The sequence below is a fragment of the Apodemus sylvaticus genome, chromosome 21 (assembly GCF_947179515.1).
Source record: "Apodemus sylvaticus chromosome 21, mApoSyl1.1, whole genome shotgun sequence".
In the NCBI taxonomy this organism is placed as follows: Eukaryota; Metazoa; Chordata; class Mammalia; order Rodentia; family Muridae; genus Apodemus; species Apodemus sylvaticus.
In genome coordinates this window covers 15,868,251-15,938,926 of record NC_067492.1, presented here as the reverse complement: position 1 = coordinate 15,938,926, position 70,676 = coordinate 15,868,251, and the positions used below count along the sequence as shown (strand labels likewise).

General features: G+C 45.6%; 2 protein-coding genes and 1 pseudogene across 5 annotated transcripts; 2 read left to right on the top strand and 1 right to left on the bottom strand.

Moving 5' to 3' along the window:
- Window positions 1-36,452: 36,452 nt before the first annotated feature.
- Window positions 36,453-45,849, top strand: Mon1b (MON1 homolog B, secretory trafficking associated). 3 transcript variants are annotated; one of them, XM_052166514.1, is made up of 6 exons: window positions 36,453-36,606; window positions 37,005-37,162; window positions 38,531-38,947; window positions 39,456-40,275; window positions 40,601-40,748; window positions 42,776-45,849. In XM_052166514.1, the coding sequence occupies exons 2-6, from the start codon at window positions 37,015-37,017 to the stop codon at window positions 42,974-42,976; spliced, it is 1,734 nt and encodes a 577-aa protein (XP_052022474.1). In that variant the 5' UTR covers window positions 36,453-36,606; window positions 37,005-37,014; the 3' UTR covers window positions 42,977-45,849. The 3 variants fall into 3 exon arrangements, with proteins under 3 accessions (XP_052022474.1, XP_052022476.1, XP_052022475.1); XM_052166516.1 differs by having other exon boundaries at window positions 36,454-36,606; window positions 38,543-38,947; XM_052166515.1 differs by lacking the exon at window positions 36,453-36,606 and having other exon boundaries at window positions 36,633-37,162.
- On the top strand, window positions 44,119-70,323 carry Syce1l (synaptonemal complex central element protein 1 like). Of its 2 annotated transcripts, none has more exons than XM_052166519.1 (11): window positions 44,119-44,185; window positions 64,700-64,762; window positions 66,507-66,572; window positions 66,651-66,725; window positions 67,353-67,400; window positions 67,651-67,705; window positions 68,854-68,926; window positions 69,615-69,684; window positions 69,762-69,846; window positions 69,937-70,009; window positions 70,230-70,323. In XM_052166519.1, exons 1-11 carry the CDS (start codon window positions 44,119-44,121, stop codon window positions 70,296-70,298), a joined length of 744 nt encoding a protein of 247 aa, XP_052022479.1. In that variant the 3' UTR covers window positions 70,299-70,323. The 2 variants fall into 2 exon arrangements, with proteins under 2 accessions (XP_052022479.1, XP_052022477.1); XM_052166517.1 differs by lacking the exon at window positions 70,230-70,323 and adding an exon at window positions 68,592-68,642 and having other exon boundaries at window positions 68,841-68,926.
- Window positions 54,291-64,691, bottom strand: LOC127671793 (phosphatidylinositol N-acetylglucosaminyltransferase subunit P-like; annotated as a pseudogene).
- Window positions 70,324-70,676: the final 353 nt, after the last annotated feature.

Here is a 70,676-nt window from a genome sequence, read left to right as displayed (position 1 = left end):
AGTGTCTGGGAGCATGGCTCACGATTCTGTCCCTTGTAGAATATTCTACTGGGTCTCCAGAGTAAGCCTTGCTCAACCAGGCCAGATTGCCTATCACGGTCCTATACCCCTTCCCCAACCTATAACCCAATAATGCTTTGTCTTTCTGCCCTTCTTCAGACCTGTGTCCCTATGCCTCACGTGAGCTTCTTGAATCCCCTCCAATCCAGGAGTGAGGTTGATTTTTCTGATGCGATTGGGAGAGGGCAGGGAAGTAGTATATATGTTACAAAACACATGTAGAGGTCAGAGGACAACCTCGGTGTCCTAGTTCTTGCATTCTACCTAGTTTGAGAAAGGGACTCTGTCTCTCTCTCTGTCTCTGTCTCTCTCTGTCTCTCTGTCTCTCTCTCTCTGCCTGTCTCTGTCTCTCTGTATCTCTCTGTCTCTGCCTCTGTCTCTCTCTGTCTCTCTCTGTCTCTCTGTATCTCTCTGTCTCTGCCTCTGTCTCTCTCTCCCCCCACCCTGTCCCCCTTGGCCCTCTCCCCCACCTCCTGCTCTACCCCAGCCTATGCTTCTGCTGCTGCACACATCAAGCTAACTGCTAGCTGGCCCAGGAACCCTGTTTTCACTTCCCTTCCTGCCACTGAGCACCAGGATTACAGATGTTTACAACTGCACCAGGCTTTAAATGGGTTTCCCAGCCCCAGTGTTGTTTTTTTAGAAGACTGCTACCTGAGTGTCTAGGGTCAAAGGTAGACCTGGTAGCCCTAGGCTTGGTCACTTTTCCTCAACATACACAAGAAGCAAACAACACAGAGAGAGATGTATTTAGTGTAACCACATTGAAAAGAGAAACAGAAAAGTCCAGTGGCATGCCCTCCCAGGACCACAAAAGGTTTCAGATTTTTGTTTCTTTATTTGTTTTGAGACAGGGTCTCACTATATTGGCTGACCTGGAACTCCATAAAGTATACCAGGCTGGCCTCAAACTCAGAACTTACATGACTCTTCCTCTCCAGTAATGGAATTTGAAGACATGCACTACCACACCTAGTGAAGATGTTTATTTCAACAACTAATGGAAGAGCATAAATGTCTGCAGAGTATCTTTGTTCCTGACAGAGCAGTTCCAGCACAAAAGACCAAGGACACCCTCCAGAAAACCAAAAATCAACCCAAAACAGAACTCCACAAAGACTCTCTTCTCTTAGACCCATCAGTAGAGGGCAGAGAGAGATTCTGCTTCTTCTCTTCCAAGTCTAGGGAACTCTAACAGACGACTCTCTTGTGAGTCTATTGCCACAGTCATCAGATGTTCTGACTTCCTCAAGCAGCCACTATAGGCAGAGACTAATAGACAAAAGGACACAAAGAAACAGCCACATACATTTGGAGTCATTGGGTTGGAGAGATGGCTCAGTGGTTAAGTGTACTAGCTCCTCTTCCAGAGGTACTGAGTTCAATTCCCAGCAACCACATGGTGGCTCACAAACAGCATCTGGTATGCATGAAGATAATATAGTCACATACATAAAATAAACAAATCTTTAAAAAAAATTGGAGTCATCAGCAGGAGTTCTCCATAGGGACCACCAAAAACAGTGTCCATACAATATCGTGCATGCCTTCTCAAGCTACAACAGTGATCTCTTAAAATCCAGTGAAACTCAAATGTAAGCAGACACATTTCCTAAGAATCTTAAGTTTTATCCATCATAAAGACAACACAACATAGCCAGCACCTAAAGGGCTATTTAAGCCTCAGGCATAGAAGATACCTGATCTCACTTAGCTGGTACCACAATTGACCCAAGTAATTTCACGTGGTTTTCATATCCCCGACATGGAGATAACTGAACCAAATCTAAAGACCAGTGTGGAAATGAGCCTGTAGAAAAGCAGGTGTGTGTGTTAGTTTTAACTGTTAAGCTGACACAGCTAGAATCACAGGAGGAAGGGAATCTTAATTATCGGATTGATTACGTAGGTCAGGTTGCCTGTAGGCATGTCTTCTGCAGGAGTGGTAGGGGTTGTGTGTCTTGGTTGTTAGTCGAGGAGAAAAGACTATTTACTGTTGCTGAGCCCTGAACTGTGCGAGAAGGAAGAAAGCTAGCTGAGCAGAAGAAGCAGCAAGAACAGGCAGCCTGCTACATTCATTTCGTGCCGCTCTTTTTATTATTATATTTTATAACTCCAGATTATAATATAATGACATCATTTTGCCCCTTCTCGTTTCTCCCTCCTACCCCTCTTTGCTTTCTTAAATTCATAGCTTTTCTTTCATTGGTGTGTGTGTGTGTGTGCCTGTTCCTAAATATATACATACAGTCTGCTCAGTATGTTCCTTCATGTTTTCAGGGCTGACCATTGGTATTGGATAACCAGTCGGTGGGCTCCTCCGTGCTCCATGGGGAAGACTCTTTGTCCCACTCATCATTTCTCAGTCTCCTGAGAAACAGTTCTTTGTCTTGGATTGAGACCTCACAGACTTCCACTTTTCCACGCTAGTCTGTCTATCAGTGACATCTGTTTTCAGCTCACACGTAGGCAGTCAGTGTTGGTGAGATTTTTATGGGTGTAGCTTCTAAAACTATTGGAGACATAATCTCCCCTGACTTCCCACTCCTTAAGCCAGATTCTTCCACGAGCAGAAATACACAGTTGTAGAGAGCACAGGGATCCTCATGCTCACAGGTAAACACTAGGCAAAGCAGGAATGTTAAAGACACAGTGTCTCAAGGGAGGATAAGCATAACCTGTTTTCCAACCAAAAGGTGGAGAATTGTCCTGCGCTTCCATCTCGCCAGCAAGAACAATGTGGCACACTTAGGATCCTTCTGCAGAAAGCTTTAATGCATCTTGAGAGGGAGAGCATAAGCTTACAGGGCGGAGACCTCGAGGGAGCGCGAACCCAAGTCTTATATAGGCAAGTCCTCCCGCCTTGGACGTGGCGTACCCTGGTTGGCTGCAGCTCATCACCCCATATGATGCCACGAGGTAGGCAGAGACTCAGTGGCTGGAAATTCCGCTCGGGCATGCGCACTCGGCCTGTTTACAGCTCAGCAAGAACAGGATGTAGGCGCCATCTTGTAATGGAGGTCATAGGAGCGTTCGGGCGGCTCCCGACAGAGAATGGATAACATTAATAAATAAACATTAATAAATAGCCTAACCTGTGCTCTCGGTAGGAGCAGGCCACACCTGACTAGTGCATACTCTTTGCTTATCTCAGAACTTTATCTTGAGCACTGTTTCTCAGTCAATAGAACCCATCTTTACATGGGAGATATCACATGTAGTTTACAAACAGAGCAGAGGTGGTTGATAGCCCAGTGACCTCTGCACTAGGTGTATGACTGAGAACACACCAGAATGTCCCCTAGGCCCTGAAGATAACACAAGTAGTCAGTCTATACAACACACCTTTATGTAAGAGCTCATGTGTACTTTGTAAAGAGTTTTGATGTAGTCGTGTGACATGGAAATGTCTGTTTTCTTTGGGAACTCAGTTATGTCAAATGATGTTTTGCTGGGACAGACAAGTGAAAGGATGTTTTCCTGAAGCAAGCATAGGTAAAAGGATGTTTTGCTGAACCAGATTCAGATGAAAGGATGTTTTGCTGAAGCAGACATGTGAGAGGAGGCATGATGTTGATAAAGAATATAAATATGGCCACACAGACAGTGAGGGGAGGCTCGGGCATTGGTTGGCCTTGCTCCACCTCAGTCTTAGCTGAGTCTGATGACTCTCTTGTATTGGTTCACCTTACATCCATCGAGTTGCTGATCGTTGCTTGTTGTGACTTCCATAGACACCACCAAAGCACTTCTCATGATATTCCAGCAGCTTCTTATCACTTCTGTAGACTTAGACCAATAGGCAGAACCTCTTGGTTTCTTCTGGATCAAACTGATTCATGACTGATGATTGCTGGGTGAACTAGACATTGCTGATTTGTGTTGGTGTTTTGCTGTCAAGTGGTCTAGAATGAACAAAGATTGAAATATCCCCCAAAGAATTTTCTTTCTTTCTTTCTTTCTTTCTTTCTTTCTTTCTTTCTTTCTTTCTTTCTTTCTTTCTTTCTTTCTTTCTTTCCTTTTCTTTCTTTCTTTTTGATTTTTCGAGACAGGGTTTCTCTCTGTAGCCCTGGCTGTCCTGGAATTCACTCTGTAGAACAGGCTGGCCTGGAATTCAGAGATCCGCCTGCTTCTGCCTCCCTGAGTGCTGGGATTACAGGCGTGCGCCACCACCGCCCGGCTCCAAGAGCTATTTCTAAATAGGCCCATAAACTCCGTTTCCTAGTAACCTTTCTTTTCCACTACCTCTAGTGGGTGGTGGGCTAGAAGGGAGGTTGAAGCATTTAAGAACCCTTATAAAAGTAGGTTTTGAAAAGTCTAAGCCCATAGTCATGTCTCGAGCTTCATTGTACACACGGGAATGAGTTCATTGTCACCAGGAAACTTTATCCCAAAATTGCACTGTACTTAAACATGCCTCAAACAAACTGCCTGGTGTCAGATTCTAGGAATTTGACCCAACAGCCAGCTACTGTGTTGTATTAAACCGTATTTCCTCCTTGCCACACGTGGGTCGTTACTCTGCCAACTTTGGCATTTGCAGACACGCATGCGCAGTGAGCAAAAGAGACTGCATCTTCCTAAAGTCCATCCTTCCCTCAGGATTTTCCTGAGGAATCTCTGAGACCCTTCATGGTGCAATGAGCTATGGTACTCCCTGGCCTCTTGTTCTAATTTTTTTCCATCCCTTCTGGCCAGGGGATGGGGACAGCATAATGAACGAAGCAGCAGTGAGAATTTGGACACCTCTAAAGTGACTTTAGTGGCTTGGACCGCTGATTCAATTTTTCCCAGCAGAGGAGCCTTTTATCACACCCCAAGCAAGTGAGTGCAGGATACATATCATCCTCCCATTACATCAGGTGCAGGCACAGATGAGAAGGACCGCTCAAGAGAGGGTGGTAGAGTCCAAACCATGATGCCCACCTATCCTTCATTCCTGAAGCTCTACCTGCTCACCAGCTGAGACAAATAAAGAGGATTGGCATCCCCTGCAGTACAGAGTCCCTGGTAGCTAAAATAGCATCACTGATTTAGACTGGCAGGATCCACTTGTGACAGGTGCTCTTGATCACTGCTAAAAATGAAGAAATACACGTACAAGATCTCACAGCTGACCAGTTGGAGAAAATGTTCCTTAAAAACAACTAACGCAGTCGCTGTGATGGTGAAAAGGCCACATCACGGGGGGAAAATGGTGTTCTCACAGTTTTAAGAGAGAAATAAAACAATGAAAAAAAAAAAAAACCAAAAAACCTCAATTACACAGATGGGAATGGAGAGGAGCCTGAGGAAAAGGAGGTCCAGTGACAGGCCTAGAGTGGGATTCAGCTCAAGGGGAGGTCCTAAGGCCTGACACTATCACTGAGGCTATGGAGTGCTCACTGAAAGGGGCCTAGCATGACCTCACTCTGGAAGACCCAACAAGCAGCTGAAAGAGTCAGATGCAGATACTTGCACCCAACCAATGGACAGAAGCGCCTGACCCCTGTTGTTGAATTAGGAAAGGCTGAAAGAAGCTGAGGAGGAGGGCGACCCTGTAGAACAACCAGCAGTCTCAATTAATTTGGACTCCCAAAATCTCTCAAACACTGGACCACCAAACAGGCAGCATATACCAGCTGACATGAGGCCCCAAACACACATACAATAGAGGACTGCTGGGTCTGTGTTCATTCAGAGATGATACACCTAACCCTCAAGAGACTGGAGGTCCCATGGAGTTTAGAGGTCAGGTGGGGTGGGGGGTAGGGACATCCATGTGGAGACAGGGGCATGGGGAGGGCATATGGGATGTGGAACAGTCAGAGGGTGAATGGGAGGGAGAATAAAATATGGAGTGTAAAAAAATTAGTTAATTAAAAAAAGAAAAAACTCATCAAAGAATCACAGACTCAGCAGGAGATGCTAGGGCACTCTTCCATAGCTGGCGGCCGGCATCTACTTTCCTCAGAGCTCTGAGGTTGAAAGCCTGTCTACTCAGAAAAGGAGACAGTCTCAAGCCCCACGATAGTCACTAGGTTAGGCTTCGTATCCTGATCCAACAGGATGGGAAATTTGGGAAGGGAGCTATGCTGGGAAAACATGAAGACTATAACTCTCTGGAGTATCAGCCTGAGGGGGGAAGAAGGCAGGAATCTGCCATTATCAGGGACTTTAAAAATGACTGTGTGTCACACACACACACACACACACACACACACATATATATATACATACATATATATATGCCTGTTTTTCTTTTTCTCTATACAGGCAACCTGTTCTGCAGAATCAAATAGCTAAAAAAAAAAAAAAAAAAAAAAAAAAAAAAAAACCTTTGCTTTCACTAATCCCTTGGATTTTTCATTATAGAGTGAAGGCCTTGTTTATGTGGGGAAGGCAGCCTTATGCCATCAAGAACATGGGGAGGTCAGAGGAAAACTTGCAGGGGTAGGTCCCCCCCCTTTCTCCCTTATGTGGGTTCTAGGGCTCAAACTCAGGTCATCAGGCTAGGTGGTAGACGTCTTTACCTCATGGAGCCCTGATAACACGCTTCTTGGTAGCAGCTTTACATCTCCTTCAGGTGTGAAACAAAACCACTAACTAAGTACATTTTGTATGGAAACGTGTGGGACCGTCAATAGAGGCAGCTGTAGTGATATATTATGCCCCCTTTCTTGGCATTATTCACGTTGGACTGAAGGCAACTGGTGAGTCAGAGGCACTTTGATTAAGTGATCTAGAACTGATTTGCACTGTTTGGTTCCTCCCTCTTTAAAGGAATCTTCTAAGAGAAATGTCATGGAGCAACTAGGGCATCGGATCTTACAGCAGCTGAGCAACATTGGCAACTATGGCGTACATGGAAAGACAGTCTTGAACTGAAGAACTGTCTCCATCACATTGGCCCTATGGACACGTCTTTGGAGCATTTACTTAACTCCTAATTGATGTGGGTGATGCAGCCTACTGTGGGTGGCGCCATCCCTAGGTAGGTGCGCCCGCCCCTTCTTATCAAGGCAAACTAAGCAAGCTGCACAGAACAAGCCAGGAAACAGCTTCACAACAGAAGCTGCCTGCTTGAGTTCTTGGCCTGATTTCAACTTGCAGGAAGCTAGGTAAAGCAAACCCCTCCTCCCTCCCCAAACTGCTTTCGGTCTTGGCGTTTATCACAGCAACAGAAAACAAAAATATTTATCTCTTTTAAAGAAGAAAAAAATCATAACACTCATAAGAATAATAAATAAATAAATCTTCAAAGGAAACTAGCTCAAGTGGTAAGCCAGTTGCTCCATCTGCATTTCAAAGAGAAAATTGGGGCAACCTCAGGCAGAGCTGCTGAGGATTTGCATAAGAATGGTCACAGGGCCTCTTCCCACTCCATAGGATTCTGGACTCCTTATCATTCCTCCTCAAGACTCTGCAAAGCAGCTATTCCTCTATGCTTACCAGCTTTCACCTCCAGACAAGTCAACTCCCACCATCCCATGGATTTCTGTCTTGACAGGGAGTATTCTGAAACACAGGGAAGTTCCCCGTGTTTCCTGCTGAAGGGGCATCAGCTGACTCTGCAGTGACTTTGTGCCCTTTCGTCCTCTCAGACTCTTTGGAGTGTGCTGCTGCTACCTGGCTTTATCATCCTCCTCAGGAAGACCCCACAGAGACTCTGGAGAGCTGTGATGTCGGAGGCCTCCACCCATACACCCTTATGCAATTTGGAACGTCTACCCAGTACACCCTGAAGAATAAGATAATGGCAGTCTTGTCTTTCTGCAAAATTGCACATGAACTTCATTTTCTGCCAGAGCACTGCATGGGAAAGTCAAGAGTACTGTTGACCGACACAGTGTCAAGAACTCTGAGAGAAATACACGTCCTAGCACTTCTCATGGCGGCTGTCATATAATGTCCAGATATGAAATTTTGATTTGTACTTTGGGACAAGAACCCCCTCCCCCTTCTTTTCATAGAAAGAGACAGTTTTGAGGGAATGACATAATAATTTATCGTGGACATCAAGAAGAGGACAAAATGTTGATCAGGACATCCAGTGCTAACGACTCAGGGTTTCTATTGCTGTGATAAAACACCATGACCAAAAAAAAAAAAACGAGTTGGGGAGGAAAGAGTTTATTTGACTTACACTTCCACATCACTGTCCATCATCGAAGGAGTCAGAGGAACTGAGTATCATTAAAAATCACTTCATTGGTCCTCCCCTCCCCAAGCCATATTTGGTTCTATCCTAGGTCTCTGGGCTATCCCGCCTCTGGTTCCTGCCGTCCAGGCAGTGTCAAGGGTGGACTCCCTCTTGGAGCATAGGTCTCAGACTGGACCAGTCATTGCTTGGCCACTCCCACAATTTCTGTGCCACCTTTACCAAGCACATCTTGCAAGCAAGACACGAGTTAATGTTCCGGTCCCTCCACTGGATGGCCAGTTCAAGGTCTGTATCCCTTATTACTAGAAGTTTTCATGAGGGCTACCCTCATGGATTCTTGGGAGTTTCTATTGCACTAGGTTTCTACCTTGCTCCCAAATGCCCCCAGTTCCAGTTGTCTCTCCAAGTACTCTCTTCCACCTATGAAATCTATTCTACTTCCTCTTCCCAGGGAGACCAATGTGTCCTCACTGTGAGCCTGTTACTTAGCCTCTCTGGGTCTGTGCATTATAGCATGTTTTTTTGTTTATTTGATTGTTTTGTTTTTTAACTTTAAGCCAATCTCCACTTATAATTGAGTACATGTCATGTGTGTCCTTCCGAGATCAATTTTTAACCCCCATCCTATAGCCTTCTGTATACGTTGTCAAAATTAAGACCAAAGCAAGTAACTCAAAACAGATGTAAGGTAAACTAAATTTGTTTAATGTAACATAATATTCAAAATCAGGCACACTTTAAAAGCTGATTGTGAAAAACTGAATGCTTGGGTGAAATGGGTTAAATTTACAATACACTTAGCAAAGCAGGATGGCCCCAGGGCCCAGCTGTACCCATGCATGGAGCACAATCCCACCAGCGTAAGCTTCATGCCAGCCTCTTACAGGACAAGAGTGCATGGGACATAGACCTGCCAGAATTCTCTTGCTTCTGCCTCTGTAGAGATCTTCCAGCTCTGCCTGTCTAAGCTTGACCAGCTATCTAGTAATGGAGGCCAACCCAAAACTTCCTGTCTACTAGAAAGATGAATTACTTCTCATGTCTCAGATGATGGGGGGATGGATTCCCTTGCCTAATGGAGTGTCTCAGAGGCTGCATCCCCATCTGCAATATCGCAAACAACAGAGGCAAATAGCAATTACTCAGCCTTCAGTGTCTCCTTCTCTGACTTATGGGGATGCTGTGATAAGGAGAACCTTGCACCTAAGGCCTACCACTTAGGCTATGGGACCTGTGTGCTTGTTCAATTGGCCATGCCCTTTACCCTGGCTCTCAGTTCTTCCAGGGTAGTTCACCCTAACTACCCATGACCCCCAATTAAAGGAGGCTGCAAGAGATATCCTATCATCAAATGCAGTTTGAGACAGTTATTCAGAATATCCAAGCAGTATCTTTGACAGTTGGTTTTGTAGCCATAGAGACAACAGATGGTTCTGTTAAGCCCTCAGATCCTTCAGCGGGAGATGATGACTTGGATGAAGGAGGTTCGTTTCAACCTGGACACACCTGTGGTACCTTGAGACTATAATCTAGCCTCTACCCAGATAGAGCTCCAGGGCCAGCTCCTGCACTCTTACCTTGAAGCCTATAAGGAGTATAAGGTCTTTGGCAGAGGAGTAGCTTTGTTTTAACCAGTACTTTAAAATAAAGCCTGAGGTCACTAATATTTGTTAAAGCTCATTTCATTTGATTATCTTGCCCTAGCAGAGAGAGGGGGGAGGGGAGGGGGAGAGGAGGAGGGAAGGGGGGAAGGGGGAAAGGAGAGGGGGAAGGGGAGGAAAGAAGGGGGGAAGGAGAGGGGAGGGAAGGAGAGAGGAGAGGAGGAGGGGGAGGGGAGGGGGAATGGAGAGGGGGAGAGGGGAGGAGAGGAGGGGGGAGCAGAGGAGGGGAGGGGAAGGGGAGGGGAGGGGGAGAGGGGAGAGGGAGAGGAAAGGGGGAAGGGAGAGGGGGAGAGGGGAGGGGTAGGGGAGAGGAAAGGGAGGGGAGGGGAGGGGAGAAGAAGGGAAGGGGAGGGGAGAGGATAAGGGGAGGGGGACAGGGGAGGGGAGAGAAAGGAGAAGGGAGAGGAAGGGGGAGGGAGAGGGAGGGGGAGGGAGAGCTTTGTTGGGATGCCAGGCTGCCTGGCAGGAGTCTGACATTGGCCAGACAAGGGCTTAAGCAGGAATCTGACATTAGGGCATAATAAGGAAGTAGGTTACAGTAGAAACAAGCTTCAGGCAAGATTCTGGGCTTGGACAAGGAAGTAGGCTCAGGTATTTTGGTCATCCTTACACACCCTTGGAAACAACTGTCAATGAAGTGATGTGGGATTTTGCTTACTGCCTTGACAATTTTGTGTTTACTGTCTTGCTTATTCCTTATTGTACTACTATTGACCTTAATTCCTGCATGTAATTAAATCGGTATAAAAATGGATTGAGATTTATTAAACCTGCCCTTCAGTCTCAGATTTGACTGGGGTCATGCTGCAGCTTTGTCTAATTGTTTCTTTTCAATCCTCACTCCTGTGCTGGAAAACCCATTGACTGACTGAGCAGGCTTGGTCAGAGGGAGGGGGAGGGGGAGGGAGAGGGGAGAGGGAGAGGAGGGGGGAGAGGGAGAGGGGAAAGGAGAGGGAGAGGAGGGGGAGGGGAAAGGGAGAGGGAAGGGAGAGGGAGGGAGAGAAGGAGGGAGAGAGAGAGAGGGAGAGGGAGAGGGAGAGGGAGAGGGAGAGGGAGAGGGAGAGGGAGAGGGAGAGGGAGAGGGAGAGGGAGAGGGAGAGGGAGAGGGAGAGGGGGAGGGGGGGAGAGGGAGAGGGAGAGGGAGAGGGAGAGGGAGAGGGGGAGAGGGAGAGGGAGAGGGAGAGGGAGAGGGAGAGGGAGAGCAGCCAAGACAGGAAACTATGAAAAAGAACTCTTAAAATTATGGAAAGGGTGCTGAAGTGTAGCTCTCCACAACTGATGGCCTCTGGCAGGGGTAGACACTGACAGTTTGGCCATGCTCCAGCAAGATATGGACAACCCAAAATGGACTTGGTTGGGGAGAGGAACAGTTGGGTTTTGTTTCGTTTTCCTCTTTTGGGGAGGGTCACAAGAGTAGGAGAAGCAGACCTGGGAGGACCAAGAAGTGAGTGTGATTGGGGTGCATTGTGAAATTCCCCAAATAGTAAAAGAAACATTACGTTGGAAAAAGAAATGATGCCTCTAAATAACCAATCTATTTTAAATAGAATGATGTTAAGAAAGAGGCTTACTGTTGTCAGCCAGAGGTGAAGCAAAGATTTTCCCATTGACACACAGAAAGAGGAAAGAATTGGCTTCAGCCTTCTTTGTAAACTCAGCCCATGTTACATGTAAATTGTTTATTACAGACTTGGCATGGCTGACCGATTTCATATTCCATTTGTTGGTTGAGTGGATGGGCTGAGACTATAGAAATTTTTAAAGGTTCTGCTAATAGGGTGAGCTTTAGAAAAACATTATGATTGCTCGTTGTAAACTTTGTAAAGACGAATCATTTAATCTTGGCGTGGCAGTCTCTGACTCATGTAACTTAGGGCATTCTAGAATATTCTAGAGATGTGCCTTTGGGGAAGGGAGCAAGGCAGTCACTGTCTCTGGGCATACTTTTTTGAATTGGAAGTTGAAAATCATTTCTTTGTGGAGAATACAACTGAAAATTAAATTGTCTCTTTACCTAGCCTGATGGTGTAAAATATATTTACCGTACAATCCTGGGTTATAGGAATAACAATTTTATGCTAACAAAAATATGTATTAAATCATGTTTTCAAATATTATTTATGGTCTTTTAAGGTAATAATCTCAAGATTTAGAATTTCACCGTATCAAATTGTTTCAAACCAGAAATTTTGTTGCATTGAAGAGAATGTTTTGTTCATTAAACAATAGCAAGTATTGTTAATATTTAGAACAAATATATGAAGCTCGTCATATTTGGAAGCAAGAAATATCACCTAGACACTTTCTGTTCAGACTCATCCCTTGGATGTTGACTTTAACTGATAAGCTTCCGGTTGCTTGTCCCAGATGCAGGTGCCTGATGATGTAAACAAATGACTAACTATAGTTACCATATCCTTCATATTCCTAGCTACACAATTCAGCCAGTTGTGCAATTGCATCTAACCATATGCTATATTGACTTGTGTTAACCTGAATGTAAACTTTCTTAATGTTCCCCCCACAAAGTCGAACAGTTATTACTTCTTTGCTAATGATCTGGGTTTTCCCCAGCTGCTAACATTCTATCGTGGCCCGGTTGGATGGACCCTCCTCTGATGCACTCTAACTGCCACCCCTACTTGTTGACCTTTGGTCAGGCTCAAAGCACTTCCAGAGATATCAGTGCCCCTAAACCCAGGAAAGCAGTTTGGATGACCTCTCCAAGGGGTCATGGACAATGGGCCACCTAACTCGTCCCTCATCTTGCCACCCAGGTCATTGTCCTGGAGCCTGAGAGCTGAAACAAATGGACCAATGTCGTCCTTGCATCAATTAACCTCTTAGCCTCACCAGCCTGGATAGGCTCAGCATCCTCCAAGACCAGCTCAAACTCCTTGACTGCTACAGTACTCCGAAATCAAAAAGGACAAAACCTGCCTACTGCCAAGTATGACATCTGTGCCCTCCTCCATAAACATGCTGCTTCAAGGCCAACAAACTCTGACTGGTTTAAGATGGAGCCTAGAGACAGGGACTGTAGGACCTCCTTTTGGGGAGACCCCCACTCCATTCTCGGGATAGCGTACACCCAAGGAAACACGAGAGACCGACTTGATGCAAACTCATGAGGTAGTTTATTATCAGAGCTCTGGATCGACACGTATCTCGCACAGGAGACAGAGGAGTCGACCCTGAGGCTCAAAAGTTAGGGGTTTATATAGGAAAAGTCAGGGGGGCTGTCAGGGGGGGTTGGCGTGGTTACACATGATTTGCTGATTCAAACATTGGCGGGGGATTCTGGCACGCAGGGTGGGTTTTTTTGGGCATACGTGCAGATCGGGCCGTCAGCAATGTAGGAGGGCGGTTTATTTTTGTTAGCAGGAAGGTCATTTTAAACTGCATCCAAGGACAGGAGACAGGAGACTCCAGTCCAGATAGTGTCTAACCCATAGGAGTTTCCCCCCCCCCCCCCCCCGCATGCCCCTTATCTTTTATGGCCAGTCTGTGTGTGGAATGGCTCAACCACGACCTTGCTTCAAGCTTGTCCGGCATGCCCCGGCTCTAGTCTGCTTGCTGCCTCAACTATGGATTCTGAAAAGTCCCAACTCCCTTCAGGACCAGAAAAAATCCAACCAGGAGCCTCCTCCTGAGTATGAGCATCTAGTTCCCTTGCACTCTAGCCCCTCCCTTCCATCCCTCCATTCCTGCTGGTTCTCCTCCCCCATCTGTTTGCTTGTAATGTTTCAATTGTTTTAAATGTTTTACTCACTGAAGTTCACCCTATCCCCAAACAAAATGTTTCACATAAGCTCTCCCCATAGGGGAAATTTAAATGGCAGGTTTTTTCTAACCTGGCTAACTCCCAAATAATTAAGAATAGAGACCTATTGATTTATTCAACAGGCTTTAGGCACAATGACTGAGAAGATATTGCTATCCCTCTAAGCTAGCTACATCCCATCCATATGCCCCAAGTTACTGAAGGTACTACCTGTCTGTGTCTCACCCTGGCTTGCTGTGTGCGTCTTTGTGCAGAACTCTCTTGTCAATTCTTCCTCATGCTTGACTTCATTATTTCTTCTTCTTCTTCTTCTTCTTCTTCTTCTTCTTCTTCTTCTTCTTCTTCTTCTTCTTCTTCTTCTTCTTCTTCTTCTTCTCCTCCTCCTCCTCCTCCTCCTCCTCCTCTTCCTCTTCCTCTTCCTTGTCTCCGTCTCCTCCTCCCCCCTCCTCCTCCTCTTCCTCTTCCTCTTCCTTGTCTCCGTCTCCTCCTCCCCCTCCTTCCCTCCTCCTCTTTCTCCTCCCCCTCCTCCCCCCTCCTCCTCCTCTTTTTCTTCTCTTTCTTCTTCTTCCCTGCCTAGTGACTCTTACTTGCCCAGTTGCCAGTGTCTCCTTCACACTCTTCTACCTCAGACCCATCACTGAGATCAGAAGTCCAGTCTTTCTATCTCTTCTGCCCAGTTATTGGCTGTTCAGCCTTTTATTAACCAATTAGAGATAACTGTGGCACATACTTTATATCACATTGATATAGGAGAGTCTTCAATGTTCATGACAATGTCTGTGACCAGGCTATAACTAGATCTCGGGTGGAGAACTCAGCCTCTGAATACACAGTGCACAAGACCCTCCTCCAGCATCTCCCAAAGTCTCTCACCCTGCAGCTGCTCCCTCTGTTACATTTGCTTCTGATTCATCTGCAAAAAGATATTTTAGTTGCTGTGGAGAAACTGGCTAAAAGGGCTCTTCAGCGAATCCATCCAGATGTGACCCCAAAGCCAAATAGATATATTTCTTTTCTTCATTAGTCCTCGATTCTCTCCTGTTCCCTTCCTTTGTTGCTCTGAAGCCCCCTGCTGCTCCTGCTAGCTCCTTTTTTTGGTGCAACATCCCTGACAATGGGACTAGCCTCTACCACTCTATGCCCACTGCCTCTCACAAGCCCACTCTGTCTCTCCTGCCTTCGCTCCTTTCTCTCTCTCTACCTACCTGGGAAGTCTCTCAATTATTTTTCAAAAGTCTCTTTAGGAATGCAGGGCGGGAAGCACAGGACCCATTTCAGCAGATCGAGTTAAAATCCCTGCTAAGTAACTAGAGGACCTGAAGAGCCATCCTCCCTCCTTCTTAGGCTTACAAGCCATCTTATAGTAAAGACTGACTAGATTCATCCCTGTTTATGATTAAAGCTTTGTTTCTCAAGGACAGCTACTTCTCCAGCATCATGTCTGCCTGCATGCTACCATACTCCCCGCGATGATGATGATGATGATGATGATGATGGTGATGATGATGATGATGGTGATGATGATGGTGGTGGTGGTGGTGGTGGTGGTGATGATGGACAAAACCTCTGAAACTGCCAACAAGACCCAGTCAAATGTTTTCTTTCATAAGAGATGACAGGGTCATGGTATCTCTTCTTAGCAATAGAACACTGTACTAGCTAGTTTTGTGTGTCAACCTGACACAGGCTGGAGTTATCACAGAGAAAGGAGCTTCAGTTGGGGAAGTGCCTCCATGAGATCCAGCTGTGGGGCATTTTCTCAACTAGTGATCAAGTGGTGAGGGCCCCTTGTGGGTGGTACTACCTTTGGGCTGGTGCTCTTGGCTTCTATAAGAGAGCAGGCTGAGCAAGCCAGGGAAAGCAAGCCAGTAAGAAACATCCCTCCATGGCCTCTGCATCAGCTCCTGCTTCCTGACCTGCTTGAGTTCTAGTCCTGACTTCCTTTAGTGATGAACTGCAACATGGAAGTGTAAGCTCAATAAACCCTTTCCTCCCCAACTTGCTTCTTGGTCGTGATGTTTGTGCAGGAATAGAAACCCTGACTAAGACAAACACTAAGACAGGGATATAGTTATTTATTTAACTATCTATAAAGTGTAGCATATTAGGTACATAGAAATGTTACAAGTGGTTGGGGAATCTAAGTCAGGAGTTTCCAGGTTCTTGGCTTCTTATCCAAAGAATTGAAAAGAAGAAGCCGGGCGGTGGTGGCACACGCCTGTAATCCCAGCACTCTAGGAGGCAGAGGCAGGCGGATTTCTGAGTTCGAGGCCAGCCTGGTCTACAAGTGAGTTCCAGGACAGCCAGGGCTACACAGAGGAACCCTGTCTCGAAAAAAAAAAATTAAAAAAAGAATTGAAAAGAAGAAATCACACAAATTTGAAAATCCAGAAAGGGTACTAGAGAGATGGCTCAGCAGTTAAGAGCACAGACTTCTCTTCTGAAGGTCCTGAGTTCAAATCCCAGTAACCACATGGTGGCTCACAACCATATGTAATGAGATCTGATGCCCTCTTCTGGTGCGTCTGAAGACAGCCACAGTGTACTTAGTGTACCTAGATATAATAATAAGGTCTGAGCCAGTGCCCCGAGCAGACCTGAGGGACTCCACAGCCAGTCTCTCAAAACTCAGTCCCTCCACTCCCTGGCGCTTTTATATGACCAGGATCCAGGATCCTGGGATCCCAGGATACCAGGAGCTTGGTCACACCAGGATCTCAGAGTCCCAGAGGCAGCTTGACTTCCAGGAGCTTGAACACACCCAGGATCTCAGGATCCCAGGATCCCAGAGTCACGGGGTCACAGACACAACCAGGGTAACAGGACGTGCAGGCTCCAGTCAGATATATTGAACAAAAATAACAGGAAGTAACAATCACTTTTCCTTAATATCACTTAATATGAAAATTAATATTACCAACATATCCTAATCAATTGAAATTCAAAATATGAGGAATTAGAAATTTGTTGGCTGTCATCCAATGGTGTCTCTAATTTGGTAATTAGAGAAATATGTCCAATATTTTACAATCCATATACATTTTCTGCTTGTTTGTACATGGCAATATCTTGTTGTGACCACTTAATGGTCTTGAAACCATGCTTCTTCTATCTCAGCCTCTCTATTAGTAGGATTGCTTATTTGATGTTTTTACTCTATATTGTAGTTTTCAGAACAGCTTACATATTTCAAAATTATTTATACAGCCAAAAGAAACATAGACAGTTAATTTGGGAGGTGGCTTGTAAGAGATCAACAAAGAGTGAGACTGAATGTTTTTGCTTGATATTTATAATTATTGTATCAATTTTGAAAATGACCTCCGTAAGTTACTCTTTTTCTGAGATGAATGTTTTTCAAAATCATCACAACCAATGAACCAACCATCTTACCCTCACCTAATGTCTGTGCCACCCTCCAAGTAGACTCATTGTTCATTGAAACAATGAATGACTTCGTGGATAGACCATCTTTATACACACCCTTTCTTAAATTAATGTAACCTCTTTCCTGTGGACTGAGAATGATGACGATCACTCAAGTCAAATAGCTTTGACCATAGCAGGAAATCTGTATCCAAATAATTGTGCCTACAATTCATTCCTTGGTGCAACAGAACTGTCAACTCTTAGCTTAACTACTATGGAGGTAAAATCCTTTGATGGTATGAGGGACATTGAAGTACAGCCTTATTACAATGAACTCCAATGTCTAAAACCTGTTCTTATTTTGGGTTTCTACCACAGTAAGAGCCAAGATTTTAAGTTCTACTAAGAAGAAAACAAACAAACAAACAAAAAACTTTATCTTTTTATGTGCATTTAATAACATGTCCATTATTGGTATAAAATATATATTGTGTTGAATATAATAATAAATAAAAATAATTTTTTGAAAAGTTATAATAATAAATAAATCTAAAAAAGAAAGAAAGGCCAGAAAGATGGTTTTATTTAAGACACACAGCAATAGAGATCAGAGACTGATGCAGTATCAAGATTGACAGTGGTCCGCACGAGTGACTACTTAAGGTACCCAGTTACTATGTGGGCTGTGATAGAATTCTAAAGAAGGAGGAGTTTGGATACTAAAGGACACAGTGTAAGTGGCCCTCTGTTTTAATTGGTAATCTATGCTATCTGATCATTTTCTGCTGTGAATGTTCCTTCCCATCATGCATTTGGTTTTAATCACCTGCATGCCCAGTTGTACAAAAGATGTTAGATGGTAAATAGGAAAATCTCTCTAAAAGTTTGCCTGGTGGGCACAATGTTGCTTTATTGTGCATAGACCCCCCAAACAAGTTCAGGCTGGACTGCCATTCCACCCACACTGTACTGTTTGAATAGAAACAGTCCAAGTTAAATCTTCGTTAGGGAATGAGCATGTATACAATCAATCAATGAGGGCTCTACAAATGCAGGTGGGGATCCAAGAGTGTTAGGTTTATTGTTCAGAAAGGGGTGCATGTTTGTGTAGCAGGTGCAGGTAAAGGAGCCACAAAGTTCATTTTAAGGGTGTGTGTGTGTGTGTGTGTTTCCCCAGTTACTAAGCTGGTCCTTGTGTTTGCTTTGGGAGTATACATAAAGGATGGAGGTAGTGAATGAGAATTCCCACATAAAATCACTAAGTAAATGGGTGAACAGATAAAAATTGGGAGGGATGTCTGTACTGGGAATGGATCAACAGCAGAATATAATTTTATTTATATTTTACTTGGCAAGACTGTACACTCCAAATTCAATCATGGGAAATAGCAGACAAATTGAAATTGAAGAAATTTTGTATAAGATGATTATGGAACTTTCTGGAAATATGAAGGCTGTAGAATAAAAAGACTAATTTAGGAAACACTTCTTTGTCAGGAAGTCCAGTAAGTCATGATAACTAAATAAATGTTATGCTCAATTCCTGGTTGTATCCTGAGACAATTAGATAAAGATGAATAGGAGACACTGTTGAGATTTTTTAAAAAGAGGCTGAAAATAAATAAACTTGTAAATTATGAAAAATGTCTTTGTCCGAAAAGAAACCATTTTAATTTTCAAGGTATTCAGAATTAAAATAGCTTACCTCCATGTTTGCATACAACATTCAAAAGCTAAAAACATTGTATCATTCAAGTTAAAAGTTTCAGAGCACATTAACAATCATGAGCCCCGAAAGACACAAAACCTGTCTGCCTGTCTGTCTGTCTGTCTGTCTGTCTCTCCCAGGTTGCTAAGTGAATAGAAACTCATGGTATATCTGAGGTTCTTCAGATGATATCTCTCAGGGTCAGGTTCATGTTGCTTATGAAGAACACACTTCAGAAGAAGGAATCAGGCCCCAAACCATCAGTAGCTTTCTCCTCAAGGAGGCAGTGGTGGGTAAGCTTTTATTTCACCCCTCAGCTCTTGGGAAAAGCAGTGTCTTCATCTTCCTTTGGCTGTGATTAACCTCTCCAGAGGTAGAAGTAAGCAGGCTGCTCTAACCTTCAAGCTGACCAGGTCTTTCACAGAGGGATTCCATTTACACAGAGCTTGAGATCCCATAATACGGCCACAAAGATAAAATGGGTCAAGGGTCTGGAGGACCTGATTTCTTGGTGTCCTTGGGAAGGAAAACTGTGTAGCTCCTGCTTCCTCTCTAAAGTTGATATTCAATGGTTTTCTATACTGTCTAGGTCAGAATGAAGCCTCCAGAGATGACTACATTATAGCTCAAAAGCCTGAGAATATTACTGTCAATTGCTGAAGATGGAATTAAATCTGTAAATCAGCTAGCTGAGAATTATTTCATCCTAGATGTGTGGACTGCGCTAGTTAAATTGCAATGACCTTTTAAACACAGAGGAAGCCAGTAGGGTTGGTGGTACACAGTACAATGAGACAAAGACTTGCCTAGCCATTGGTAGCTGTGAAGGCAGAGATGGTTCTTAATGGATAGAGTTAAGATGTCCTTGAATAACCAAAGAGAGAAGGAGGGTGGTAAGAAGCAACTGCGTGCAACAATCCCGATGGCTGCCTGCTGATGGGCCCTGAAGATTCAAAAGGAACTGGAATAATGGAAGGGTTCCAAGCCATTCCTTGCTGATGGGTATGCCATAGGGAAAGAAAGGAGTGCTGGGTGAATTCTGCACTCCACCGTGCAGGACTGGGCTCAGAAGAACAGAGGTAAGACCTTTTCAATGGATGTTCCAACTTGTTACAGTTATAGAGGTATAGAGGTATGTGGTTATAGAGGTACAGGAACTGGACCATCCCATCCTTCCCAGGTCTCTGTGGGAGACATATAGGTATTCCAGATTCCACCCAGTTCCTTCCCAGAGTGAGCCATATTCCCATCACAGTTTATGTATAGAAATAGATAGAATGTTGAGGAGTATACTAAGTGTTTTTCTTTTTCTCTTTTCTTGCCTTCTTCCATCCTTTCTGTTTTGTTTTGGGGATAAGGACTATAGTAGCTAAGGTGTCAGATATAACAGCTATGCAGGACATTTGTACTCTCAACCTGGTACAATGTATTCACAGTCCCAATTTCAGCCTTTCATTGAGTAAGTCCACCCATGTAAATCTAGAACAAGATGGGGCTGCTTCAAAGAATAGAGATTCTGTGAGGGCGAACTGTGCTTCCTAGCCAGCAAAGAGGCTGTATGATCCCTGTACCAATTGTCTATGACCTCACCTCTCTCTTTCAGTCTGAAACCTTAGAGGCAGGGGACAACTGTGGGGAGAGAATCCTGTGGGGAGGTGGCCAGTTTGGCACAGAGGAGGATCCTGTGACTTCAGTCTGGCTCTTACAATGCTCTCATCTGAAAATGTGAAGAATGTGGATGTTGTGATAGAAGTTGCTTTAACTGCTCATGGACAAATTCCTGAGTGGCTGTTCAGTGCAATAAAAACTAGGCAGAACCACAAAAAATTATCTCTGCAAAGGACAGCAAGTAAACACTGGACCTCTGTCTACTGACACTATTTTCAACATTAATAATGCTTTTGATAGTAATAATACAGTGATATTAAAGACAGTTTGAATCCCACTAAATTTCTCTTCCATTTTAGTTTTAAAGGAAGGCAAGAAACTTAGAGTCCTTTTGTTTTCAGAAGAGCCAAGCCAGATTCCAAATTAAAGTCTTTTTGAAGGGCTAAGGGCATAACTCAATAGAGTGCTTGCCTAGAGTACATGAAGGTCGATAAGAAGATGTTAATCACTCCATGTAAAGGAAGGAATGGTCCCAGAATGAGTGCAGGATGCACCAAGACACCAAATTCTCAAACAGGCAACAAGCAGCAAACTTTTTTGTTGTTGTTTGTTTGGCAGGGGTGGGTTTTTAAAGAGGAAAGAGGGGGAGTCTATGCTGGGATAATCTCTTGTACACTGTGCAAAGGTTGTCAGTGTGAAGCATTAGCTGTCTCGGTGTTTTGTAAATATCTTCTCCATCTCCTTCTGCTTGTATAGCTGAACAACTTATAGCAAAGCAGGAAAGGATAGGCGGGACTTTCAGGCAAAGTTAGAAACTCTGGGGAAAAGTCTGAGGGGCAGTCAGAAGAGAGAGATTAGCCAGCCAAACCTGGAGGAAGTCGGAATGGATTTATGAAACTGAGGAGAGGTAACAAGCCACGTGACAGAACACAGATGAATATAAATGGGTTAATTAAGCTATAAGAGCTAGTTGGGAACAAGAGTAAGCAAAGGCCTTAAGCATTCATAAGTAATAAAAAGTCTCTGCGGCATTATTGGAAAGCTGGCAGACCAAGAAAGTCGCCATGTAAGTCTGTGCGAAATCCTGATTGGACACGTTAGCCAGATAACGATTTTGGTAATTGGACCTTGGTGTTTTGTCTCAGGAATGAGTCAGTGGCCAAATAATGGACTGGACCTTGGGGGCTAGCTTTAGGAGTATAATCTAATGGTTCTTAGCAAGGGGGAGAAGGGTGAAGGGCAAAACCGGGTGACAAGATGTTTGCTGTGCTTGAGCCTGCTAGAGAACCCTTCACCCCCATAACTTCAGTCTATTTGTTAAGTAAAACTAAGTGCTGACATCTACAACACACCTAAGCAGTGCTTCCCAAAGCTGACTTAGATCTGGAAGGAAAGAAACACTGAGCTGCCCTTACTTCTGAAACCAAACCCAGCGTGGCTCCTGGAGGAGGCGCTGGCCCAGAACAGCAGTGCAGTGAGTGTGGTGGAAACACGGAGGGACCTGTGTCAGCGCTGAGGTTCTGTTGACAGTATTACACCAGCATTAATCCTGTTTCCACACTGTTAGAATTTACCATTAGGAACAGTTGGGCCAACCGTCTATGGGAACTGTCAACCACGTTTGTATCTTGAAAACCATTATTATGGGAATCGAAACTCACTTTTCCTTAAAGAAGAAACAATACAAAATGAAACCAATGGGAAGCTTGATGCCACAGTGTGATGGTTTGTATATGCTTGGCTCAGGGAGTGGCACTATTGGGAGGTGTGGCCTTGTGGGAGTAGGTGTGGCCTTGTGGGTGTGGGCTTTTTGTCCTAGCTGCCTGGGAGCCAGTATTCTGCTAGCATCCTTCAGATGAAGATGTAGAACTCTCAGCTCCTTCTGCACCAGGCCTGCCTGGATTCTACCATGTTCCTGCTTTGATGATAATGGACTGAACCTCTGAACCTGTAAAACCAGCCCTGATTAAATGTTGTCCTTATAAGACTTACATTGGTCATGGTGTCTGTTCACAGTAAAACCCTAAGACACTCAGTAAAGGGTTCTCCTTCCTTTTGGAACTACCACCTTCCACACAACCTATTTGGAGGTGTAATAGTGAGTTCACAGTAGTGCAGATAATAACTAAATTCTAGGCCAATCTGGGTACAAAGCCAAGAGTGAGAGAGGGGAGTGAAGAAAAGAGTAATGGGAAACCATTCGGGAGCCTAGTAGACAGGAAAAGACCTTTCTGAGACTTTGTCTTCACCTATAAAGCACTAAAATTTCTGACTAAATGTGAATACTCATATTGGCCCCTTATTTGTCATGAGAGACACATATGGGTTGACTAAACAGAAGCCTAGGCTCAAGGTCCCCTTGAGCTCACAGCTGGTATGCCTCAAGGCAGGTCATCCATTGTATCTTTGCCCCAAGTCCTCAACTGTGTCATAGAGATGACAGGATGGCTCATAGCTTCACCACAGGGCTACAACCAAGATTAAGTATTTCACACATGAATAAAACCTGTGTCCTTGAGACAGGGGACTTGGTCAGTGGGTTTTCTTCTGTATTTAGTGTCGTTACTCAGTGCTTTTTTTTTTCTTATGACTAAAAATAATTAACATTGTTTTAGTAAATGAGGACCCGACTCTGTTGAAGTGCGCAAAATCCATTAAAATATGAATCTATCATCCTGTTTACAAGTCTATCTTCATTCCTAATTACAGTATTCATTTCAATTATTCTATTAATGAAGTCATACCAGTGACGCATAAACAAGGTCTCAATTGCATATAGATTAAGATACAGCAACAAGAGCCAGAGTGGAATTAACACCACAAGGGGTATCAATCATGGTTATATTGTCTCCATGCAAATGAACAGGATACAGAAGGCACCGCCCATGTCCCCAAGGAGAAGCTCATATTTCCTGACAGAATTTACCAAAGGTATTATGAGGGTTGCTTCATTGGCCCTGAAGGGTCTTCTGATACAAATAAATGAAGTCTATGGGATGTGACAAAGAACTCACAATCACCATCCCATGTCCCATATAATTATCATTGTCCCACCCACCCACCCTTCACCATGTAACCAAATATTTGGGGCTACTTCCCTGAACTGATGAAGAAGTATCTGTGGAGGCCCTAAAGGGGAGTTACACAGGTGGTTGTGTGTTGCCCCGTGGGGTTGCTGGAAACTGAACTCAGATCCTCTGGAAGTATGTGGTCTTGAGAGCTAAGCTTTCTCTCTCTCTCTCTCTCTCTCTCTCTCTCTCTCTCTGTGTGTGTGTGTGTGTGTGTGTGTGTGTGCCTGTCTGTCTGTCTGTCTTTGTCTCTCTCTCTCTCTGTCTCCAGCCCCAATCGCATCTATTTTATGAGTCATCACCATAATCACACTTACTTTTTGATTCACCGGCATGGTGTATTACTTCTTTGAATGCATTTATAACAAATGGCAGGAAGTTCACTCTTATTAAATCTATGTCTCAGCCTCATACATACACATACCCCCAAAGAATTCCTTGTGGATTTTTTCTCCTCTATCAATTATACTTTTATTTTTATCAGTTATTTCTTATGAGTTTTCCAGTGTTAACACGTTGTGATGGTAACTGTGCCTTCTGCTTTCTCCTCCTCCACCCGTGGCTTCAGTTAGCTGATTTCTCTCTTTGTGTGTTCACTGGTTTTCCTGGGACCGACCGCATCCCCAGCAGGCTCTTGTTCTGTTCTCTGGATGATTGATGGAGCGAGCCTTGCAGGCTTAGGTGAGATAGGGTTTTCCTATTGTCTCCAAAATTGCTCCTGGGCACAGATTTCTCTCTGCTCTGTGGGAAGTCAGCCTGCCCGACAAAGCAGAACACAATCCGGTGCCCAACAGCAGATTCAGAGGAGGCAGGCAGATGTTTGTGCCAGGGACATGTAACAGAATAGGAGAAGACCCCCAAAGCTTCAGAATTCAGTTATGCTAAGATCCATTAGCTTGGTCAGTGTTTCTCAGATGAGTGTGCAGAGTCAATTCCCACAGATTTTTAAAAATGCTTTATTGTTAAGGTTTTATTTATCTTTAAGATTTATTTATCATTGTCTTGTATATATGAGTGTTCCTCTGAATGCATGCATATACACCATATGTATACCTAGTACTGGAGAGGCCAGAAGAGGGCATCAGATCCTCTGGAACAAAGGGTTGTATGTTATACCATGTGGGTGCAGGGAACTGAAATCTTCCTCTGGAAGAACATCCAGGGCTCTTAACTGCTGACCCATCTCTCCAGCCATATTTGGAATCATTAAAGAAAAAGTTTCCAAAACCTGATTGAGTGAGATGGCTCAGAGGGTGGAAGCATTTCTGTTTAAGTCTGAAGACTTGAGTTTTATCCCCAAGTCCTACAAGGTGGCTGAAGAGATCGGACTCTGGAGAGTTGTTCTCTGACCTACACATGTTTGCTGTGGTATATGTGATTGCATGCACGAACACATGTACACACACGCAAATTTCAAAGGTAAACGAGTCTCCTCCGAAGCACTGCAATGGAACAATTTATCACAGAAAATGAAATACTGGACTATGGAAGTTCTACAGTTCCATGAAAGACATTATCATATGGTGGTAACCAGCAGAAGACAATATGTGCTCTTATATTTTCTAACTGAACGGTTTCTGCCTTTGTAGCTTCTTCAATGAGAACAGTGGGGACTGCACCCTGTACTGTGTCCACCATGACCTTTGCCGTGAGGTCTTTGTAAGTTTCTTATCTGGGCTTATGGGCAAGTACCACCTTCCCAATCAGCTTTATCACTCACAAAAATGGTTGCAGTAATCTTTACCCATGGGACTGTTACTAAGGTTGGGAAAGGCAGTATGCAAACCAGCTAACTCTGCTCCAGTTACTATATATACTTAGTAAATATTATTCTTATTTTGTCTTGTATTTCTGTTTGTTTTGTTGATGGTTTACCTTTAGTTTTTTGAGATGGGGTCTTATATAGTTTGGGAAGAATTCAAACTATGTCACCATACCTGAGAGTTCTCTTCATTTCAATTTTTTTTAAAGATTTTTGTTAGAAAATAACCTAGATTTCAAATGCAAATATCTTTGTGGCGTGCGTGCTGGTACTCTTCATTCTATCTTTGATTCAGATGAGAATTCCATTCAGCTTCTTATTTTTCTTTACAAAAGTTCCCCCTTGTCTACCCTTCCATTTTCATGTCAATGGCCAATCATAGGTTGGATTCTAACCCTCAGGGATCCAAAGATATAGTATTGTGGTGGTTTGAATATGCTTGGCCCAGGCAATGACACTATAAAGAGGTGTGGCTTTGTTAGAGTAGGTGTGGCCTTGCTGGGTGGGTGTGGCTTTGTTGTAGTAGGTGTGGTCTTGTTGGAGTGGGTGTGTCATTGTGAGCATGGGCTTTATTATCCTTGTCCTAGCTGCCTGGAAGCCAGTCTTTTCCTAGCAGCCTTCAGATAAAGAAGTAGAACTCTCAGCTCCTCCAGCACCATGCCTGCCTGGATGCTGCCATGCTCCTGCCTTGATGATAATGGACTGAACCTCCAAACCTGTAAGCCAGACCCTATTAAATGGTGTCATTATAAGAGTTGCCTTGGTCATGGTGCCTGTTCATAGCAGTAAAACCTGAACTAAGGCAAGTGTATTCTGATATACATGATTGTCTGAGTAGAAAGTTAAATTGTGTAAATCCCCTGGAACTATATATGCCACCCTATGAAGTATGTTAGACCTGTTGAAAAGTTGTCAGCCAGGCAGGTAGCCTGGTGGTTCACAGGTTTGTGATCCCAGCTAGACAGAGTGCTGGCATATGAGGATTGCAAGTTCACTGCCTGCCACTGCAGCAAGTTCAAACACAACCTCAGCAAGGTAGTGAGAATTTCTAAACTGAATAAAGACTGGGGATATGCTCAGCGATAGAGTATTTACCTGGCACAGGCAAGGCTCCAGTTTCAATCTTCAGTACCACAAAGGAAAAAAAGAAAAAGAAAATGAAATCATCAATCTTGGAAGATATTTTCTTAAGTTGAGTTTATTTTAAAAAATTTACTTAATTATAGTTATGTGTGACTGGGAGTCTGTGCAAATGTATGTGCATATTTGTGCATGGGTGCTCACAGTGGCCAGAAGAGGGCAGTGGTCCCTTGGGGCAGAGTTACAAGAGATTTTTGTGCTGCACAGTATGGGTTCTGGGGTGTGAACTCTCCTCCTCTTCAAGACTGAGCAGCGAGTGTTCTCAACCACTGAGCCATCTCTGCAGTCCTTCAGTTATTTCTAGGTCACGGTAGCGTTTATATTCATATTTGTATGTAGAATGTTATAGCAATAGAGGGGGTCACTTTTTTTGATGTGAAGCCTACAGAAGACTCAGACCAGTTCTCCCTTTGGAAGCACGTCCTGACCCCTGTGGCTCATGCTCACTATTTCAAAATGATGGGCTGCCACCATATCCCACCCTCCTTCCTCTTGCTACCTGCCTCTTGTTCCCTTTCCCCTTCTTCAGTCCCCGGGCTAAGCAGGCATCACCTTAGGGCATGAAATTGCCTTTCTGTCTTTCTGAAGTCTCCTAAGGTAGCAGTCTCTATAAGGCACCTTCAACTCCCCCACTCTTGATTGGGCTTTTAGGGAATCTCTTGAATGTTGGGAAATCAGATGGAAATCACTGTAGGAGGAGCCAGAGCGTGCCCTCACCACTCCTGCAGCCTTTCCTCTAGTCTGCACAGGGATGAAAATGAAAGAGGCGCTGGAAACACCTCGGATGTATCCCTAAAAGCCTGGGTTCAGGCTTAATGGTTTGGCCTGTAACTTTCTACCCTCAGCCATGGGTTCTACTTAGCAATTTCTGTGCACTCACCAGAGGTTAACCACCATTTAAATTTCTGTAGACATGCAGAGATGTGGTGGTACATATAAGAAGCATGTTTCCAACCCCATGGTATCCACTTGTCGGTTTTAATTGAGACTCAGTCTGCCCACTTATTGAGTAAATAAGAAGTGTAAATTCCCCACTACGGTTCAGTATCCCCCTTGCCCAAGCCAGAGGCCATGGAAGATTCAGACTGAGTGCATATCTCATGAGGGGTTCCCAGCCACCCTAAAAATAAAAACACACTGTCAGAGCTGAGCAGTCAGAGCTGCTGTTCGTTAAAAGCACCCAGCCTATTGTCAAAGGCTTGTGGTACCAGAAATAATACATTCCGTGTTTTCAGGAGATTAAAGAAAGGGAACACAAAAAAGAGGGGTGGGGGGGGGCAATGAGAACATTTCTATCTCAAAAGGCACAGATGTTTCCCAATTCTGGAGATGTGGGCTGCAGCCAGCTTACAAAGTCCCTTGAAATTAACAGGCTATATCACAGGTGTGAATAGGGCCTTATCTAGGAAAGCAAGAACAGCCCCCATTACAATCAGAAAAGCAAAAACAACAACTTCTGAAGCCTGGGACAATGAAAAAGACTTCCCTGCATAAAATTGCAAGTCACTAGCTACTTTGATTCTGGGTGAATAGTTAAGTTCATTTCCAGAAGCCCATGGTGAAAAATTTAATATAGAATTTAAATTTAGAAAGAACAATCAGAAAAGAGCAAACTATTGACTGTAAGCCAATATGATATACTGTATGATGGGGGTCATTAAAGCTAAATATATCTTATCTCGCTTTGCAGACATCCTTAATATATTAGGATTGAAAAATTGCCCCCACCCCCACAAGTTAGGTGATTATCTTTGTGAAATTATTTCGCGGTCGTTTCCCTAAATGTTTCAACTAAGAGAGAACAGATAAAAATGAGATCATATTTCTAAACCTACAGATTACTGCCTGATGCACAACAAATGTTGCTAATTGCAATACCAGATATGAAAACTACTTTGAAGAGCAATGGGGTGAGTTCTGTGGATCTGTTGCTGAGCAGATGACGTCCTTTGAAGATCTTTGCAAGGAAAATAATCTACTGTCAGCGAAAGGATTAGACAGGGCCGATGGATACGCTCAGAGCCCATTATGGGTTGAGGCGCAGAAGCTAAGGCATTAGATGGCAAGGCCAGAAAACCAGACTAAAGAATCTTAAGCAAAAGAGACTTAAGGAAGCTCTTGATGGGAGAATTCAGAACTGCCCCTCCCATCAGTGCTGGTTTGAACCACAGGTGCTCATAGAGGCCAGAGTGACAGAATCTTCTGGAGCTGGAGATACAGGCAGTTGGAAGCTGCCTTGTGTGTGCTGGGAACCGAACTCTGGTCCTCTGCAGGAAGCTTCATCGGTCTTAGCTGCTGAGCCGTCTGTCTCTCCAGCCCAGATTCAGCATAACTTTAGGACTATTGCTGCCTGACTCACCTCACTGCTCCACTGCCTCCTCTGACATCTTTCCTCAGACAAGGGTCCCTCTGGATGGTGCATATTAGGATGTGAATCTGCAGTGTCCAGTGAAGGCTCACAAACACTCGTTTCCCAGCAAATGACAATATCTTGGGGACTTGGTGCTTTAAGGAGGTGGGGCCTGGCTATCAGAAGTAGATCATTTGGAGCAGTAAACAGGGATGAAAACAAGCCTCACCTCAAGCTCCTCCCACCATGGGAGGAGCCACCCCAGCCACCTTGCCTTTCCTTCCAAGACATACAGTAACCCCCTAGAGCTGTTGTCAGTGGCCAGTATGTGGGTCAGGTTTTCACACGTTTGTGATGCTTTATTCAGATGATTAAAATAGATAAATAATACATATATTGAAAAGTAGCAAGAAAACTATTCAAAGTCAAGGTGATTAGTAGTACAGATCAAAAAGAGGTTATCAAGAGTATCAGAGAGCCACAGGAGAGGCATTATACAAGAGTCCCAAGTGACTGCCTAGGGCTTCTTTTATGGGGCCTAAAGGAAAGAAAAACTGCTTACGAAGGAGTCTAATTTGGGTACTTTTCTATTTTGATTGACATACTCACAGTATATAACCATACATTCAATTACATATACATATTTGAGTTATAACTGTCTTAGTCAGGGTTGCTTGGTCATGGTGTCTGTTCACAGCAGTAAAACCCTAACTAAGACAATAATCTTTCCTTTACTGTCCTACCCTGTATCTAATTTTATTACTATGCATGCCCAGCTATGTATGCATATGCATACGATGCTTTATCTTATTGTGCATGCATCCAAAAACAGCTCAGGGTGGATCCGCCCCTTGCTCTGGTAGCCAGCTGTAAACTGAATAGATCTTATGAATAGAAACTATCCACTCTTGGATGGCTGTCAAGAGGAAAGAAAGTTATCTTAATATTTGGAGTAGGGTGAATGTGTAGCTTGATTTGTCTTGTGGTTGAGACAGCTCAGTACATTGTTAGGAGAGAGGTGTGTCTACCGCCCAAATCAATTGGAGTCCCAGACGACTAAGCTATTCCCTATGCTTTCCTGCCCTGAAAGCATGAGCCAAAATAAACCTTTCTTATTTCTGGCAGGTAGTTTTGTGACTTTGATATAAATAGGGACTAATACAGGAGGTGAGAGGGCTTTTAGAGCACCATACCTACATCACCTATTGATGTAATTGATCTGAAGTAAAGAATTAGGGTTATTTCTTAGGTATTAAAAGTTCCAAGAAGAGCTTTTCACTGTTTCGTGTAGAGCATGTAGAGTCACTCCTCTATCCCTAAACTCACCATTATGGTTTGTATTAGGGTACTCTTATTGGACTGAGATGCTTCAGGTCCTCCATAACTGCATCTAAAGAAGGCTGAGAGCTGATGATTTGTGGGCCAAAAGGATCTTGTAGGAAATGGACAAGACATTCCTTTGAGGTGCAGTACTTTCTGGAGACACAGAATAAAATTACTGTTCACAGAGTCCTCTGGGGCTTTGGTATTGTTTGTTTGTTTGTTTGTTTATTATATTATTGGATATTTTCTTTATTTACATTTCAAATGTTATCCCCTTTCCCAGTTTTCCCCCTCTCGGAAACCCCCTATCCCATCGTCCCTCCCCCTGCTTCTATGAGGGTGTTCTTCCACCCACCCCACTACCACCTCCCTGACCTCGATTCCCCTACACTGGGGCATCTATCAAGCCTTTATAGGACCAAGGACATCTCCTCCCATTGATGCTTGACAAGGCAATCCTCTACTATATATGCAGCTAGAGCCATATGTACCCCTTGGTTGATGGCTTAGTCCCTGAGAGCTCTGGGGGGGTCTGGTTGGTTGATATTGTTGTTCTTCCTATGAGGTTGCAAACCCCTTCAGCTCCATCAGTCCTTTCTCTAATTCCTCCTTTGGGAACCCTGCACTCAGTCCAATAGTTGGCTGCAAACATCTGTCTCTGTATTTGTAAGGCTCTGGCAGGGCCTCTCAGAGGTAACCCAATCACAAAAGAATACACACAGTATTCACTTACTGATAAGTGGATATTAGCCCAAAAGCTCTGAATACAATTCACAGACCACATGAAGTTCAAGAAGAAGGAAGACCTAAGTGTGGGTGCTTTGGTTCTTTCTGAGAAGGGGAACAAAATACTCCCAGGAGCAAATATGGAGATGAAGTGCAGAGCAGAGACTGAAGGCAAGGCCATCCAGAGACTGCCCCACTTGGGCATTCATCGCATATTCAATCATCAAACCCCAGCACGATTGTGGATGCCAAGAAATGCTTGCTGAAAGGAACCTGGTACTGTCTTTTGAGGGGAGGCTGGATGATATGAAAGCCATTCACAGGAGTCTAGTGGGGATGCCCAGAAGGGCTTCCTGACATACTTTTTTTTTTTCCAGAGAAAGGCTGAAGAGTATAGCTCAGTGGCAGGGTATCTGATCTACATGGACAAAGGCCTGGGCTCAACACCCCAATACCATGTAAACAAATCTACCACCACCACTGACATACCTCACCTCATTTCTACAGGACTTGAAATCTACCCAGCACATCAAATTTTCATCTGTGGCTGAACACTGGGCAGGGATTTGAGAAGTTCAGCTGACCTGTGTGTACAACAAATATATGCAGACAAAACCATGGGCAGAGACTCAATATAGAGTTCTCGGGATCTCTCTCCCATCTCCAGTTCTATCTTTCAGGGCAGCCAGCCATTCTTTAACCTGCATTGTTAGGAAAGATGCCAGGGAACTTCAGTGAGTCTTTCAGGGAGCTGCCTAGAGCTGCTGTCTGTTACTTTCAGTCAAGAACCATCATATCAATTTTAGGAAAGGAACCAGCGAGTCACTCTTTTCTAGGCCCAAAAGTCTTAGCATACTCTAATGAGAACAAGATGCTTGTCTGTAGTGTGAAGCTCTTAAAAAACAAACTGTGGAGGGCTGGAGAGATGGCTCAGTGGTTAAGAGCACAGGCTGCTCTTCCAGAAGTACTGAGTTCAAATCCCAGCAACTACAGGGTGGCTCATAACCATCTATAATGGGATCTGATGCCCTCTTCTGATGTGCATAAAGTCAAGGCACTCATATACATAAATAAATCTTAAATAAATCTTAAAAAAATAAAAAACTGAGCCATGACACCAGAGACACACAGCAATGACACACAGCAGTTGGGAAGAACTGGAGCCTTGCTTTGGAAGAGGGCAGTGAACAGCCATGACTTGGTCCTGTGCAGCAGCTGGCTTGTGTGATATAACTGTTGCATCCATTGCACTAAAGCAGGTCGTAGAAGCTGGAGCCAGCAGGGGAGCCTGGGCCCAAATATTCTGTTCACACCAGCATAGCTATTGCCACACAATTTCCTAACAAATTAACTTAGGGTCACCTTGACTCAGGGCAGGCCAACCAAATCCACTCTTCCAAGTAGCATAGTTAACGAGATTTTAGCACAGGCTTCATGGGGTCAAGAGAGCAATTATTATTCATCTGAATTCATAACACCTCCGATGTTACTAACGTCAGGCTAATTCCACATACTGTAAACAAATGAAAACAGCAATGTGTAAGTTTTCTATGTGATCTCTTGGGCGAGGATTTGATCTCTGAGTTTTGGCATGCCTGCCTCCCAGTTAAAACCATATGAAATGCCATGCCACGGGACTGTTGCAAACCCAACACACTGAAGATGTGTCTCTTTTAAGACTTTTGAATTTTATGTGAATTTTAAGTGTCATTGTGACAGTATTTAGAGGGTAGCCACCAAGGACCCACCATCTAAAATGGACTAGTGCTATTATACACAGTGTAGACTCATTATTGTGGGGGACAGAGTCATATATTTAATTTTTAAATCATATAAAATTGTATTTATTTATGGTGAACCATATGATGTTTTGATATACAAATATATTGTGTGACAGTCAAATAAGGGTAAGTACACTGGTTAGCTTACTTGACACAAATTGGAGTCCTAGCAGGAGGGAACTTCAATTGAGGAAAAGCCTCCATTAGATGACTGGCCTGTGGGCAAGTCTGTGAGGCATTTTCTTAAAGTTTTATGTGGGAGGGTATAGCACACCATGGGTGGTGCCACCCTTGGGCAGGTAGTCTCGGGTTTGTAAGAAAGCAGGCCGAGCCAGCCACGGAAAGTAAGCTAATGAACAATGCTCTTCAGCGGTTTTGGCTTCAAGCTTCTGTCTTGGTCTCCCTGAACGATGCAAACAAACCCTTCCTCCCCAATGTGGCTTTTGCTCGGAAAGTTCTATCACAGCAAGAGAGACACACACTAGGACAATGAACAAATCTACCTTTCCTTTTTTTTTTTTTTTAAATTGTCATTGTTTTTATTTACCTGTCTGTGTAATCCCACATATATGAGGGCAGAAACGGAAGCTAGAAGAAGGTGTCAGGAACCCCGGACCTAGAGTTGCCTGACATTTGTAATACGTTTTGCTGTTAGCAATTGAACATGGATACTCTGCAGGTGCTTTGTTTGTTTGTTTGTTTGTTTGTTTTTTGAGACAGGGTTTCTCTGTGTAGTCCTGGCTGTCCTGGAATTCACTCTGTAGACCAGGCTGGCCTCGAACTGAGAAATCCACGTGCCTCTGCCTCCCAAGTGCTGGGATTACAGGTGTGCGCCACCACACCCGGCTTCTGCAGGTGCTTTTAACCCCCAAGCTATATCATCACTCCCCCTATCTTCCTCCTTAATGTTTACCAGCTTTGCCTAAGAGTTCTGAACAAATACTACCTCCCATTTCTTCTGAACCGTAATAGTGTCTTATTTCAGTGGATTTCAGACAGGTGAACGTTCCCTTGTGCAAAATCATCCCCTGTGTCTCTCTCTCTCTCTAGCCATTTGAGACTCACCACTTTGGGTTGTCAATCTTTTCTATAAGGAAGACCATTCTCCTAACAAGTGGCATAGTCAAGCCTTTTGAAAAGGAGCTTTCAGAGTAGACTACGCCCTCTTAGTGAGTCTTAATCGTGAGGGAAACAAGAGCCTTAGACATTCTCAGATTTGGGTTCTTGTCATGGAGGTGAGGACCTAAGCTCTTGAAGACAATTCACTGATGTCTTTCTGGTATTCGCTGGACAGTGAGTTGAGTTTGGAAGGTCTCTGTCATGTGGATTTTCTGCCATCTACTGGTCGTCCTTGCAAAACACAACTACGTCGATGCAAGCAAAGGTGATGTCTAACTACTCCTCTCCTTCAACCCCACTGGCTCCTGGGCATCTTACCAACCAACTTACACATTCTAAGGAAGTGGCTCTCAACCTTCCTGATGCTGCGCCCCTTTAATAGAGTCCCTCGTCTTGTGGTGACCCCCAAACATAAACTTATCCCATTGCTACTTCAAAACTGTAATTTTGCTATCGTAATGAATCGCAATATAGATATCCGATATGCAGGATGGGCTTAGGTGACCCCTGTAAAGGGGCTGTGACCCACAGGTTAAGAACCACTATTCTGAGGAATGTCTTTAAGAACTCTAATACTGGAACAAGAGCAAAAGGTTTCCAGTGAGGTACAAGCCTGGGACAAGGAGTGAGAGACTGAGTATCTGTAGGCCCAGTCACGTGACCTTCCCAGCCTGAGCCACACTAGTTCTAGTTACTCTAGTATCCCTTAGGTGTGAGCAAGCCTATCTATCTATACTTGACTCTTTCAAAAAAAAAAGTCAAAGTTAATTTATAATATTATAATATGTCTAGAGGCCTCTAATCATGTTATCCTTCAATCCTATTGATCACCGGTTTTATCATTTAAGCACACATTTCAGTAACTATGCCGACCTTTTCAAAAAAAGAACTATTTCTACATCGTCTCCTTTGACTGTGTGCTTTCTATCTCGCTGAATTCCATCTTTATTATCTTCTTATTTCTATTGCAGGTTTAGCTTCCTCTTCATTTCTTGTCATCTTAAGGTTCACATGAAGATCACTGGTTATGGATATCTCTTCTCATACCTGTGTGAGCATGTAAAGTTGTACACTTCCCTGTGAGCACTCATGATTTACAGCCTCTACATTTGCTCGGGTTTTTTTTTTTTTTTTTCTGTTTTCATGAAGCTGAAGATACTCCTTAATATCCGATGGATTTAATATATGAATCATACATGAGTTCATATGATGAGTATTGACCTAATTCCTACTGTTGGAAGAATTCTCCAATCTCTGTTAACAATATCCACAATTTCTGTTGCAACCAAATAATTTTCTCTGAAAACTTTAGCTTCTAAAGGGGTATTAACATTTTTTTTTAGTCCAGCATGTGCATCAAAAAAGTGTCTACTGTGGTGTAATTGGGCAGAATATTTTTTTATAAATATCAATTAATTTGGCTACTGTTCACATCTTCTGTACCCTTATTTACTTAGATATTTATTAGATATTTAGATGTAAATATTTATCTATTTTTGCCAACAGTTTTGGCTGTTTTTAGTGAGCACAAGAGTGTTGAAATCATCACCTAACCTTATGTGCTATTTTTCCTTTGAATTTTGTCAATTTGACAGGTACGTTGAAGTTTTGTCTTTAAATACCTAAATATTCAGGGATATTATGTCTCCTGTCTGATGGCACCTCCTTGATCTTGGAGCTGGGGATGTATCTCACTAAGTAGAATGTTTGTCCAGCATACATGACGCCTTGGGTTCGCACTACAGCATGACGCAAACCTGGTGTTAAGGGCACACCAGTAATTTCAAGTACAGGGGGAAACAGAGGCGGGAAGCAGAGTAATCCTTGCCACTTGGTGAGTTGGAAGCCAGCCCGGGAAACCTGAAACCCTGTATCCAAAACAGAAATCTTCGACCTTTATGTCATATGGTATTATTTTTAACTCTACTTTCTCTGATAGTAATATAATAACACTCAGAGACACAAAAGCGAGGCTCAAGCAGTCTAGATCAATGCACAGAAAGACCCAGAGAAACGGACCTGGACGTCTGGAGCAGGGACATCCACACCCTCATTCTAAACCTGAAGGTATTGCCAGGTGCTGGAGCAGAATTGTAATCTACTCTGACTTGAGTTTGGGGGCAGACAGAGGCTGAGGGAGGAGGATCACGAGTTTAAGGCCAGCCTGGGCTATATAGGAGCCTCTGACTCAAAGGCAATATGAACAAAACTTAGCTTGGCGCTTCTACGTGCTTGGGCGCACAAGATTCCTTATGGCTGTTGCTGCCACTGGCCCATCATACATAGTGGCCAATGGTGAGGGGCGGAGCGCGGCAGAATTCTCAGCCAACCAGAATGCAGCGGTCCACAGAACCTCTCCTCGCTGATGGGGGTGCGCCCGTGTTGCCCGCACTTACTAGCCCTAAGCAGCCTGCCCTTGTTTCAGTAGGCTTCCCTCACAGATTGGCGGAGTCCAGAATACCACGAGTCAGTCCCACAAGCAGAGTCCGCCTCTTGCTTCAGCATCCGAGTCCCATAGGCTGACTGGACTGCGCGCGACTTTCGGATTGGAAAGAGCGACTGTCCGTCAAGCATACACTCCGCCCCTGCCTCTCTTATTGAATAAAAGGGCGTGAAGTTGTCCCAGTAATTGGGACGCGAGTTCATTGGTTCTGCACTATCTTGCTCCCGCAAAGACCGGAACAGGATTGATGTTTCGGTTAGAAACAAGGGAGATTGTCAGTCAAGGGATGAGCAGTGGCCTTCACCAATTAGCGCACACTATCTGCAGAGGCTCAACCAGAATGGGGCAGGATATAAGAGAGAACCTACTCTTGATTGGGTGAGAGGGACTAGGCCCCGCCCCCTGACATCGTAGATTCAAGGCCGCGCCCCCTTCAGCCAGTAGCTCTTAGTACACGAAGCGGGCCGCTCTGGCCCCACTTCACAGTCGACGCTGGCGGCGTCTGGTGGAAGGACGCGCAGATTCCACAGAGTTCCGGGAGAGTCCCGCGCTATCTTTACGGTGAGGGGAACGCAGCGTGTGGCTGTCATTGGCACTCCAGGGAGTAAATACGGCTGTGAAACCGGAAGTGTCCCGGGAGGCGTCGCTTCCGGAAGTGTGGCAAATCCCCACCACACCAGGAAGTGTGGTGCCGCGGCGGCTCCTGAAAGTGTTGCTGTCCACCCAGTTGAGATAAGAAACAGGTGTTAATGTATCGTGTTTGCGGAAGCCCAGCGGAGCGTCACCCATCCGAAAGTGCCGGAGGGTGCAAGTATTTGATCATGTTTTTGAATGCTGCGTCCTGTCGAAAACCTTAGGGGAAACCGCACTAGGAATGTATCCAGGGGGTCTGGCTCCCTGAAGGCTTTTTAAGAAGTTTTCTATTGCTGCCCATCACCCTCGATTCCCCTTCTATCCAGGGATGTGCAGATGGAGGCCGGAGGAGATAATGCTGTCCCAGCCCCCGGGGGCGTGGAGGACTTGCCGGATACGCAGTTCCCCAGAGAGGAGGCAGGAGACAGCGAGGGGGTTCACTCAAGCACGCTGGATCCCGGAGATGGGGACCCGGAGGACACAGGTATAGCTTCCCGCGATGAAGCCCTGGAAGCAATCCCTGGGAGTTGTCATTGCTAGCTGAGTGGGGGAAGAGATTAATGGCAGATCAGTGGGCAGTCTTTGGGAACCCAAAAAAGTAGCTTGAGGCATGGCTCCGTCAGTCGTCGGACAGAGACTTGCTGACTTAATTGAAATCCTAGAGAAATGACATAGAAGCCAGTGGGTGTCAGCTGTTGTCCGGGAGGGGCAACGCTGTGCCTCTGCAAATGTATTCTATGGTGAGGGGTCACGGCTAGGAAGATGGACTGTGCTGTTTTGCCCGGTACAGTCTCATCTTAAGATTGGAGTTCTCACATCCTGGGACACCCTTCTGTGGCAAGGAAACTAGAATATACTTGGCCCGAATGTAGATCCTTAAAGAATCAAATAGGGCATGGTTGGGTCCCAAAAGGGTTGTCTTGACGGGTGATGGGAATTGAGACACGTTGCTTGGGTGTTTGGGGACATGGGGTTATCAGTGCACAATTAAAAAAATATGAAAACACTGAGGAAATCAAATGGGGTTACAAATGGATGCTTGTTGCTGGGTGAGTCAGTAGACATCAGAGGCAGTGGGAATGGATGTTTTTCTGGAAGGAAGCAAGTAGCTCCATTATGTGATTTAAAATGATAACTCTGGGGAGGAAACAGTGAAATTCTTGTGGGTTAGCGATTGTTAATGGTGGCCATTGGAGGAGTTGGGACCACGGAACTGTAGTAAAATAAGAACTGTCATGTAAAGGTTATTGAAAGCTAAGGTGTCAGGGATGTTAATAAGTATTTGCTTGGGTGTTAACATAGCAGCAGAGGTAAATAGGGGGAGTGGCTGAAAGTTAGGGGAGTCCTGCTGATCTGGATGTCAGTGCCTGGTAATGGCCACTGTAATGGGAAAAAGAAGGACCATCCCTGGAGGTCAGTGGGCATCAGTGGGGATCAGTGGATGTGGATGAGGATAGAAAAGGGTTAGGGGAGTCAGTGGGGGCATTTTAATGGTGGTCACTGAGGGGTACACATCAAGGGAATAAAAGGGATCAGAGGAGTTAAGGACAAGCCACTGTAAATCAGGAGATTAAGAATCATTCAGAGAGCGGGTGCTTTGAAGACCCGGGAATGGCAGTGTCTAAAGAGAATAAAGGAGGGGCCAATGAAGGACAGTGAGGACATGTTGGTTACCTGTGTCTTAGGGTGGGGTGCATTGACAAATTAGTGTTAGTGAACACCATGTTCACTGAACAGCTAGGAAGATGTGGAAATCTTTGTCAGTGTGTGGGGGTCACTGGGGGTAAGAGGGCTGGTAAGGATTTGGTAGATTGTGGAAAATATAAGGTTGGTGGGGGATGGGCCACTCAAGGCTCCCTTTCAGGATCCAAGGCCGAGGACCAGCCACCCAGCCTCCTATCACCTTTGCCTCAGGCTGAGGCTGCGTCAAGCATTTGTGAGCACTGGAACACCGCAGCTTCAGACGGCACTCCCACTGGAGAAGCTGAGAATAACTCTGAGGGTCAGGGAGAGGACCCCAGTGATGGGGACCCAAGTGACGGGGACCCCAGTGACGGGGACCCCAGTGACGAGGACCCCAGTGACGAGGACCCCAGTGACGAGGACTGGCGCAGCCAACGGAAGCATGTGTTCGTGCTGAGTGAGGCAGGCAAGCCCATCTACTCACGGTATGGCAGCGTGGAGGCACTGTCAGCCACCATGGGCGTGATGACAGCCCTGGTGTCCTTTGTGCAGAGTGCAGGAGATGCCATCCGTGCCATCTATGCTGGTGAGTGAAGAGGAAAGGGCTCAGAGTGGTGGACTGGTGGCTGGGAATATGGTGGAGGGGGGTGGGTGGGTGGAGGGGTGAGGGGTGGAATAAGGGGGTGTTAGAGGTCTGGGTAACTAGCCATGGGTACACCTGCCTACCCTGAAGTGAGTCAGTGGGTCAGGGTAAGTGTCTGGAGTCCTTCACATGGTTGGAGCACATGCCCTGGTTGTCTGGGAGTAAGGAGGTGGACTGTATGACCTGGCTCCATGTTCAGCATGCCATCCCACCACCCGACTCCATGTCGTATCTAAATTACCTGATACCTCCACAGCCAACATACCCTCACAAATGTCCCCACAGCCCTAGCTTGTCCTCGCCCTGATTTAGGCGCTGGCAGAGTAAGAGCGCAGGCGGCTCAGTCAGGCCAGGTCCTGAGGTGTTGGAGAGTGTTTGGGAAAGGTGTCCTTTCTGACCCCTTGGCTCATTCCTGGTCTGTGTCCACCCTACCCACTCTTCCTTCCCCCAGAGGACCACAAGCTGGTGTTCCTGCAGCAAGGTCCACTCCTGCTGGTGGCTGTGTCCCGGACTCCACAGTCCGCAGCACAGCTACGAGGTGAGCTGCTTGCAGTACATGCACAAATTGTCAGCACACTAACGCGTGCAAGTGTGGCCCGCATCTTCGCACATAAGCAGAACTATGACCTCCGTCGCCTGCTGGCTGGCTCAGAGCGCACACTGGACCGACTCCTGGACAGTGTGGAGCAAGACCCAGGTGCCCTGCTCCTGGGTGCTGTGCGCTGTGTGCCTCTGGCCCGTCCACTGCGGGATGCCCTGGGCACACTACTGCGGCGCTGTACAGCCCCAGGCCTGGCCTTGTCAGTGCTGGCTGTTGGCGGTCGGCTAATCACAGCGGCCCAGGAGAGGAATGTGCTGGCCGAGTGCCGACTGGACCCAGCTGATCTACAGTTGCTGCTTGACTGGGTGGGTGCACCAGCCTTCGCGGCAGGTGAAGCGTGGGCACCTGTGTGCCTGCCTCGCTTTAACCCAGATGGTTTCTTCTATGCCTATGTGGCTCGCCTGGATTCCATGCCAGTCTGCCTGCTGCTGCTTGGTACCAACCGTGAAGCCTTCCATGCCATGGCTGCCTGCCGGCGCCTAGTTGAAGATGGGATGCACAGCCTTGGTGCCCTGCGTACTCTTGGGGAGGCTGCCAACTTCTCGAATGGCCCAGCAGCCAATGCCCCCGCCTACAGTGTACAGGCTGTGGGAGCCCCTGGCCTCCGGCATTTTCTCTATAAGCCACTGGATATCCCTGAACAACACCGCCAGCTGCCACAATTTACCAGGTGGGCCCTGACCCCAAGTTGATTGAAGCCATGTCAAACCGAGATGGTTGCATGAGTTAGGAGAGATAGCGAGCATGTTCTAACTATCTCCTGGGAAGCAAACTGTTCTCTGATGGCAGAGGCTTGAGCATCAACCTAAAGGAGTCCCCCTGTTGTAGTGGGAGAAAGGCTCTCCTTCCCAGTTTAATGGAGGCACTTGGCTTACAACCACTAGAAACCCTCCAGTCTAATGGGAGAGACTGAACCTCATAACCTAATTATAGCCCCTAGCCCGAGAGGGGAGGCAGGCTCCGACTCACCATGCCTCTGCCTCCCTCTGTTGCAGTCCCGAGCTAGAGGCCCCATACAGCAGAGAGGAGGAGCGACAGCGACTGTCAGACTTGTATCACCGCCTGCATGCTCGCCTCCACAGCACCTCCCGGCCCCTGCGCCTCATTTACCACGTAGCTGAGAGAGAGACGCTGCTGGCTTGGGTGAGTTGGCCTGCTTGTCAGTAAATTAGTTCCCTCCTGCAAGCCTGCTTTCCCTGCATTGATCCCTTCTAGCATTAGCACCCTCCACGGGCTCACCGGGACATGCACAGGGTTTGCCTTTATCTGTATCACGGACCCTGTGAGCATGTGTCTTTAATTACAGAAGAATTTCTCACTGACTTCGGCTCTCCCTTAGCCCTGCCATTTCCTTGCTTTCCCCCCATTAGCAACCAGGTCAGGGTCTCTGACTTTCAAGGATCCCATCTCCAGCCATTTCTGAGCTTGCTAGTTTCCCTGCTACCAGTGTAGAGGCCCCAGCTCTCCCTAACCATTGCAGGATCAGCACTGTTCTGCAAGTCCTGTCCTATTAAAGATCAGCTACCGAGGGAGGCTGGTGGCCAGGCAGGCAGTCCCTTAGAGTGAGCTCTCCCCCAATAGGTTCATTAAATAATAGTGTATGCTAATATGGATCCAGCGTCGTTGTAGGCTAGGATGATTGTTTTAATTTTCAAGTAATCTTGGAGTTGGAAGTGGCAAAGCTGGTATAAAGACTCACCACAAAGAGGCCTTTTACTCGGGCGCTCATGTTCCCTGGTCTCATTTGTTCTGGAATGGTTCCACGGGCTTTGTTGATTTGTGGCCCTGGCACTTTCAAAGGGCATCAGTCTATAAACTTGCTGGTAGCGTGCCCTGACTCAGCTCTCTCATGCTCCACATGGTCACAGTAAGAGGCCAGGCCATAAGCGCACCGTGTGAAGGGCCTGTGACCCCAGCTCAACTCTCTCAGGGACGGTGGAGTGGCCACACGTGTTTCCCCTTTGTAACTAGCACACCCGTGGCACCTGTGGCCTGTGTAGTTGTGGGTTTTAGAAGTTTATTTCCTCATTCCTTTTATCATGCCTCTGTGACTTGAACTTGCAGTGATTACCAGGTATTTGCTTGCTGGTGGCTTTTCTAACCACCCCACTCTTTTTACATTTATAGTTGGGGCTCTACATAATATCAGACTTGTTTGATTTTTTTTAATTCAGAAATTACATTTATTATTTAGTGTGTATGCATGCACATGTGTGCTGAATATAGAGGTCAATGGACATCTTGTGAGGATCCATGCTCCCCTACCAGACTGTCAGGCTTGGGTGGCAAGTGCCCCTTCTTCCCCTGAGCCCTCTCACTGGCCCAAAAGTTCATATTTTATATAAATATGGCCTCTTGAGATTGTTCTTGATTTCAGCAGTGTGACATATTTTTCTAGCATTTTCTGCAGTTATTTTGAACTTAGCCAGTGGACTCCCTGATTAGGTAGGTAGCTTGGGTCCTGTATCTCATTGGCACATGTCTGTCACATACAAGTACAGCTTCCTTGACAAGGTCCATCCTTCCTGGACTCAGCTATCTTGCCAGGGAACACTACTATCTTTTTCTAAGGGACTCCAGGGTTTTAGATCAGGTGGTCAGGAGAAGGCTTGCTGGAAAGATGGCTTCCACGTAGGGAGGATGCGGTGAGCTAGCGGTCCCTAGAGGAACGCCTAGGGAAAAGACAGATCTGAGGCAAGGCTGAGGCTGGCTGGCCTGCAGGAACAGCAGGAGAAAGGCCAGCATTGCTGGGGCAGAGAGACCACGGGGCCACAGAGAGGATCCTGGAGACCTCGGGGCCGGGCCTCGTGTTGGTGTGAGGATCACCTGAACCTTCCACACTGCGAGGCTGAGCTGGTACCACGGGGCAGGAGCACGGACAGCCGTGGATGGAACGATCGCTCACTCAGTATCGAGGACTGCGGTTACATTATCTCTAATCTGCAGATACGCAAACGGAGAAACACACAGAGTCACAATCACCCAGTTGCAGCTGCTGATCCAGCTGGCCTCTTGCCTGCCCTCGGTAGGATGAGTACCAGATTGCCCCGCAAGCCATATCCGGTTGCTGCCGAGCTTCAGGAGCACACAGGGTTAGGGTTGGGTTTGGGGACACAGACTCATCCATGGCCAGCTCGAGCCCACCTGACTCTCTTCTCCCCTCTCCCCAGGTGACGTCCAAGTTTGAGCTCTATACCTGCCTCAGCCCCCTGGTAACCAAGGCTGGTGCCATCTTAGTAGTGACGAAGCTCTTGCGCTGGGTAAGGAAGGAAGAGGACCGGCTGTTTATCCGTTACCCACCCAAATACTCCACACCCCCATCCACCTCGGCGGACCAGGCCCCCAACAATGGCTTGTTCACAGGACTCTGAACGACCGCTGGAGGGACCGCATTTGGCTTTTACATTCTTGTGTGTACTCTGGAAATGTGGGTAGAGGTCTGTGCCAGCCTGGTCCCTGTCTCCCTGGGCAGGTGGGCAAGATGACAGGGTTTGCCCACAAATGGGAGAAGGGTGACAGCAGCCAGAGGCACAGGCTGCTCTCTGAGCCCCCTCATGCACCGCCACATCTAGGAAAGTGGGAAGCTTCCTCTGTTCCCTGCCTCGCCTTCCTAGCCTGAGTGCCACCACGCCCTCCATCACCAGCAGCCTCTGCCAAGCCTCTTCTAAGCAGCACAGGTTGCTACCATGGCCATCTTCCAAGTAGACCTGAGACTGGGCTGAGGCTGTCCTCAGGGTAGGGGTGGGTAACCCATAAGGGCTCTAGAATTTGGAATGCAGGGCTAGCCTGCGCTTGAAACCAGCCTATGGGTGTTTTAAAATGTGCGTGTGCGCGCGCGTGCGCGCGCACACACACACACACACACACACACACACACTGTACAGAAAGGGCCTAAAGCTGAATCCCTCAAGACATTTCTCTTTCATGCTCCTTCCCCACCCCCATCACTTCTCCCTTTCCCTACTTTAAAACAACCCCCCAAAAGACCCATGCCCCACCACCTTGGGCTGTTTCATACACGATTAAGAAGGTGGCATCCAGCATCCACCTGTGTGAAACATGCCACCTGACTTCATCCGTGGGTCGGAGTGCAGCTTCGTGAAGATGTGCTTAGCCGCTAAAGCTTTTACTTTCTGCTGCACCTTTGAGTGGAGATCTGTAAACCGACAGGGGTTGGAAATGTGCTGTGCTGATGCCCAGCATGAACATGTTCTGAACACTGGACACTTGCAGTAACAACCTAAAGAAGAGCCCTTAAAGAGCTTGCGCTCACAGCCCCCTCAACCGTTCACTACCTGGCTTCCAGCCTTTTTTAAGAGACACGACCCTTGGTTGCGCGCATGCGTGCAAATGCAAACTAGCAGTTGCGGTTTGCAGATGTTCTGCGCTTGCTCCAAGCAGATGCCTGTGTCGCCCCACCCCCTGGTTTCCTACATTGTCAGCGGTGGCTCGTGCTGCCTTTCCCTGCTGTTTCTCTTCCGGAGCACATGCGCAGATACCCCCACGTTGGGAAATGGCTGCGGAGCTGGAGCCTTTGATGGCGGAGTGGCTTGGAGCTGAGAAAGCTGAAGACACCCGAGGTAGTGAGGGCCCACAGGGTAGATGGGAAAGAGGCTTCGGCTCATTATAATAATTGAGAATTTTTTTTTAGAAAAAAAGTTTTTAACCTATTGAAACTTATAACTTCCACAAAGTGGAAATAAATAACCTGCGTTCTCATCACCTTGGTTAACTTGCCGACTTTATTGACCATATTAAATATCTTAAGCAAGTAGTTCATTTCAGCAAGTCGGGGAGGGATAGTGATGGCCCCCCAAAACTTCTCTGTTGCTGCACAGCTGAGGGAAGGAACTCCTGTCACTTCACGGCCAGCCTAGATCACTACATAGGTTTCTCAAGGCTCCTGAGCATGCTTTCCCCCACTTTTGTCAATTCTAAAGTAGAGAAAATAGTGTGACCAAGGACCCTGACCCTGCTTCAGTGGGCGTTCATTCTTTGTCCTTGTGTCTGTCTCCACTCCCCTTCCTGCACACCCAGTCTGTCACTACATGGCCAGACATGGGAGGTGGCATCTTACCAGACCTGATCATTCAGATTCCAAAACAATAAGAATGGCCGTCAAGAGCAAGACCCGCAGTTTCCCTGGGCACCGGCAGCACCTGCTTGGTGCTTGGAACTCAGTGACCCTTTCCTTATTTTTTTTTTTTAAAGGGGGTGAGTAATGAAATAATTTTAACAGAATTTGTCTTAAATTGGAGCCACATGTGGGGCGTCAATTTTCAAACAATAGAAATCAGACAAGCCACATTTTATTAAGCACGTGATACAGTACCACAGAGATTTAAACATTTAGCATCAACCTTTCAAATTCCTCAAAGTTTAAGTAATAAAGGACTTGATCAGCACTGGAGGAAGTTAGGAGGCGTATCGGGTCACATTTCTTAGCCGTTGCCTGGCCGTAGCGGGATGCTGCACAACCCCAGTGACCTTCTGGTAGAGGCTAATGTTTTCAGCAGATGCTGTTCCACATCTGCAGTTCCCGTGCTAGGTAGTCACAGGAGACAGACTGCAGGAGCGTGAACCAAGGGCGGCCAGTGGCGTGACTAACAGAGGCAAAGACAAGAGGAGTGAACCAAAACTTGACCAAATCTAAGGATATCCCTGCAGCTGGAAGATTTAAAAAAATAAAACAAAAAAAAGAGGTGGAGAAACAAATTTCAGTTGATAAAATTGTTTATCAAAATTGCTTATAAAAGATGGGCCCCAGAAGTTTTATTTTTATTATTGAATGTCAGAGGATTGAAACAAGAAAGGAGGGGGTATACCTGTCAAGGTCAGCTCCTTGAAAACTGTCTGAGGTAAGCACACTGATAATTGTGGAGAGGGGCCTTGGATTTGAGGGAGGGGAGCAAAATGGAGGCCTCTGTGATGTGTCGTTTTATTTATCTCTTAGAAAGTAGGTCGTGATATGTAATTTACAGTGGAAGAGGGCAAAGGACAGCTAAGGAGCAACCTAGGGGACCAATGTTAACACCCAGAGTTAAAGTTGTGCAGGTACCTAGAGCCTCTGTATATAGGAAATATGCACTGGAGTGTTAAGGACTAGTGGGTCATGCTATCTACAACTCACAGATAACGAACACTCAACACATGGAGATGCTCATAGAGTACCACAGCTTATTTCTATGACTTTTGTGAATATCTGAAACAATTTCAAAATAAAATGTTATATGGGGACATCCTCCTCAGCCTCTTTTCTTTTGTAACATGGAAGGGTTTTTATTTTGTTGTTGTTATTGATCTGTTTTAAGTACACAGAGCTACTAGATTTCAATTTTTGTTCATGATTTTTTTTATTCGATATATTCTTTATTTACATTTCAAATGATTTCCCCTTTCCTGGCTCCCCATTCCCTGAAAGTCCCATAAGCCCTCTTCCCTCCCCCTGTTCCCTCATCCACCCCTTCCCACTTCCCTGCTCTGGTATTGCCCTACACTGCTGCACTGAGCCTTTCCAGAACCAGGGGCCACTCCTTCTTCTTGGACATCATTTGATATGTGGATTATGTCTTGGGTATTCCAAGTTTCTAGGCTAATACCTGCTTATCAGTGAGTGCATACCATGAGTGATCTTCTTAGACTGGGTTACCTCACTTAGCATGATGTTCTCCAGCTCCATCCATTTGTCTAAGAATTTCATGAATTCATTGTTTCTAATGGCTGAATAGTACTCCATTGTGTATATATATCACTTTTTTTTTTATATCCATTCCTCCGTTGAAGGACACCTGGGTTCTTTCCAGCTTCTGGCTATTATAAATAGGGCTGCTATTAACATAGTGGAGCACGTATCCTTATTACATGCTGGGGAATCCTCTGGCTATATGCCCAGGAGTGGTATGGCAGGGTCCTCTGAAGTATCATGCCCAGTTTTCTGAGGAACCTCCAAACTATTTCCGGAGTGGTTATACCAGCTTGCAACCCTACCAGCAGTAGAGGAGTGTTCTTCTTTCTCCACATCCTCCCAACACCTGCTGTCTCCTGAGTTTTTAATCTTAGCCATTCTGACTGGTGTGAGGTGAAATCTCAGAGTTGTTTTGATTTGCATTTTCCTAATGACTAATGATGTTGAACATTTTTTAAGGTGCTTCTCAGCCATCTGAAATTCTTCAGGTGAAAATTCTTTATTTAGATCTGTACCCCATTTTTTAATAGGGCTCCTTGGTTTTCTGGGGTCTAACTTCTTGAGTTCTTTGTATATATTGGATATTAGCCCTCTGTCAAATGTAGGGTTGGTGAAGAACGTTTCCCAATTTGTTGGTTGCTGATTTGTCCTTTTGATGGTGTCCTTTGCCTTACAGAAACTTTGTAATATTATGAGGTCCCATTTGTCAATTCTTAATCTTAGAGCATAAGCTATTTGTGTTCTGTTCAGGAACTACCCCCCTGTACTGATGTCCTCAAGGGTCTTCCCCAGTTTCTTTTCTATTAGTTTCAGTGTGTCTGGCTTTATGTGGAGGTCCTTGATCCATTTGGAGTTGAGCTTAGTAAGAGATAAGAATGGATCAATTCGTATTCTTCTGCACGCTGACCTCCAATTGAACCAGCACCATTTGTTTAAAAGGCTGTCTTTTTTCCACTGGATGTTTTCAGCTCCTTTGTCGAAGATCAAGTGACCATACGTGTGTGGGTTCATTTCCAGGTCTTCAATTCTATTCCATTGATCCACTTGCCTGTCATTGTACCAATCCCATGCAGTTTTTAACACTATTGGTCTGTAGTATTGCTTGAGGTCTGGGATACTGATTGCCCCAGAAGTTCTTTTACTGTTGAGAATAGCTTTAGCTATCCTAGGTTCTTTGTTATTCCAGATGAATTTGAGAATTGCTTTTTCTAACTCTATGAAGAACTGAGTTGGGAGTTTGATGGGGATTGCGTTGAATCTGTAGGTTGCTTTAGGCAAAATGGCCATTTTAACTATATTAATCCTGCCAATCCACAAGCATGGAAGATTTTTCCGTTTTCTGGGGTCTTCTTCCATTTCCTTCTTCAGAGACTTGAAGTTCTTGTCATACAGATCTTTCACTTGTTTGGTTAAAGTCACACCAAGATACTTTATATTGTTTGTGGCTATTGTGAAGGGCATCATTTCCCTAATTTCTTTCTCAGCCTGCTTATCCATTGAGTATAGAAAGGCTACTGATTTGCTTGAGTTGTTTTTATAACCAGTCACTTTGCTGAAGTTGTTTATCAACTATAGCTGTTCTCTGGTGGAGTTTTTTGGGTCACTTAAGTATACTATCAAATCATGTGCAAATAGTGATAGCTTGACTTCTTCCTTTCCAATTTGTATCCCTTTGACCTCCTTATGTTGTCTAATAGCTCTAGCTAGTACCTCAAGTACTATATTGAAAAGATATGGAGAGAGGGGCAGCCTTGTCTAGTCCCCGATTTTAGTGGGATTGCTTCAAGTTTCTCTCCATTTAGTTTGATGCTGGCTACCGGTTTGCTGTATATTGCTTTTACTATGTTTAGGTATGGGCCTTGAGTTCTTGTTCTTTCCAAGACTTTTAGCATGAAAGGATGCTGAATTTTGTCAAATGCTTTTTCAGCATCCAATGAAATGACCATGTGGTTTTGTTCTTTGAGTTTGTTTATGTAGTAGATTGCATTGATGGATTTCCGTATATTGAACCAACCCTGCATTCCCGGGATAAAGCCTACTTGATCATGGTGGATGATCGTTTTGATGTGTTCTTGGATTCGGTTGGCAAGAATTTTATTGAGTATTTTTGCATTGATATTCATAAGGGAAATTGGTCTGAAGTTCTCTTTGTTGGATCTTTGTGTGGTTTTGGTATTAGCATAATTGTGGCTTCTTAGAGTTAGGTAGTATTCCTTCTGTTTCTATTTTGTGGAATAGTTTAAAGAGTATTGGTGTTAGGTCTTTTTTAAAGGTCTGATAGAATTCTGCACTAAAACCATCTGGTCCTGTGCTTTTTTGATTGGAAGATTTTCTATGACCCCTTCTACTTCTTTAGGGGTTGTGGGACTGTTTAGATGATCTATTTGATCCTGATTTAATTTTGGTATTTGGTATCTGTCTAGGAAATTGTCCATTTCCTCCAGATTCTCCAGTTGTGTTGAGTATAGGCTTTGATAGTATGATCTGATGATTTTTTTTAATTTCCTCAATTTCTGTTGTTATATCCCCCTTTTCATTGCTAATTTTGTTAATTTGGATACTGTCTCTATACCCTTTGGTTAGTCTGGCTAAGGGTTTATCTATCTTGTTGATTTTCTCAAAGAACCAGCTCCTGGTTTTGTTGATTCTTTGTTTCTGCTTGATTGATTTTAACCTTGAGTTTGTTGATTTCCTGTCTTCTACTTCTGGGTAAATTAACTTCTTTTTGTTCCAGAGCTTTCACATGTGCTATTAAGCTGCTAGTGTATGCTCTTCCGTTACTTTTTGGAGGCACTCAGGTCTATGAGTTTTCCTCTTAGCACCGCTTTCATTGTGTCCCATAGATTTGGGTATGTTGTGCCTTCATTTTCATTAAATTCTAAAAAGTCTTTGATTTGTTTCTTTATTTCTTCTTTGGCCAAGGTATCATTGAGTAGAGTATTGTTCAGCCTCCATGTGTATGTGGGCTTTCTGTTGTTTTTGTTGCTATTGAAGACCACTCTTACTCCAATCTGATCTGACAGGAGGCATGGGATTAGTTCAATCTTCTTATATTTGCTGAGGTCTGTCTTGTGACCAATTATATGGTCGATTTTTGAGAAGGTACCATGAGGTGCTGAGAAAAAGGTATATTCTTTTGCTTTAAGATGAAATGTTTGTTTATATACATACACACACACATACATATACATATATATACATATATATATACATATATATACATATATATATACATATATATACATATATATATATATACATATATATACATATATATATGTGTGTGTATATATGTATATATATATATGTTAAATCCAATTGGTCCAAAGCTTCAATTAGTTTCACTGTGTCCCTGTTTAGTTTCTGTTTTCCTGATCGGTCCATTGATGAGAGTGGAGTGTTGAAGTCACCCACAATTATTGTGTTAGGTGCAATGTGTGCTTTGAACTTTAGTAAAGTTTCTTTTATGAATGAGGGTGCCCTTGCATTTGGAGCATAGATGTTCAGAATTAAGAGCTCTTCCTTTGACCAGCAAGAAGTGTCCTTTGTGCCTCTTTTGATGACTTTAGGTTGAAAGTCAATTTTATGTGATATTAGAGTGGCTACTCTGGCTTGTTTCCTGAGACCATTTGCTTGTAAAATTGTCTTCCAGCCTTTTACTCTAAGGTAGTTTTTGTCTTTGACACTGAGGTGTGTTTCCTGTATACAGCAAAATGTAGGGTCCTGTTTATGTATCCAGTCTGTTAGTCTATGTCTTTTTATTGGGGAATTGAGTCCACCGATGTTAAAAGATATTAAGGAATAGTGATTATTACTTCCTGTCATTTTGATGTTATTTTTATATTTGAGTGGTTATCTTCTTTTGGGGTTGATGAAAGAATGTTACTATCTTGCTTTTTGCAGGGTGTAGTTTCCCTCCTTGTATTGGAGTTTTCATCCTGTTATTCTTTGTAGGGCTTGGTTTGTGGAAAGATAATGCGTAAATTTGGTTTTGTTATGGAATATCTTGTTTTCTCCATCTATGGTGATTGAGAGTTTTGCTGGGTATAGTAGTCTTGGCTGACATTTGTGTTCTCTTAGAGTCTGCATGAGATCTGCCCAGGATCTTCTAGCTTTCATGGTCTCTGGTGAGAAGTTTGGTGTAATTCTGATAGGTCTTCCTTTATATGTTACTTGGCCTTTTTCTCTTACCGCCTTTAATATTCTTTCTTTGTTTAGTACATTTGGGGTTTTGATTATTATGTGATGGGGAGGTATTTCTGTTCTGGTCCAGTCTGTTTGGAGTTCTGTAGGCTTCTTTTACATTAATGGGCATCTCTCTCTTTAGGTTAGGGAAGTTTTCTTCCATAATTTTGTTGAAGTTATTTGCTGGCCCTTTAAGTCATAAATCTTCACTATATATACCTATAATCCTTAGGTTTAGTCTTCTCATTGTGTCCTGGATTTCCTGGATGTATGGGGTTACAAGCTTTTTGCATTTTGTGTTTTCTTTGACTGTTGAGTCAATGGTTTCTATGGTCTCTTCGGCATCTGAGATTCTTTCTTCTATCTCTTGTATTCTGTTGTTCATATTTGCATCTATGGCCCCTGATTTCTTCCCAAGGTTTTCTATCTCCAAAGTTGTCTTCCTTTGTGATTTCTTAGTTGTTTCTACTTCTGCTATTAGATCCTGGATAGTTTTGCTCAGTTCCTTCACTTGCTTGTTTGTGTTTTCCTGTAATTCTTTAAGAGATTTTTGTGTTTCCCTTTTCATGAGTTCTGCCTGTTGACTCAGTTTCTCCTGCATTTCTTTAAGAGATTTTTGCGTTTCCTCTTTATTGGCTTCTAACTGTTGACCCATATTCTCCTGAATTTCTTTAAGTGATTTTTGTGTTTCCATTGTAAGGGCTTCTAACTTATTCATGTTCCCCTGTATTCCTTTAAGAGATTTATTTATATCCTTTTTGTGTTCCTCTAGCAGCATCATGACCAGTGATTTTAAATCCAAATCTTGTTTTTCTGGTTTGTTGGGGTATCCAGGACTTGCTGTTGTTGGAGAATTGGGTTCAGATGCTGCCATATTGCCTTGATTTCTGTTAGTAATATTCCTATGTTTGCCTTTTGCCATCTTGTTATCTCTGGCGTTAGTTGGTCTTGTTGTCACTGACTGGTGTTTGAACCTCCTGTGAGCCTGTAAGGCTATTTCAGCACCACTGGATGACTGGGTTTCCCCTGGCACAGATTGCTGATGTGCTGCCCTCCTATTGGGTGCCCTAGTGTGTAGGCCTAGTGTAGGCCTTGGAGCCCTAGTATGTCCTGCCCCAAACAATGCTATACTCAGGTTGTCTCTGTAAACCTGGTGCTGCCCATCTGCTCCTTCAGGGAGCAAAGATGGCAGATGCTGCAGGGACCTTTTCCAAGTGCTGATCACTCTGCAGGGCAAATGACCCCCCCCCCCCCCCACCAGGTTGGCGCACAGATCTGCCCAGGCCCTGAGTGTAGGCAAAAGCCTGACAGGCTTAGACCCAAGCGATGTTAGCCGTGGACTATGTCTGCGTACTTGGCGCTGTCAGATCTCTCTGGCATCCGGTAGCCAAGATGGTTGAGCGCCTCCTACTTTCAACTTCTAATAACACCTTGGGCAATACTTTGGTTTAAATTTTTTTAAGTTAAAAATTAAATTTTCTTATAGCTTGGGGGCTGGAGAGATGGCTCAGTGGTTATGAGCACCACTGGCTGCTCTTGCAGAGGATCAGGTTTGATGCCCAGTACCCACACAGTGTTTCACAGCTGCCTAAAACTCCTGTTCCATGGGGATCTGATACCCTCTACAGGGACCAGGCACACCTGCAAGACAATTACATTCATACACTAAAAGTTATAAAGCTAAAACATTTTTTTCTTGTTACTCACCCTGAGTCTTATGACAAACTATAAAAAGGCAGAGAGAGGAAAACCACGGATGGAGCCTTTGAAGAAGCTGCAAAGGCTGAAAGACTCCTGGATCCCAGGAAATCCTCACTCAAGCCTCAGGATAAGACAACACCCCAAAAATTCACGAGAGACCGTTCTTGATGCAACCACATGAGGTTTATTTTTCCTGTGCACTGGGGCAGAACTCATGTCCCGTGCAGGGACAGAGGAGTTCGTCATAGCACAGCTGCAGTTGGACGTTTTTAAAGAAGAAGAATATAAAGAAAAAGGGGAGGCTTAGGCAGTGATCTACATCATAAGGAATGGGGAGATCAAGCGGCAATTCATGGCTCAGCAGAAGGTTACAGGTTATCTTGGGCAAACACAGTTACTTTGAGCAAGGTTCCAGATGTCTCAGGAATGTCAGAGCTAGTCTCTGAGTTTTTCTAGTCTCTGAGTTTGCTCATGGAGTCCCTAATGGCTTCAGAGTGATCTACATAAAAGCAACATTCTTCTTTTAGAGCGGCGCATAAGCCCCCTTCTTTAAGAAACAGTAAGTCTAATCTTCTCCTGTTCTGCAGCACCACCTCAGACAATGAAGTGAGGAGCTCTTCCAGTTTTCTGAGAGATTTTTCTAAAGCTTGGTTCATGGCCATTTGTAGAGTATTTAGACCATGCTGAAGGTCTGCGGGTCCCTTAATAAGGGCAGTAGTTCTGGTTCCTATTCCTGCTGCTAATCTGAGTCCTAGCATAACTGCTAAAGTAAGGGAGACTGGTTCCCTTTTTGCGCTGATGCTTGCTTTCATAGACTTCTATAACTGCTTCTTCTGGATGGTAATAGATTCTGGGAACTAATCTAATCATAACACAGAAATCTCTGCTTTGATTAAAGATAGTAGTAGACATACAGGGAGTGAGGCCAGTGCTACAAAAAAAAATGTATCTATGAAAACTAATAAGTATTTGCTACCATATTTTGCTGGTTTGAGTTCCATGAAGTCGACTTCCCAGTACACTTCTGACCTATCTCCTCATAGGCGCAGATATTGGTTAGATCCGGTGGTGTTAATAACCAGAGTATTATTGCAAAGATGCTGGTGGGTCGAGGGCACATGGCCTATACATGAACCTGTCCCGATACCTCAGTCAGAGTTAGTTTACTTTGAGACTCCCAGGGACAGTGGCTGAGGTCTGTTGTAGCATTGACGGGACCAGTGACTGCAGTCCCTTCATGATAAGGAGGTCCTGCTGCCAGACAGAGCCAGCCGGATGTAGTTGCATTGGGCTTTGTAGCGTTTAGAGCTTGGAATGCCCCCTGAATTAGGTATAGTAACCTGTCTCCAGTGGTGGGGGCCAGAGTGACTAGAGTTGAGGCAGGAGTGTTAGTGGGAGCCTCAGTTATGATGGGGGGAGGGGGCTTTGGAATGATTCCTTTGTCTAGCAGCTTAGGGGCTCCCTGTTCTGCAAGCACTTTATCAGGCCCCATGGGAACTGTTGGAGGGCTTTCAATCTTCAGTCTAATCTGAAATGTGAACCCATTGTCCCATCCTGACATATAGCACCTAAGACCCCAGGTTCGTCCCTTGGGCCAAGCAGTAAACCATTTCCCTGGGTCTGTAAAGGTGATATTAAGGGAGTCATTTTTCTGGGAGACAGTGATCAAGTCCCATGAGGACGTGGGATGCCAGGAGGCATCTCCAGTAGTCTCACATCCCCATTGTCCACAGTAGAATTGTCCCAGGCCCCTGCGTCTGTGGGCTTCTGGTCTAGACCTGCTGTCTCTGGGGCATACATAAAAAGGGGTTTGTTGAAGTTTTCCCCTGATGGGTAAGCTCTTACAGCCGGGATAAGCTGCCTCAAATTGTTTTGGGGACATCCGGTATGGGGAGTGAGGGTTTCTGACCATATAACGTTTCTGTAGGCGGTGTACATCCTTAAGGGTTAGCTCAGAAATGTCCCATGAGTCTAATCTGGCTATTAGGGCACAGATCTCAGGGAACAGAGAGGGTCATCAAGTACCTGGGGAGGTGACTTTGGAAGTGGACCAGACCATGTCCCCTGTTTGTGATAATACATGCCAAGTAAGGGTCATAGGTTGGTGGGGGTTGCTATTCCCCAGTGGTGAGCAGGAGGAGTAGACGCAGCTTAAGAGGATCATCAGTCCACTCCAGCTTCCAGGAGTCATCTCGGGCTGCAGGGGGCGCCATTTTGACGTGAGATGCGTGGATCCAAGCCAGGATACCATCAACTTTGATGGCAGTGGGACTAGTTAGAAGTACCAGGTAAGGTCCTTTCATCTGGGCTCAAGGTTGCTGGATTGATGACGCCAGACCAGGACAGAGACTCCCACTTGGAACTTATGTGGCATGGCTGTGGTTCCCGGTTCGTATGCTCCCTTAAGCTGTTCCCAGGTGTCCTTTCTGACCAGTTCAAGAGCCTTCAAACGAGCTATCAGGGGTTAGGAAAAAGAGGTGTCAGGGTCAAGTATCCCTCCCACTTCTGCCAAGGGGGGCAGTCCTCCATGGAGGAGCTCAAATGGTGTGAGTTTAAATTTCCCTGGGGTGTTCCATACTCAGAACAAGGCAAAGGGCAAGAGGGCTGTTCAGTCCTTTCCACTGGTCTCTAAGGCTAATTTAGTCACGGTCTCTTTTAAGGTTCTATTCATTCTTTCTACCTGCCCTGAACTCTGGGGTCTATAAGCACAATGTAATTTCCAATCAATCCCCAGCTGGGTGGCCAGTCCCTGACTTACCTGGGCAACAAAGGCAGGGCCATTGTCTGATTCAATTACCTTAGGAATGCCGAATCTCGGGAAAATCTCTTCTAGTATCTTCTTTGCCACTACGTTGGCTGTCTCCCTTTCTGTGGGGAAAACTTCTACCCAACCTGAGAAAGTATCTATGAAAACTAATAAGTATTTGTTACCATATTTTGTTGGTTTGAGTTCCATGAAGTCGACTTCCCAGTACACTTCTGGTCTATCTCCTCGTAGGCACTTACCAGGTATGCCTATGTGATGTCCAGCATTGGTTAAGGCAAAGGCTTTACAATTTTGAACTACATCTTGAGCAATATCTCAAGATGTTGCATACAATGAAATGTCCTTTAATTTCTTTGTTCCCAAGTGGGTTAATTGGTACAAATTAGTGACATATTGTTGTCCCTCTTTTTGGGGTAAGATAGATTTCCCATCTTCTGTCTTCGTTACTCCATAGGGAGTATAGCTGTATATTATTTTTAATTTTTTCATCTGGCGGTGATCCTTGGGGGGGGGGTGTACCTGAAACTGGTCTCTCTGATGTTGTAATAGTCTTTGGACTCTTTAATCCCCTGGTTGGCTATAAGAATCATGGTCCCTTGGGCTGCTTGTTTGGCTGCCATGTCAGCCATTTGATTTCCTTTGGCAATGGCATCTCAGCTCTTTTGATGGTCGGGGCAATGTATAATGGCCAGGTTTTTTTTTGGCAAATGTATGGCTTCTAGCAGACTGAAGATTTCTTCTTTGTTCTTAATGTCCTTTCCAGCAGACATGAGTAGCCCCCTCTGTTTATAGATTGCCCCATGTGTGTGAGCGGTGGCGAAAGCGTACCTGCTGACCGTGTAGATGTTGATAGTCTTTCCTTCTGCCAGCTGCAAGGCTTTGGTGAGTACAATCAGCTCCGCTTTTTGAACTGACGTTCCTTCAGGCAAGCTGCTAGCCCAGACGGTCCGCTTCCCATCCACCACCGCCGCCCCAGCTTTCTGCTTACCTTCAACCACAAAGCTGCTGCCATCGTGTACCAATTAGGGTACCCTGGCCAAGGCTGGTCGGTGAGGTCCTTCCGTGTTATGGTTTCTTCTGCCAAGATGTCTATACACTGGTGTATTGGCAGAGAATCGTCTGTCTCAGGCAGTAGGGTGGTAGGGTGGTTAAGGATAGTGGTGGTGGGGGGCAAAATTCATTCAGTCAGTCAGCAGGAGGCTTTGGTAATGAGTCATGTGGGTGTTCGTCATCCAGCAGTCAGGAGGCTGTCTGAGGATATTTTCTAGGGCGTGGGGGGCTACTATGATAGTCTGTTGTCCCAAGGTCTGTTTGTCAGCATCCTTGAGGAGTAGTGCTACAGCGGTGATGGCTTTCAGGCAAGATGGCCATCTGCTGGCTACAGGGTCGAGTTTTTTTTGATAGGTAGGCTACAGGTCACTTCCATGGCCCCAAGGCCTGAGTCAGGACCCCTCGTGCCACTCCTACTCTTTCATCCATATGAAAGGTGAAAGGTTTAGTTAAGACTGGTAGGGCCAAAGCTGGTGCACCGAGTAAAGCCCTTTTAATTTCTTTGAAAGCTTTCTGGTGTTCGGGGGCCCATGAGAAAACCCCTGTTTCTTTAGTGAGAGGGTAGAGTGGGGCTGCCAAGGTGGCGAATCCTGGTATCCAGAGTCTACAAAACCCCGCAATGCCCAGGAACTCTCTTATTTTCTTTGGGGTTGTAGGAGTAGGGATTTATGTCACAGTCTTTTCCCTAGCTTCCTTCAGCCATCACTTCCCCTCCTTAAGAGTGTAGCCCAAATAGGTTACTTCTGTCTGGCAAATCTGGGCTTTCTTTGCTGAAGCCCTGTATCCCAATTCACCCAGCTCAGTCAGTAATCTCTCAGTCCTAAGTCTGCACTCTTGCTTGGTGATAGCAGCTAAGAGTAAATCATCAACATACTGAAGCAGAGAAATTTGAGGATTTTATGACCTGAACAGAGCCAAATCCCAATGGAGGGCTTCGTCAAAAGAGTAGGGGAGTTCTTGAATCCCTGGGGCAGACTCGTCCAAGTCAATTGTCCAGCCTGTCCTGAATCTGGGTCTCTCCATTCGAAAGCAAAGATCATCTGACTTGTAGGATGTAGTCTCAGGCAAAAGAATGCGTCTTTTAAGTCCAGAACCATATACCAATGTCTGTCAGGAGGGAGAGAACTGAGCAGGTTGTAAAGGTTAGGGACAGTAGGGTAGATACCCTGTACTCTTTTATTAACTTCTCTTAGATCTTGTACTGGCAGGTAATCATTAGTGCCAGGCTTCCTAACTGGCAGCAATGGAATGTTCCAGGGGGAATGACAAGGAACCAGAATGCCTAGTCGCAGGAATCTTTGGATATGTGGTCTGATGCCCTCTCGGGCCTCTCTGTTCATGGGGTATTGTTGTACCCCAATGTGGATTGCATCAGTTTTTAGGCTTACAATGGGGGGGGGCACTTGTTTGGCCTCTCCCATGACCCCTGTCTCTGCCCATGCTCCAGGACACCTCTCCAGCTATACTCCACCCAGGGTCTTGTCGGGCGAGGCTGGAGGCTCGTGCAATCTGTATTCTTCCTCTAGTTTTAAAGCTAAAATCATAAAAGTGGGGGTCTGCCAATTGACTATAACTTCTTTCAAGGAAAAACGTATTTGAGCTTTTAATTTTGAGCTCAATTTTAAAACAGTAAGTCTCTCCACAATAATGGCATGGGGCACTCAGGGATGATGAAAGAGTGAGTTACTTGACCCTTTCCCAGATCAACTTTCCTGTCGATGGTCAAAGAGTATGGTTTCTGGACAGTGACCCCAATCATTATGGATTTTTTATTTTTTAATTCTCTCAGTGGTTTCTTTAAAACTGAAAATTCTGTTCCAGTGTCAACAAGGAAGTCTGTAGGGGTCCCCTCCACAGGGTTACCCTAGGCTCTGGGAGGGGGTCCGAGCCCCATCCCCCCTAATCATTGTCTTCTAGAGTGAGGACCTTGGGTGTTTTGGCGCCCTGTTTCTTCTTGGAGCAGTCCCTTGCCCAGTGTCCCTTCTCCTTGCAATATGCACATTGGTCCTTGGCTAAAGGTTGTCATAAAGGTCCTCCAGAGTTCCGGGGTCTTCTCAGCCCTGCATTGCCCAGGTACCCTGTCTGTCTCCTTGCTCTGTTCTATAAGCCTCCCTGTCACCTACTATTGAAGCCAAAATCCTTGTCAAACTCCTTTCCTGCCTTTTATCTCATCTATTTTCTCTTTCTTCTGCTTCTTTTTTTTTTCTCTCTCTCCTCTCTTCCTCAATTTCCCTCTTATGGTAGACTTTCTCCACTTCCTTACCTAGGTCTTGCAAGGATAGCATTTACAGACCCTCTAGGTGCTGCAGTCTTCTTCTACTATCAGAGGCAGACTGTCCAATAAATGCCATGGCTACTGCTGCCTGCTGACCCTCGGAGGCAGGGTCAAAAGGCATGTATAACCTGTAAGCCTCCAAAAACCATTCTAAAAACACAGAAGTGGGTTCATTTTCTCCCTGAAGAACTTCTCTTCCCTTGGCCAAATTGGTGGGGCATCTGCTGGCCCCTTTGAAACCTGCCACCAGAGCCTGGCGATAGACTATCAGCCACCCCCTACCTTCCGAGGTATTGTAGTCCCAGTCAGGATGATTCAGAAGGAAGCCAGCATCTATTTCGTTCTGGAGTTGAGATGGTTGGCCATTGGTTCCTGGCACGTTCTTTCGTGCTTCCAGCAGGATTCTTTCCTTCTCCTCAGTGGTAAAAAGGACCTGTTGATAGTCATCCCAAGTGGGCTGGTGGGAGAACATGAAGGATTCTATCAGACCTGTAAGGCTAGAGGGATTTTCTGAGAAAGGGGCATGGTTTGTCCTCCAATTATAGAGGTGGGCCGATGAGAATGGCTAGAATTGAAGGGGTTGCATTTGTTCAGGGTTGGCCGGAGGAGGGCCATATGAACACAGAGGCAACACCGTAGTCAAGTGTAGTCTCCTGGGGCTCTGAGCACATGGTCTTCAGTCCTGGTGGCCGGTCCTTCTACTGCTCCTCCAACGGCACCCTGTTGAGGATTCTGGGGGTGGGTGGGTGGGGAAGGGATACGGAGTCGGGGTACCAGGCCATTCTGTGGGCTCCTCAATCTCGGGATAAATCTTAGGGGGAGGTTGGGTTCTGTTTGCCAGTTTGGACTCCACTGTTTTGCATAGCGGCTCAGACTCTGCCTCTTCTGTTCTGCATAGTGGCTCAGGCTCCGCTGTTCTTGTTTTCATTTTCTGCTCTGAGTCACGGAGTGCCAGGACTTAGGAGCCTGGCTTATTTTTCTGAGACCAAGGCTTTCGCCAGGAAGGAGGATCCTGAACTAAATTCTCCCAAATATAAGGTATCTGGTCAGGGGGAGACCCTTGTCCCTTCTGAAAAACAATGTCTTTGATGGCAGAAATCACAGTCAGGTCAAGTGTACCCTCCGGAGGCCAGCCAGCATCGTACGTTGGCCATTCTGAAGAACAAAACGTTCTCCAAAGTTCCTTCTTAATGTCTACAGACAGATTGCGTGCCCCATTTCTAATTTCAGTCCAGTGGTTGAGAGTTTGACCGAGAGGAGTGTTAACAGTCTGTCCCATTGTCCAAGTCACACAAACTACAAACAAAACACTCAGAAAGACCACGAAAGCCGAGACTAGAGCCCACCTCTTGCGGGACTTCCAACACCAGGAAACAGAATCAGACGGCCGAGAGGATGTGAAATCTCTCCTCTCTAGGAGAGATTTGGGTTCCAAGTCGGCACTCAGATGGGAACTCTCCGAGTGTCCTCAGAGCTCCCTCAGACCTCCTGGGACATCTTCCAGGGTGACAGTTGGTTATCTCTTGACACATCTGTTGATAACCCTCCCCTCCGACCAAGACAGGGAGTTCCTTGCTCTCAAGAGCGCGGATGACTGCAAACCAGAAATGCCAGATTCAGAAACAGCCGACAAACAAGGACATAGATAAAAATAGAATCTTACCTCCAAGAGGGGTCTCTGAGAATTTGGGGGTCACAAATCCTGGGATGAGCCCCCAAATGAAAGACTCCCAAATCCCAGGAAATCCTCACTCAAGTCTTGGGATAAGACGACACCCCAAAAATTCACGAGAGACTGTTCTTGATGCAAACACACAAGGTTTATTTCTCCAGTGCACTGGGGCAGAACTCGTGTCCTGTGCAGGGGCAGAGGAGTTCAACATAGCGCTGCTGCAGTTGGCGTTTTGAAAGAAGAATATAAAGAAAAAGAGGAGGCTTAGGCAGTGATCTATGTCATAAGGAATGGGGAGATCAAGCGGCAATTCATGGCTCAGCAGAAGGTTACAGGTTATCTTGGGCAAACACAGTTACTTTGAGCAAGGCACCAGATGTCTCAGGAATGTGGGAGCTAGTCTTTGGAGCAGGGAGGGAGCACTAGTCCTTGGAGCAGGGAGTTCTTGGAGCAGGGAGGGAGCGCTATCTTAAGGTTGACAGTTTTCCAGGCTGAGAGAAAACAAAAAACAAAAACAAAAACACCAAGTTGCTCTATGTCTAGGCTAATTGTGCTAATTGCTAGGGGTCTAAAATTCTCGAGTTGGGGGTCTCTCAAGGCCAGCTGGAGAACCCTGGCTGGTCAGAGAACACTACATATTATCTGAGCAGAGTATTGGTGATTCTACATGGCGATTTTGAATTGTACTGGGTATGATTAAAGACAAAGCAAATTTGGGTGATGTTCACCGTCATAGCACCAAGGTCGTGAGTACGAGGGACCATCAAGGCCTCACACTGTGCTTGAAGGGTTTCATAAAACGTTAGGAAGACAAACAGCTTTCTCTATTGCGAAGTCTTCGTTCTTAGCCAAATATTAAAATCACTTTAAATAATAAAAATGTCTCAGGAGGAGATGTACCAACTTATCAGAGATGATTGGATCATGGCAGTGAGATTCAGAGAAGGAAAAATTTCATTTTCTTCAAAGATTTTTAGAATGTTATTTGGGTATGATTTTTTTTAATGACCCATGAAATATTTTGTTTCTAAATGGTGAAAATATGGTCACTGAGCTGCTGACAGTGGTGAATTCTGTAGCTTAGCTAATAAAGTCCTTGTCTAGTGTGTGCGAGGCTCCGAGTTCGATTTACAGCATCACAAAAATTAATTAATCAAAATAGAAGTGTGACCCTCCCCCTTTCCCACCTTGGGTCCATCAGAGCCTCACAGTATAATACATTATATCCATGTTTGAAATTGTTACATAATTAAAAATAATAATAAATGCAAAACAGTGGCCTTACTTGAAACCAGAAGGCCCTGGTTTCATTTCTGTGGCTGTGATAAACTACTCTGGTTTAAAAAAAAAAAAAGCAATGTAGGAGACAAACAGTTCATTTGGCTTACAATTCCAAGAAACCGTCTCCCTTTTTAGGGAAATCAAGTCAGAAATTCACTTAAGCAGCTAATCACAACACACATGCCCAGCCAAGAGCAGAGAGGAACGAGGAACGCAGCCATGCCGCCTGCTTACACTCTGCTCTCAGCCAGATTTTTTTCTCTCTTTTCAGAACCCCCAAGTTGGGGGATAGAACCATGGCTGGGCCCTCCCAAACCCCTTGAGACATACCCGTAGGCCAATGTGATCTAGGTAATTCTTCAATTGAGGCTTTCTTCTCCAGTGATTTGAGGTTGTGGCAAGTTGATAGTTAAAATCTGATCAGCAGGGCAGGAGAGAGGGCTCAATGGTTAAAGCACTTGTCTGCTTTTCCACATGACCCAGATTTGATTCCCAGCACCCACATAGGCACCTCAAAAAGTCCTAGAACTCTAGAAAGGAGCTTTGATTCCTCTTCTGGCCTCTGTGCACCAGACTTGAGGTGCCAAGGCATACACACAGGTACACACAGGTACACATCCAAACAAAATACAGACTAGCCAGTCTGTGGGATCTTTGCAGATGTAACGACTTAGGATGGGGTCATACTAGCATAGGGTGATTCAGTGGTAAATATCCTTACAAGAGAAAGGAACTAGAGGACATAGTGACACACAGTAAAGGTATGCGATGGCAGACACAGAGGGGAGACCTACTTCGTGTCAGCAGCTGAGAAATGGAAAATGTGATCATCGCGGCGTCATTTAGATGCCATGTGTCGCCCATAGGCAACAGTAGAAGACTGCTCCTAAATTATGGAACGTATGAGTGGAAAGCTATGCAGCCTCCAAAAAGCAAAAGCTGATCACCGGCATACCATGTCAAGTGAGAAATAGAAAACTTGCCACATCCTGTATGACATGGGATCCTCTGTGTGCAGAAAGGGTGCACGTGCAGAAAGGGTACATTTACAAAAGTAACTGAACTCAATCGGAGAGATCGACCTTTGTGTTTTATATTTCAGTATTGGTTATTAATAGGACTTGATGTGAATCAAGAGTTAAATCGTTGAATGACTTCTAAGGAGACGACTGGGGAACTTGGGGTCTGAGGGTAAGGGCTTTTCTATATGTTGGAGAAGCACTTCTGTATTCACCTTCTGGCTGTGGTCTATGTTTTTGAGTTGTATTTCTTTTCCATCCAGGTTCCTATGGAGAGGAGTCGGTCGCTGGGGTTTGAGCTTTTATCATTGATTTAAAGAATTTAGGGCATTTTTTTTCCTCTAGGGTTGTTTGCTTGAAATTTTCAAGTAATATGGGCTCATGCTAAAACATCTATAGAAGTATGCATCATGAAAAAAATGCATTTGCTTGAACTAGGAGCCAGCTAAAGTCAGTCCATTGTAGTGGTCAGTCCAAAGTAGTCCACTGACATGGGCTACAGGTCATTCGTTCTCTTTCTTATTTCTTCCGTCCAGTCAAACTCATGTTTGAAAACATGTACAATAGTAACTGAACTCAATCAGAGGGATCGACCTTTGTGTTTTATATTTCAGTATTGGGTATTAATAGGACTCGATGTAACTTTGTTCAAAACTATTCAGCCCCACACTTAGAAATGTATGCTTGTAGGAGTTTTACAGCCAACTCAGAGTTGAATGTTACATTCTGTGCTTCAAGAAAGAACCTTTTGTTTACTGATGGGAATACCTCTTACTGCTGGGGTAGCATCTTCTTGGTAGTTCTTCCATCATTGATTATTAGTAGTTATCTTTAATTGTATGAATGGAGTTGGCTAGAAAGTTTCTCATGCTAATTCCCAATAAATGTATAACCAATTACAGTAGTAATAAGGAGGGAGACAGGTAATGTGACGGCCCAATATTCTTGAGGCAGATAGGTTAAACCTATAAGGAGTTAAACTGAGATTCAGGAATGAAAGCCCACACAAGATAACTGTGAAGCCAATCTGAGAGTTTAAAAAGAACGAGGCTACAAGTCACCCTTCTGGCGAGGCAACAGTGGATATGCCATCTTCCTTGTAGTTTTAAACATTTTTAGGGGAGGACAGAACCGAGTCAGACGGAGATCTCAAGTCCTGTGTTCTGGTTAGAGGCTCTACCCCAGCCTCATGTGAGGCCTGAGGGATATGTGTACACGTCTTTATTAATGTAGGGGTTTCCCCCAATTTCTACACTATGCATCTGTACATGTTCGTGCATGTGTGTGTGTATGTGTTCGAGTGTATTGATTCCTAGTCCTCATAATGTTGAGCAGATTTCCAGCTGCATCATTATTGTGTTCCTCTGTCCTTTATATTAATTTGGATTAGAACTAAAAATGTCAAAAATCTTGGTGCGATTCCAATCTCTCTCTATCCCCTCTCCCCTTTTTCACCCTCTCTCTTTTTTCCTCTCTCTCCCCCTCTCCCTCTCTCCTCCTTTCTGCTTCTCCACCTCTCCCCCTCTCTTCCTGTCCCCATCCCTTCTCCCTCTTTTCATCTCCCCTCCCCCCCTCTGCTTTCATAAGCTGTGTTATGGTTGTCCAACAAGAGGCTCCTCACACCCACTTCTTTCTGCTTACAGTGATTAGCAGCCCCTGGACTGGGCTTCAGGGAATAAAGGGCTTGCTGCCCAAGTATAAGGACCTGAGTTCAGATCCCTAGAACCCACGCCAAGTACGGCATGACTAGCCCTTGCTGAGTACGGTCTGTAACCCCAGCGCAGGGCAAGCAGGAGTGAGGGCTGGATATATGTCAATTTCCAAACTCAGGATGGCTGACCAGCGCAGCTGACGTGGCCAGCCCCAGAAACAGTGAGGCTGCATCACAAAAATACAGTGGAGCGTGACTTCTAGAGAAGATGACTTCTGCCCTATGCATTTCCCCACAGAAACCAAGGCACCACCACATATATGTACGTACACACATGCACAACAACAACAATACACACAGACACACATTAAGTAAGTATGTATTAAGAGGCACGAGTGGCCATTTCTAGAACCAATAATTCATTAGAATTTACAAGCTAGGGCTATGGCTATTTTAAAGAAATCAATATGAAATCCAGCTTCCCTGTTGCATTTATTGGAACCTTGTGACCTTTCAACAGCAGGGGCATTCTCTCTTCTCACCCTGGGTTTGACTAAGCAGGGTTCAGGAATGTCTTTTGTCCCCTTGTAGTGAAGCTGATTCCTCCAGGATACACCATGAGTCTTAAAATCAGGGAACTGGTTCCCATGAATCCTGTTGTGGCTGGGGACCTGACCCTCAGCCCAGCTTTGGCCATAACCCAGGCATGTCTAAAGATGGCTAGCTGCTTCTCGACCCGGGTCTGTGTCTTTCCCGGGTTTACCCATCCTCCTGCTGGGTCCTATAATGCTGGTTTTCATCTCTGCAGGGCAGGCCGCATCTCTGAATACGACGGAAGACTTGCTGGAAACAGTGAAAAAGCTACAGAAAGGTCAGGTGTCCTGTGTCCCGAGTCTCAGATTTTGAGTCAGGTGAACAGAATTAGAACCTAAAAGCCATAACTCACAACTTTAGAAACTCATCGTATTGTTCCTATTTGGCTCTATTCTTTGAGAGAGAAAAAATGAAGTCGCAGCTAAAAATTCTAAATCTTTAAGCGGACAGAAAACTTTTCTCCATTTATAGGGGCACATAGACGCGCGTGCACGCGTGCACACACACACACACATACACACACACCCCACCCCCCACACAACATCAGTCCATTCATCTTTCCACCCATCCATTAATCTATCATGTATTTGTTTATTCATTTTTATGATACCCAGGCAAGCAGCAGTGTTCCTTTTTGTGTTGTTGTTTTGTTTACTAGTGCCTCAGCTTGAATCCAGGACTGCTGAGCTACTTCCCCACAAGAGCAAATGGTCACGTGTCACCCAGAGATTCTTTTAAAATAAACAGCATTCACAGGTGTATATTTCTTGTCCCTTTAAATCCCACAAGTTGCAAAGGACAATACAGAGTATTTTGCACTTGACCTGGGAGCCAGCTTACACTTACCTGTCTAAGTACTGGAGCAAATACTGGGCCTGAAGTAAGACTCCCCCACCCCACCCCACCCGACCATTCTCAGCTTCAACTGTTGTATCCACTAATTTGCGTCAAACAAAATGGAACCTCTCCTCTCATATCACCCCCCCCCCCCCTTACATTTCACTGCGGCCGTGTGCTGGACTAAAACTATGTATAGAAACTGCAGTACTATAATATGTGTAGTGACCTACCCTGACCATCTGCAGTGAAATAAAGTCCCTGGGCCACAGGGATTTCTGCCGAGTGCTTTCAGCACCCAAGAGGATATCACTCTTCTAGATGTGTCTAGAAAGGGAGTCTGTCATCTTGAAAAGTCTGGAGCTAAGTTTATGACTTACGTGAGACTCAGCAAAAGCAGCCTCATGTCCCAATGCCTGTGACTTGCCTTTGATCCAGAACATGATGAGGTAGGAGGAAGGCTTCTCCTTATAGAGCGATAAAATGGGCCATGAGGTCAGAGATAACTCTCTAAGAAGGCACTGAGAACTCGAAAGGTGGCACTTGTCACCGGAAAGCCCTGCTGTCTTTGTGACAGCTAGAGACCAGAGAGGCAGGAATGACAGCCTGTTCTGCCCCCTTCGAAGAGAGTGGGACCCATGGGAGGGCTCCACCAGTTTCCACTACACTCAAGTTTCAGCTGCAAGCCTCCACCGTGGTCCTGCAGGACCTCCCCTCCCATGCCCTCTGCTCCTCCCCCTAGCTTACCCATTCTCTGTGACTTTGCATATGGGCCTTACCCACTCCCACTGCAAGAGATTCATACTTGTTCCCTCTCCCTGGAGTAGCTCCCACTCCACACATCCCTCCCCACAGCGTACAGGGCCTGGTTTCTTTCCCTTCATTTGGGAGTCTTTCCATATCTCAAAAAAGTACCAATACCCCTATGTTCTTTATCACCCACCTTGTGTCATCTTTGTGACTGCCACTGTCACCAGAGTGACTCATCACCATCTCCCCTACCCAGAATGCAAGCCCTGCAAGGACCAAGGACCTGCTACAGACCCCAGCACAAAGCAGGCGCTCTGTAATAGCCTGCGGATGGCTAGCAGTAGAAACCCAGCCCCAGACTGAAGTCCTCCTCCCGCTGCCTGCTACAGACAAGCACCTGTCTTCTCTGGCTCACTCGTGCCTTCTTTCTTCAGAGGGAAGCCTGGAACCCCAGATCGAGGACCTGATCCATCGCATTAATGAGCTGCAGCAAGGTAAGCGTGGGACCCTAGACTGGCCAGTTGATACCAGCAGCAAGGCGGCCCTCACACAATGCCTTCTTCCCCTCTTTGGTCCAGCCAAGAAGAGGTCCAGTGACGAGCTGGGAGAGGCGCAGGCACTCCAGGAAGCCATGCATCGGGAACTAGATTCCTGTGAGTGGGGCCAAAAGAGGGATCCCGGGATCCCCTGTCTGCCGCTGCTGTTCCCAAACGAGACTCCGACTCCGGTGTCTTAGCCCAGGCTATGCTCTCACTGCCGTCCTCCACTTTTTAGCCCGTACAATTCAGATTAGCCACTCTAGCATGTCATCTTTCAGCTCCCAGATCAGACAGCCAAAACAGGCTTACCTTGATGGTTTTATGTAAAATCAGAATCCCACCCCATTGTCTCCACCCCTGCTTCTCTCTCTCTCTCTCTCTCTCTTCTCTCTCTCTGCTTCCTCTGCTTTCTTTCTTTCTTCATCAGAACCTTGGTCTTTTTCCACCTGACATAGTATTTGCTTCTTTAATAGTTTACTCTTCCTTCCTGCGTGAACCTGTACTTTCTTCAGAGCAGTTACCCACCCCCCCCCCTTGACTCTGTTGGCACTGACATAGAACATGGATGTGGGAGTGGGGGAGAAAGGAATGGGATGGCCCCCGTGGAAGGTGGTTACCAGTGTAGGAGGACATTACCTCACTTCTCCCCTGTCTTCTGTGTGAGTCTGTCTATTGGGGGAAGTTGCAGCGGGCCAAAGGGAGGTAGCTTCTGGGGCCTGACAGTGTCATCGTGTTTTCCAGTAAATGAAGAGAAAGTCCACATAGAGGAGGTCCTGTGCAAAAAGCAAGGTACTCATCATCCTTCCTTATCCTTCCCATCACGTCACGAAGCCCACCCTCCTGAGCAGCCTCAGGATGCCCACTGACAGCCGGGTCATGGGCTTTGCTCTGCTCCCCGGCCCCCGCTGCTCATATGAAGGATGCGCCCAAGTCCTGCGAGTTCCCACTGATGTCCAAGGTGATGTGGAGACCCCAGACTCTGCCTAACCTTGTTCCCTCAAGGTCCCTCAGCAGGTTATCTTGTTGGCTTTCTCCACAGATGCTCTGTCAATTCTCCAGAAGCATCCCCAAGAGAAAGAAAGCGAGACTCCATGGTAAGACTCCTTCCCACCTCCTCCACAGCTCAAGGAGAAGGAGCAAGGGCTCGTAAAATAAGTAATGGATACATCATGGAAGTACCCGCACCAATGTTCTGCATTCCTGAATGAAACACACATACACACATACACACACTCACACACACACACACACTCACAACCTTTATATTTTGTTATGCCTTAATCACCTCAACAGCTGGCCACTTCCTAACCTCCACGTGGTTAATCCACCTCCCACCAATAATCCCAAGTTATTACTTATTAAATTCTATATTCTACCTGGACCCAGAGGGCTGCCCACTGGGCCACACTCCCCTGGCTCCTTCACATGCTGTCTATACCTCCCGTCTTCCACTCTTCACAGGCATGGTGTCTCTTCTCTCCTTCTCCTTCTCCCACATGACAGACCTCCTTCTTCCTCCTTCCTCTCTGCCCCAAGCTCAGGAATCTAAAGTCACACCCCTGTCTGCCCTGCCGAGCTATTGGCTGCTGGAATCTTTATTTACCAGTCAGAACCATCCAGAGGCAGGGTCCCTCACCGCATTATGCGTGGATGAGTGGACTGTCTTCTGCAAACAGTTTTGGGGATCCAAATATACAAGCAGCATTAAGCCAAACCCACTGCAATACATACTCCTTGTTTCCCTTCTATAAAACAGGACATGAAGACAGGACACTTCCATGACCATTAAGTGATGGTGACAAAATAAATTAGACAGTGTGACCAACTGTACCTTTATACATACAGTTTTCTTGCGAGGACACATTTGTAAGGACAATGAGATGGACAGGGGTGTGGTCCACAGAGGGAAAAGGAAAAGAAACTGTCTCAGAGAGAGTAGAGGCGCAGGCACAGTCTGGCTGCAAATGATCTTCCTCCCAGGGAGCAAACAGTCCATTTGTCAGGATTCAGACCAAGGAAGCTGGGTTATTTTTAAGTTTGCGGTTTGGTGGGTGGCTAGGTTGTGGGAGTGGGGCCTGCATGGAGAAAAGGTGGTGAAGAGAGGACGCATTACAAACTCATGAAGGGGCACACTGGGAAGGATCTGAAGGTTTCTTGGGACTTGGGGAGCACTGGGCATCCCAGAACCAACTGTGCTAACTGTGGGTCCTGGCTATACAACTTCTCATCGCTGTCTCCACAGTTTGGATGCCAAACAACAGGAGGAGAAACTGGAGGATCTGGCAAGTCAACACAAGGACCTCTGGGAGTTCCGTGTAAGCTCCTCCCCAGGCTGGGCTTCAGTGTCTGTGAGTGGTCACTCTACCGCTGCTCAGGTCCAGTGCCCTGGGGTAGACTTTGACTCTTCTCTTCCTATCTCCCTTGGCCTTACAACTGGCCACCTTTCACTACCCATCACATTCACCGCTAACATCCTTTGCTAGATGTTGTCACACAGCTTTTGTGGACTTTGGGTTTGCCCATCAGGCAGCATTCCAGACAGGGGTGGGGTGGCAGTGGTATAACAAAGGGCTCTTTCTACCCCAGGCTTCTTAGGGGTAGAGAAATCCGTACCCAGAGTACAACCAAGAACGAACACAAAGTACACAGATCCCGTAACCCTGGGCCACCAGCTGGATCTGACTTGTTGAGCACATGAGTGAGGACGGCACGCGGGTTAGCGCGTGGGTTCTTGAGAAAGGCTTAACTCCTGGAACATTCGAAGAGCAACAAATTTAAAGGGGAGGTTGGAAAAGTTGTAAGAAATGGAGTCTGAGCAACAAGAGGGAGACACGGGAAACATCGGGTGCAGTGAATTTGTAGCCCGCGTAGAAACTGCCGAGTTAAAAATACAAGTGAATGACCTAGTGTAGGGAAGGATTTTGTCAAAAGTGCAAAGGAGGGTGGGCTGGAGGTGTTGTCTGGAAAGAGGAACAGAGAGACCATCCTCCTCCGTTCTGGCAGGTCCTGCAGCAGCGACTGGCCCAGGAGATCAGCGTGATGGAGCACAGGAAAGATCAGCTTCTGGTGGAGAGTGAGGCTTGGGCAGTGCCGGGTGGTAGGGCCCAAGGCTTCAGGGACCCACCTTGATGTCTCCGCCACCTCCTGCAGGGACTCTGCTGCGAGCCAGGCTGAAGGAGGTGGAGCAGCGGCTGCAGGAGGCTAGAGTGGCCCAGGACAGCCCAGGGAACTGTGGGTAAGGGGAGGAGTGTGGCACTTAGCTTGGGTGTCAGACCTCCCTGGTGCCCTGGGCCACTGCTCGCTCCTGTCTCTGCTTTTCTCATAGGCTGAAGACAGAGCTGGAAGAATCTGGGGGGCAGTCCCAGAGCAGCCCAGAAGCTCAGAATGACAGAGGGGAGGTAGGCACCTGGTGAACAGAAGTAGAAACCAGAGAGAAATGAGGCTGTGTGTGTGTGGGGTGGGGGGCATCAGAGGTCCCCTGAGAAGAGGGATCTGAGAGTTCCAAGCCTCTGGGATACACTGAGGGAGCCACAAGGAGCCAGCAGGTGCAGATGAGAGAGTGTCTAGGTGAAAGTGCCCCAAGTTTCTGGCCCTGCAACCTGCTCCCACTAACCTTAGAATGGTCAAGAGGAACAGCATCATTTGGAGCCATCGGGAGAGTCACCAAGGACAGGAACGCCCTGCTAAGCCACAAGGACCTACCCGTGCTCACATTCCTTCATGAACTACCAAGAAATAAAGATGATTCCAAGAGTCTCCTGAGTCCATGCATACCAAGTCGCTGGAAGTAAGAGGCCCCAGCCATGAGGTGGGGAGGCGTCCAGGGTATCTCCGGGTGGAGCTTCATCTGGACGGCACTCATCAGCCAAACCACAGGCATGTACCAGAGGCTCAATAAATGCTCCTGAGCGGTCCAGCGAGTGAGTGCCATAGGAGAAGGGTTCACCGAATCTCCCTGGCCACACCCAGGTGTGGAAAAGCATCCACCCATAGAGACCCAGGCAGGTACTCGTGTGGTCCAGAGAAGTCCGTATTAGTGACCCCTGTAGGGTCCTTGTCATCTCA

Coding starts and splice junctions, on each gene's coding strand:
- Mon1b (XM_052166514.1), top strand. CDS start 37,015: ATGGAGGCCGGAGGAGATAATGCTGTCCCAGCCCCCGGGGGCGTGGAG. Junction 40,276..40,600: donor CAGCTGCCACAATTTACCAG/GTGGGCCCTGAC, acceptor CCTCTGTTGCAG/TCCCGAGCTAGAGGCCCCAT. Junction 40,749..42,775: donor GAGAGACGCTGCTGGCTTGG/GTGAGTTGGCCT, acceptor CCCTCTCCCCAG/GTGACGTCCAAGTTTGAGCT.
- Syce1l (XM_052166519.1), top strand. CDS start 44,119: ATGGCTGCGGAGCTGGAGCCTTTGATGGCGGAGTGGCTTGGAGCTGAG. Junction 64,763..66,506: donor AGTGAAAAAGCTACAGAAAG/GTCAGGTGTCCT, acceptor TTCTTTCTTCAG/AGGGAAGCCTGGAACCCCAG. Junction 67,401..67,650: donor GGTCCTGTGCAAAAAGCAAG/GTACTCATCATC, acceptor CTTTCTCCACAG/ATGCTCTGTCAATTCTCCAG.